Source organism: Panthera tigris, chromosome C2, assembly GCF_018350195.1.
Source record: "Panthera tigris isolate Pti1 chromosome C2, P.tigris_Pti1_mat1.1, whole genome shotgun sequence".
NCBI classification, from domain to species: domain Eukaryota; kingdom Metazoa; phylum Chordata; class Mammalia; order Carnivora; family Felidae; genus Panthera; species Panthera tigris.
In genome coordinates this window covers 86,978,243-87,050,331 of record NC_056668.1, presented here as the reverse complement: position 1 = coordinate 87,050,331, position 72,089 = coordinate 86,978,243, and the positions used below count along the sequence as shown (strand labels likewise).

The 72,089-nt window shown below is 38.6% G+C and overlaps 1 protein-coding gene across 1 annotated transcript; it reads right to left on the bottom strand.

The window, feature by feature from the left end:
• Positions 1-35,855: 35,855 nt before the first annotated feature.
• On the bottom strand, positions 35,856-63,069 carry ZMAT3 (zinc finger matrin-type 3). Its single transcript, XM_042956570.1, has 6 exons — positions 62,900-63,069; positions 59,076-59,402; positions 44,247-44,366; positions 41,741-41,907; positions 41,521-41,621; positions 35,856-37,929 (listed from the first exon to the last, which is right to left on the bottom strand). The coding sequence occupies exons 2-6, from the start codon at positions 59,343-59,345 to the stop codon at positions 37,718-37,720; spliced, it is 870 nt and encodes a 289-aa protein (XP_042812504.1). The 5' UTR covers positions 59,346-59,402; positions 62,900-63,069; the 3' UTR covers positions 35,856-37,717.
• Positions 63,070-72,089: the final 9,020 nt, after the last annotated feature.

Here is a 72,089-nt window from a genome sequence, read left to right as displayed (position 1 = left end):
ATATGACCTTAGATAAGTCACTTAATCTCCCAGCCTCTTTATGCTCATCTATAAAATATAAAAGCTGTACTAGATCATTTCCAGCTCTGAAATACTAAGAATATTCATGAACCTGCCACCTAAGTTTTGCATCACAGGAAGCAGGTGAGAGTACCCTTTCTCCAAACATCCATGAGACAGTGTCAAGTTCACTGCCTCTGCCTTACTGTAAATACACAGGTCAACTGTGTCCAATTTTAATCTTCTGAGTTTTACATGAGGTAAGATTTTGGGGGTTCTTGAGATGCCAGTGAGAAGGACATTCTTAACATACACAGTATTAACCACATTTAAGAACGTTTTTTTTATAAGTTGAGAAGCTACAGTACAGGAAACTAGTGACTTATTATTGTGAAAGACTAATTTGTGTCTTTAGCAATGAACAGGACAGGCAGTGCCTCTTGGTCCATATAAATTATTCCGTCTGGATATCTGCGCTGCTACTGATTCACCGAAAGATCAAACGAGTTCAAATTTTCAAAGGAAGGATGTAGATTTACTCCCTGTATACCCCCTTGATGTTTTAAGTGTTATTTATACTTATTTAGCATTGTGTAATTACTAGGATGGAGATTTAGAGTTAGGAGCTACGGTCTGAAGTCTAACATTTCTGGATCTCCTTAAAAGTCGCAGGATTCCAAATCTGAAGGGAATTCTGGTCTAGCTCCCTCCCTTTAGAGTTATTTACATACACATACACATATACATATATACCCAGAGAATTAACTAGTTTTTCTCAATATCCTGCAGCCAGCAGGTAACAGGCCTTCTAAGCTCTCTTTGCTACAGGCAACGATTGCCTTCAATATGTGCACATGACAAGATCATCTCCAAAATTCTTTCTAGTCCAAATTTCTAGGCTCCCTGAATATGGCTAAAATTTCAATGATTCTCTATCTTCCTAAACACAGGCCTTCCATTTTCGGGTGGAACTGAGAAGAGCATTCTATCAATCAAGTTCTTCATTGCAAGTAACAAAAGATTGGCTGGTTTAAGAAGGAAAGAACTTTTTTAAAGGATTTCTGGTAGTTTGTAGAATCACCAGATAAAACAGAGAAACAGGCTAGGAAAACAGATAGGAACAAGGTGGCAGCCAGGACTACCCACGATGAAAATGAGGTGATAGGCCAGGTCGGTTGTGTCACCACCACAGTAGCCACAGCACTCTGGAGCCTGTGCATTTCTGCCCAATCCCACCGCCCCGCCCTAGGCTGCCGTCAACTTAGACTGGATTCTCTACCAGCCTCAGGCATTGCTTCAGGATTCAAATGGTCCAAGTGAGGCCCGTACCTAAGCCCTAGCTGCAAGGTAGGTTGAGGGACGTGCACCTGGCATTTCAGCTTCTAGCTTAGTAGGCAAGCTCTGCCACAGGACTTCCCCAAGTGCAGGAAGGGGTCCAGATCCAGGAGAGCTAGCAAGCTTTCTAGGCAGACAGATCAATAAACCGTTGTCCACAGCAAGCATATATATTGAGCAACTTAAAGAAATACATTCATTTCTACATGAATTAAACCCCTCTAAACATGTCTGAGAACGATCGCAATATTCAAACTAATCTCAAGAACCTAATAGTAATGTGGAAGTCCATTTTAGCATGATACATATCATTATCTAGGAGGATCGGCATGAACACATTTATGCTACTACCTTTGACTGGTGGGAAATGAGTAATTTTGAAAATTTCATGCTTAGCTACAGCTTTAAATTCTTCTGCCACTTATAGGCACTTGTATGTATTATGTGTGTAATAATTTTTTACCAAAATAACAATGGAGTGCTTTCTAATTCTACAGATAATTTAAATGATTCCAGAAATTTTAACAACATATGATGCTTTCTAAAAAAAAAAAAGAAAATTAAAAGGCACATTAAGCTTGTTATGACATTGACACACACACACACATACCTTTTACATGCTAATTTTATTTTAGTAGTTGGTTTGTAAACTTGATTCACACATTTTTCCACAAATAATTTCCTTAAAAAGTGGAATCCTTTAAGCTATTTTAAAACAGTTCTGATTCAGAGGGGGGGTGTAGCCCGTCAAAACACCCTGTGTTTTCCTCTTTACATATTTGCTTTCAAGGCTTATTTTATTGCCATCAATTGCAGTTGCCTATGGTTTTCCACTGCTCTTGCTCCTGGAGAGTTAATTTGTAACATTTGGGTTTCTTGGCACTCTTTCCTTCTTTTCCCCAAATACCCAAGCCCTCTACCCCTTAATTTTGCTAGTTGGTTCTGTGCCCAGTCACTATTTATAACTGGAGATAATCCCGGATTCAGACAGCTGGTCTGGTTCTGAGATCTGTGATCCCATTTGGTTTTACCACATATGACCCTAGACCACAAACACATTAAGGGCAAATATATGAACTAAGAAGTTCAATAAGCATAAAGCATACATGCAGAAACATGGACCCTATACTATAAAGTCTGCACACTGCCCTTTAAGAAAGAAGGACTTTACAGTACAGCTAGGAGTACCTTGGGCATTTTTTTTAGGCAGGGTTGCAGCTTTCCCTCCAAGCAGGTAGGCTCCTAGCATCCTATGAGGAGACCATGATGTATCTTATTATTTCTTTCTCCTGGAGCATCTTCCCTGACCTTCGCCAGCCTAAGGCCTACACATTGCTCAAAGAACAGTTCAAATTCTGCCTTTTTTCCTGAGGGATGTACATGTGTGTAGCTAAAAATAAAAAGGGGGTATACAAACCTTAAATACATAAATAATAATCATAGGTAGCCTTGCTACCAAGTGCCAGACTTAATCCTCATATCAACCTTACAAGCATGGATTGATTATATCCACTATGTTATAGATACTGTGACCATCAGGTAAATATAAATATAGTCTCTGCCCTTACAGAATTTTCAGTCTGATAAAATCAAATACAGATATCCCCCACTATCTGAAAGTAGAACATTGCTATAAAACCTTTTATAAGCCAAAATGGTTGTAAAGGAAAGAAGCAATTACCATTAATTTATAAGGAAACGTTTTTTAGTATTTCCAGACCCAAAAAATAACCTCTTAGGCTCTTCTGATACCGTAGAGCACATCTTGCTAACAGATGCACACAATAAATCTAGATAAAGCACAGATGCTCACAGACACAGGTCAAAGCCATGGCAGCTTGATGCTGAGTGTAGCTCCTGGGGAAGGAGCTGCTTGGGGCTGGCGGCGGGGGACGGGGGAGCCCTCTCACTGCTAAGGGTGTGCTGCCTTTGTAAGGGCTCATTGCAAAGTAACGCTGAACATCCCATTTCACCTTTTGTCGTAAAATTGAAAATGCTCTGGGGATTTCTTTCAGTTAGCAAAACAGGCACGAATGTAGGTCTTTCGTAAAAGTGAAGTGGTGTCACCAGCACTTTCGAAAAGTGGGGGATACCGGTCTGTACAAAAATAGCTCAACATAGGGAGCTAAGTACAGAGATAAAGGGAGAGTTTGCCTGGAGAACAAGAGTTTATTACTGGCTGAATTTGGGAGAAGGATTCTGTAAGGAAGCCCACTTTACAAATAAGGACACTGAGGTTTACAGAGGGTCAATGTCCTGAGCATGAACTAGTAATTGGTGGAGCCAGCAATCAGACAAGGCAGGACTCTCTGAGCCCAGCTTTCTCACCCTTCCCATGGTGGGAAGTTAACATTTTCGTTTCTGCGTTTCCAACACCAAGCATGTTCATTTCAACTGTTACATTTCTGCTGTTACAAATTTCCACAAATTTGGTGGCCTATAACAATAGAAATGTATTCTTTCACAGTTCTAGACACCAGATGTCTGAAATTAAGATGTCGGCCGGGCTGGATCCTTCTGGAGGCTGAGGGTGGGATCTGTTCCGTGCCTCTCTCCTGGCATGTGGTAGGTTTGTGCTCCTTGGTTTGTAGATCCATCATTCCATTCTCTGCTTCTATCTTCTCATGGCCTTCTCCTCAGTGTTACTCCTTTGTGCCTGTGTGTCTTAAATTCCCCTCTCCTTTCCCTTAAAAAGACACCAGTCATTGATTTATGGGCCTACTCTAAATCCAGGATTATCTCAAGAACCTTAACATAAATACAACTGCAAAGACTCTATTTCCAAATAAGGTCATGTTTACAGGTGCCTGGGGTTAGGACTTGGACTTAACCTTTGGGGGTACACTATTCAACCCTGTACACAAGGCACTTTGTTTTCGAGCCTGTTCCAACTTTTACTTCTTGGCAAGGCCTCAGATTCACCCAGGGGTTTGTGGAGAATTACTGAGCATGTATACAGCCTTGGGCATGCAGGCCTTCTTCCAGACCACCAGGGATAAGTGGGAGCTTACCAAGACACCCTGTGACTGTCACATTTCCTTCGTCTCCCTGTTAAATTTCCACCAGACTGTTGGTTTCTTGCTTATCCCAACTAGCAGCACCACTCTAAGCTAGCTACATCATTAGCCTTCCTTGTTTGTTTGCTGACTATATCTGACAATAATTGAGAGCATGAGGTTTTCCACTCCCCTCTCCAAATCAAATCAGCCCCCTCCAGCAGCTAAGCTCTCCTTGTTCATGGCTTGCACACCCTGGCCAAACTATCACATGATAGCACTGCAGAAGGTAGAACAGGAGCAGCCCAGACTCTCATTGCTTATACTTGAAGTTCAGTAGTTCTTATTAAATAAACACTTATCAGTTTGTCGTGTGCCACTAGTCAATTTTCAGATTTCTAAAATCGTTGTTTTTGGTAGTCTTATCCAGTTTTATCACTGCATTTGGGGGAGAGGATTTGCTATGCCCATCACTCTATCATTGCAAAAGCCTCAGTCTCTAGATATTAACTTTAAAAAGAATCATTGCCATATTGCAACCGTACTCTCATTAGTGGACGGAAAGAGAAGTCTCCAGAAATGTGTGCTGTGCACAGGGGATGGGACTAAATGGAGCAGGAATTGACAACAATCTAATTTCTCTTTTCCTTCGAGCATAGTTATTGTCTATATTTTTCAGTATCTCAATAGTAAAAGAAAAGAGTAGAATTGCCTAAGCCTATATTTTACAGAATAAAAGGAGTTCAAAATCCACATAGAATAATCCATCCATCAACATGCAAATTGCTATAGCAATTGTAGATTACTCTGTACTCACAGAGAAAAATATTCACCTGTTATTATTGTCCATGCCATATTGATTCACTTTAAATATTTATGAAGGTTTTTTTTTTTTACTTTATAAATCTATAAGCCTGTTATTATGAAGTTTCCATAGCTCTTCTTTCTCTGACTAGGAAGCCAAATCGTTGAAAACCATCCCTATTTATAATACAGTCCAGCTAAAAGGTGATAAATGTGATTGGTTATTATTGACTTCAGAGCTATTAAGGGACAAAGTAACTCTGTTTTTTCATCTATTCTTCCACCTGCACGAACCCATAAACACAACTACAAGATTTTTCTTCCTTCAGATAGCTAGAAACTGGTAATCTCTGGATGAAGAGTAAGTTTTATTTAGCTCTTATTATAACTTTTAAACAATTAAAAATGCACAAACTTTATATAAAAATATGAGTACCTGCCTTTCCTTTTTTTTCTTTTTGAGAAAAGATCTGGTGATACAAACCTAAAAATGTTGCCTTTTTAAGCAAGGCAAGCAATCTCCAATATGCTGCAATCCCACCTGTCCCAGCAGTCTCCCTAACACTACCATTACCAGCTACTATTTATCATTTCATTTGCATTATTTTTCTTTTTGTGGTGGATAAATATTTTCTCTAAAAATAGTTAAAAATTGGAAGAAAAAATAGAAACTAAGAGGGCTATTTGATTATCCTTTGCCCAGTCCTCCTTATTAATGCTCCCTGTCTGACCCTATCTAGACATTTGAGTTTGTGATCAATGTTCCTAGGTTAGAACCAAATAATCTCTTGAAAGAAAAAAAATTCAAGATTGTGGGGTTCTTGCTAATCCGGATGGCTTATGCCAGAAGGAAATCAAGAAGCTGTCCAAAATTTGATTATATAGTCTAATAGCTACATGTCCAGATTCTAGAGCCAGATACTTGAGTTCAAATCCTGGCTTTGCCATTTTGGATTTTGTGATCTTGGGCAAATTATTTAAGAGATACAGCTGCCCTTTTGGCAAAATGGGGGTAATAATAGCATCTGCCTTGTAGGGTCATTTGAGGGTGAAATTAAGGGCTCATAATGATGCCTGGTAAGTGGTAAATGTTATATACATTGTAGAACCAAACTAAAATGGAATTACTATGTCAAGGATGAAAAGGAGATGATCAACACAGGTGCATGAAAGAAACCTATTCCTTACAGAAACTTACAGCTCTTCTCAGAAATCATCAGAGGATACCAGCCAATCTTCAAACACCAAATCTGTTCATGCCATCTCTGGACTTCCTATTCCCCTGACTGAGCTACCCTGATTCAAGTAAGCAAGAAGACCACTAGGCAACCAATCAGCTGAAAAATGCAAAAAACTTCCATATCTCTCCTATGAAAATCCCTTAGTCTGTGAGCAACTCAGAACCCATTGCTCCTGTAGCTTGCAGGTAGGAAAGCCTTACAATAAATTCATCATTCTGCTTTGTTTTATTCAGTATGCAGAGTTTTGGTTTTGACAAAATGTTTGCTAATATTATTATGGGAAAGCAACTGTCTCTATAAACAGTCCCACCTTAGAGGGGAAAGTGGGTGATGGGCATTGAGGAGGGCACTTGTTGGAATGAGCACTGGGTGTTGTATGTAAGCCAATTTGGCAGTAAATTATATAAAAAAAAAAAAAACAAAACAGTCCCACCTTGTCCAGTGTCAGTATAATTGACAATCACACTTTGTAAAATTATCTATCCCCAGAATACATATAAACAACACTTTGATGAAATTATGCCTACATAATTAAAATTAAATAGCAAATAAATTATCAAATAAGTTGAACTAAATGAAAATAGTTAATTTGCCTGGATAAAAAAGCCCTAATTTTTTTTAACCATATAAAGTAGGTAATAGAGCTTAGGTCCTGAAATGTTTAAATATCTACATCAACTCTCCAAATTATTCACTTTGCCTACGTATTCTTAATTTAAAAATAAATAACTTGTTTAAAAATAATAACAATAATGTCTTCAACACGAAGTTCCCCTCATGGCTCTACAAATATTGATGCCCCATCTAACCAGAAGTCCCTTGAGCTCACTTTTCTACCTCTGACTTTTCCTTTCCAAAAGGAGGTACTTACGATTAACTTCTTTCTCATTGTCCCCAAAACCTCTACTTGGATGGTTAGGGATTTAAGGAAGGGTGGGGGGTATGATATGGGGCAAGGAAAAGAAGGAAAATATTATATTATATATCACATATAATATTCCTGATATAAAGGAATGCACAAAGCACCGATTGTAATTTTACAAAGAGGAGAACATAGCTATTACATCGTCACATATGCCTTCCATAAATGCAGTAAGGGGAAATACACGGACATGAGTATCATTGAGTAAAGTACAGTGAGTCTTAATTATCTCTCCTGGAAGCAGCCTATATGCTGAAACATTGCCCAGCAGGACAGAGACATCTTTGCACTGCAGCCCTAACCTGCACATGAAATCTGTAGTCCCAGGAAGAATCCTTCCTAGGCCATTCTGGTCCCCAAAGGCTCTACTTTCAACTCCAGGGCAATCTTTGATATCTACTGGAGACTCCCAGGGCAAAGCAAGACATTATATTAGCTGACTTGATCCATCAAGTCAAAATAGTCACATCAAAATGTAAAAGTATTTTTTTAATTATCAAGTAATGTAACCTACAAATATTCCTCATCTTTCCCCTAATCCTGGGACTCAGGGATAAAGGGTAAGCTTCAGGAATGAGACATCTCATATAACAATGAATTTTTTTTTCCTGTAAGTTTAATGCTTCTTAGAAAATTATCAGCTTGGATGTTCTAGATGCTTCCATGGAAATAGAGAGGGTGCTACAAATGGTCAGTTCCAAGTTTCAAATGGGGCCACTGAAGAAGATATTAATAAAATGATGAACATCAGGTTCCTGATGTATTATAAAAAGTCCAGAGGTCAAATCAGGAGCCATTTTTCCTACCCTATCCTGTCCAACAAACTCTCCCTGCTTCCAAACTCACTTTGCCCTCATTACATTCACCTTTTCATAAAACTGAACTCAGCACTGCCAGGTTAGATAATTTAGGACAACTGGAAAAGACACAAAATCTCTTTTTCTGCTTTTAAAATGTTCACTTAGAAAGTAAAATATACCCAAAACTATAAAACACACAAAAAACAACACATACGCACTAGCAGAACAATGGAAAGATCCCATGTATTTTTGGACCACTGCAAGCTTTGGACCAAGCAGACTGAGGGAAATAAAAAGTAGACCGAGAGGTCACAGACTGGGATCTACTCCTGAGCACGGACACATGGCCTGTGTAATGCTGCACAGAACGCTGCTCCTCTCTTCGGCCAGGAAGTGAAGTGACTAGATTAGATTTTTTTAAAACTTTGTTTAAGCTCTGACAACTTAATACAAAGAATACCAAAGACTTTCAAAAGGCTTGCTGCTGTATTCTATAATGGTTGTTTAAATTGCTAGGCAAAACCTGAGATTTTTCAGTTCAGCAGCGTTTATTATAACAGGCTTCATCCAGAGTATCACCAACTGAGCCTCTAAATATATACAGTATATAAAGAATCAATTAGTAGAAGGTAGAATTAAGCATGGGAACTTCCTAGGAGTTTAACCTGAGAAAGAAGGAAGATGGTATATTTAAAACTACACACCTCCTCTAGAAAAATACACAAACACACATTTTGTGTAAGATTTTAAGAGATTCACAAACCCTTAGATGAAATTCTGAGAAAAAACAGAATCTGAATATGGGAAGTATGGGGGGGGGGGGGGGTACCTAACAAGGGCTTCCTAGCCAGTGGGGGAGAAGGGTATCTATGTGGTATTTTCCTTAAAATCTAAGTGTGTTGTATTCGACAGCCACTTTGTGATATAATAAAGCTTATTATATGGCTAGTCTCCAGCTAAAATTCCAATCTCTTGAAACTAGAAGGCAAATCCATCATTTTTAGTCAAAATTAAGCTTTTGAAAACTAACAGAATATTTGCATTCATTCATTCTGAAAAGGAAATGCTGTTCATTTTCATTCAAAGACCAGCTTCCTTTCCATTCTTAAAAAAAAAAAGAAAAGAAAAGAAAAGAAATAAATAAAAGAAACCTGAAATAAGGCATGATGAGATGCCCTCTTCTGTTTCTAAACAGTTAATGCAAGGGTTTTTTGAATCCTAGCTATTCGAAGGATTTCGTATTAAACTGTGAACACAGCAGGATTTTAAAATCCTAAAGCACCTCTATTGACCTCCAGCGACCGGAGTATCTCCTTATACAGCAGAAGTTCCTCTTTGCCAATTAAAAGTCCTCATTCCTCTCTCTGTGTAATAGCACACCCTGTTCCTGGCTGAGAAGAAAATAAAATTAACCTTGGGCAGGCGGCTGTGCGCCTGATTTCCCTAGGCGAGTGAATGAGCTCACCAGACATATAAATAATGTGCCCAAGTCCCCTTGTTGCTCAGGTTTTTTTTTTTTTTTTTCTTTTTTTCAATTCATTGCCCAGAAGCCTTGAGCGCAATTCCAAACTGCTAATGTGTTAATACTTTCACCAGGGCCCGATTCCAGTCACTGCAAAACCAAGAAGATAGCAGTAAACCCAGAAGGATGGCGCAAACTTCCTGTTCTTTGTTGGCAGAATTTTGGTGTGCGGCTTGCAAAGTTTGACAAATTATGTATGCAAAGAAACAAATGTAAAAGGACGGTTCCGAGATCGAAATTGAGGTGCTGGAGTTCAGTTGTTTTAGTGGAACTGCCACTGGGCTGCTGCCAGTTGCATCTGGGCAGGAAGGAAATGCAAATGAAAAGGAAAAATTAGGCCATTTTAGAGCAAAGCATTTTTCAGCAAAAGCTCAGTGCTAACGCTAATGAATAAAGAAGGTATTATTTCGTTTTAAATTGGATTGATTGATTCTTTTCCTCGGTTATTCTAAACTGCTTCTTTGCCTCTTCCCTGGAGTCACTGAGGTGTTTTGATAAGGGCTCATTATTTCTGCAGTCCCAGTTCTCATCCTTGTTACTTCTCACAACCTCTTTTCATCTTGTTTGACTACAGAAAAGGATTTGTCCTTCCATAAGACCTATACACTCTACTGAAATCAAAGCTAATTGCTTTTTTGTGTGTCTTTCATCATCTTCAAAACTAAACAAACAACTCTGATCTAGAAGGTTGAACTCTGGAACCAGAACTGAATTTTAGACACCTCTCTACTTCTTACCAGTCCCGAGAACTTAAGATCTGTCCACTGTGAGATTCAGAAATCCCTGTTTCAGTTCCATAATCAAGGAGCTGTCAGAATACAATGAGATACATATGGAAATGCACTTTGATACTATTCTTTGCACTTACTATTTATCAACTCATTTAATCCTTACAACTTTATGAAGTGAAGATTATTTTATCCCTATTTTACAGATAAGAAGAGTGAGGCGGAAAGATTAAGTCACTTATTTGCCCGAGGTCTCCCAGCTGCTAAGTGGAATCTCTGAGATTCAGACCCAGTTAGTCTGGGTCCAGAGCTGACACTGCCACCTTTATACACACTGCCTTCGAGTGTGAATGTCAGGTGTTGTTATGCATTCATTTATTCATCAGCTCTGTATGGACCATCTACCATATGCCTCACACTCGCTGATTACCACTAGAAAATGATCAAATCAGTGGGATTTTTACTGCTTCTCATTTTCACCCTCTTCATTCTTCACCCTCCAGGAAATAAAGACAACAGGGTATAGGGAAAAAAAAGAAGACTCAAAACCCATCATTGAGACCCTTTTGAAAATAATCACACAGAATCTTAAGATGCTGCTGTTCAATTGAGAAGCCCGGCTCTGTGACATAGACTCACCTACCACTGATAAGAAGTTGAGGGTGAGGAAGGCAGTGATGGACAGCACAAAGTGTCCCCTCCACAGGAGGGAGAAGGCTATGAAAGCACTAAGTCTGGACCAGGGTTTTCAGCTCACTGAACAGCAGCTCAGACTAGCAAACTTCAAAGCCCCAGCCACCTGAGCCTCAGCCTTTTCCACTGGGTCACCGTAAGGCCCAAGGAGACCCCCACGCTTACTAGACTGTGAAGGGCTCTATAACGATAGAGGTAAAGACAAGGTGACTTACAGCAAGTGATCCCTAGCCTCAACAAGGACTCCTTTTATGCAGGAGACATGATATTTAATTTTTTTAATAGGGGAATGGGGGATGAAAATCTCAGAATTTACTTATAATTATTTAGAAAAAAATAACCATCAGAAAAAGGGTAATTAACAGGGTAATTAACAGTTTTCACACTAATAAGGTTTTCTCATCCAAAGCAGTCTTCTCCAAGAGCTTCAAATAAGTTTAACCACATTAGTTAATCACCTTCTCCCATACTAAGTGGTCATTGTTATTAGTTGCCTACTTTTAAGAAAGGGAAAATTTAAACAAAACAAGAATAAATGGAACTGTAATATAATAACCAATATGAATTTTGTCTTTGTGCCCAGTCCTAGTAATTTTCTGAGTGATAGGGGGTGAGAGGACTGTGTTTTGTTATTCAAAATAAGCCCCTTCCAACCCTACCTGAGTTTGTGCTAAAGTGCTGAGTGGGTGTTGGATAACTTTGGATGGGAGCTGGTTGCCAGAGGAACCAATCATGTGACTAGAAGGTTGGCACTTTCAGCCCCACTCCTGACCTCCAAGGAGGGAGAAGGGCTGGAAATTGAGTTAATCATCAATGGCCAATGATTTGATCACTCGTGCCTATGTAATGAAACCTTCATAAAAAACCTAGATAGTAGGGTTCCAAGAGCTTCCAGGATGGCAAATGTATGTATTCATGTGCCAGGAAAGAAGCACACCCCAAACTCCACTGGGACAGAAGCTGCTGCACTAAGGACACTTCTGGATCTTGCCTTATGTACCTCTTCATCAGCCTGTACATTTGTATCCTTCATAATATCCTTTATAATAAACTGGTAATAGTAAGCAAAGTGTTTGTTTTCCTGAGTCCTATGAGCCATTATAACAAATTACCACACCAGGGGAGGGGGTCATAGGAACTCCTGATTTGTAGTCAAGTCAGATAAAAGCATGAGTTCCCTGGGAACCCACTACTTACAATTGGCATGTTAAGTTGGAGGCAGTCTTATGGGACTATGGGGTCTCTTAACTCTGGGTAGGTAGTATCAGAATTGAATTGAAGTGTAGGACATCCAGTTGGTGTTGACAGACAATAGGAGAATTGCTTGGCATGGAAAACCCACACATTTGGTGTCAGAATTGTTGATAGTAATAACAGATAAAAAGAAGAGACATTTAGGCATTTCTACACAAAGCCACAGCCATGTCACCTGCCAGGAAAAAGATTCCTCTATCAGGGAACGTGCACGATCTTTTTACTTGGAAGTATCAATTTATTTTTGAAAATGCTGACTAAATAATGGGCTCCGTCTTCTATAATTTGCCCTTCTGAGAAATATTAGTAGTACTAACTTGAGAAGTATAACATTTCTCTCCATCACACCCTTCTCCCCATCTTCTAGAGACACCTAGAAGGAGGTGACACCTCCTCACCTAGAAGGAGAGACACAAGAGGAGGATCACGGGGTCTATTGTTATCACTCAGATCTCATCACATAGCACATCACACATACACAGTGTATGAGAGCAGATACACCATCCTGACCCTGAACTTGCTGGTAAGCTTCATGCCATAGATGGAATGGATAAGAGATTCACTGAATTCACAGGAGCCACCCAAGTGGTCCAAGGTTAATCCCAGGCCCCTCAGTTCAGACATGTACTCAAAACAACAAATCCAAAATCACCTCAGAAAAGTGAAAGAGTAGACAGAAATAATTCCAGATATTTTTTCAAAAGTGAAGTAAAGGGGTGAAAGGTGTGTGATTACAAAATGGACAAGAAAGATGAGGCCTCATTGTCAGTGATACTTTCCAACCACACAGGGCTGCCATTTAAGAAACAGAAAGGCAATGGAGGGCATCAATAACAGTGGGGTGCCTAGAAACTTTTCTTCACATAGACCTATGGGGTCTAGAAGGAAGCACAACTTATCAAGGGATGTAAGTATCATACAAAAAAGTACCTCAAAACAGGGGAGCCTGGTTGGCGCAGCCAGTTAAGTGTCGGACTCTTGATTTCTGTCATCATCTCAATGTTCAGGAGATCAAGCCCCAAGTGGGCTCCATGCCAATAGCCTGGAGCCTACTTGGGATTCCTCTCTCTCTCTCTCTCTCTCTCCTTGCCTGTGCTCGCCCATGCTAGCACTTGCTCACTCACTCTCTCTCTCAAAATAAATAAACAAACATTTTTTAAAATGTTTAAAAAGTACCTCAAAACAGAAAGTAGTTAACACACTGGTTTTCCAAGGCTTAACAAAGGAAGATGTAAATTCTATAGATTTGGAGGGACATAAATGCTGAAGGCAGAAGAACCAACGAAGTGACATGGGATCATAGATTCTTGGAAAATGTTTTAGAGATGTAGACCCTGATTCTACTCAACATGGTTCTGTACCCTTTGACTGAAAATTTCCAGTGTTCAGAAGGTTAGTATCAAGGCAGCCTTACATTTTTAAATGCTAATTTAAAAGACAAAATTTTTTTTCTTTTTATATTGGGCTGCAATCTGCCACTATATAACTCGCATATGCTGATCCTAGGACTTCTGCAATAATGAGACTAAGTCTCCAAGACAGGCCTTGAAAACCAGATAGTCATCAGCCCCTCTCCAAGCCTGCTTTTCTCCAAACTAGTTATAGTTCCCTTTGAAACTCAGACAGCATGGTTTCTAGATTTCTCAAAAACCCTAGAGGCTGTGTTTTGGCATCAAATTTCAGTATGCCTATGAATACCTGGAATGCTTGTTAAAGACGAAGACTGCTAGTCTCCCAAGCCGCCACCATGTTCTGATGCAGCGGGGATATCTGGAATGGGCCCTGAATCAGAATGTTTAGGTCCCCCTTCCTGATGCAGGTAGCCGAAGACCACACTTGAGAAAGTGCACTGGTACATTCTTGCCATGTCAAAGTACGATACCACAAACTGGATGTGGTACTCCAAACCCCTTCCTACTAACTGAGGGCCTAATGAGAACTTCTCTGATCTCCTCTTGTGTGTCTACTTCCAAAGCTTCACTTCTTTTGAATAGAATATTTTGTCAATTCTGTCCTTTGGGAATATAACTGCAAGGCACATTAAGTTTGATATCTAAGTGAGTATGCTTTATGTATGGCCCAAATCAGAACAATAAAAGTTGTATTTGGATGTATATTGCTATGGGAGCAGACATAATTCAAAAGCAACATTACAAGCCCTGACCCTGGTCCTGCCTGACAGGGAAAACTCCTGATAGCCTAGGAATATTCTTACACACTAGTTGAAATTCTTTTTTACTATTATTATAGTCTTTAGAAAGTTATTTACTATTTTAAAAGCTAATCATTTTATATGCCCATTCTTACTTTTTATCAGAGACCACCCTGTCAATATTCTTCATAACCCTCCAAAGTCACAGGTTCTGTGGAAAATTACAAGATCCTCTTCTGGGAAAAACAAAGAACAGAACGGACTCTATTTCCAGCTGGGGTCAAATGGCAAGAGATTCAGTGTCCTCCTACCCAGCAGAATAGTAAGGTGGGAAGTAGAAACCCCAGGTTCAAGTATGAGTCAGGAACAAGGTATGAAGCTCTGTCCTGGCCAGATATCTGATATACCCAACAGGAGTGTGGCCTCCCCCATGAGAAAAGACAAATGTCCATATCAGATTCAGGCGTGTCTACTAGAATAGAGAGTTCTCTTGTCTCTGATCTAAACTGAGAAACTTTGGAAAAAACTAGTTCAAGAACCAGGCTGGTTCAGACACTCCAAAAGAATAACATTTATAGAAATAAAACAGAGGATACTGATTACCAACATTAATAAAATAGTTCAGAGAGGTACCATGTACCCATCAGGCAGTTTCCTCCAGTGGTAACAATTTATTCAACTATAGTATAATATCAAAATTAAGGAGTTAACATTGGTACAACCCACAGATCTTACTCAAATTTCACCTGTTTTTTTTTCTTTTAAAAATACCTTGATTTTTTTTAAAGTTTTTATTCAAATTCCAATTGATTAACATACAGTGTAATATTAGTTTCAGGTATACTGTATAATGATTCAACACTTCATACAATACCCAATACTCATTACAAGTGTCTGATTTAACCTGTTTTATATCCACTCATTTGTATGTGTTTCTGTGTGTGTGTGTGTGTGTAGTTCTACGTAATTTTATTATGTATATAGATTAATATTATATTATATCATGATACATTATCATGATATATTATAATACCATAAGATCAAATTATGATATCATCAAGCTTTAAATTTCCTGAATATGGTGATTTATTCTTACACTTTCATGTTTTTGGTAAAATTATTGAATTAGCATTATAGTGAAGTTCAACCTCACTATTAATCAAAGAAATCCTATTTACAATTTTAAAATTCTCTTTTTCCCCTTTAACATTTTTAACTAACAATGTTCAGCTTCAGAGTACGGTAAGTCAAGCACTCTGTCTTAGGAGAATGCTGCTCTAAGAAGCCAAAATCAGTACAACTGTCCTGGAAACAAAAGTGTATGAAGGATCTTTTAATATTTCATACCCTCTCTTCTAGAAACTCCCCTTCCAGAAATATATACTAAGAAAAATAATCAGAAAATCAGGCAATTATTATGAAAAACATATGTTTACTTAGTAGTATCTAAACTAGTGAAAAACTGAAAATAGCCTAAATATTTTTTAAAATAAGATTAGTTGAATAATTGAGACCTATCAAAGCAATGCTATATTATACAACAATTAAAAGTGGCATTTTTCAGGAACTTATATCCTAAGGAGAATCCCCATAATAAAATGTGAAAGTAAAATGATAGAAATAGCAGCTATGGTTCATAGCTCACTTTTTTGTGTGGAGATATGTATATAAGAAGTTCTGAACCTCTGCTTCTGGGAGGACAGAGTAGATGTACTTTTTTCATTCCTCTTGCTCAGTACAACTAAAAGCTCTGAATGTTTTATGTAAAACAAACATAAGAATAATCGGAAAGGTGGAAGAAAGACAACAGAATGTCTAGGGATCTCAAGACCCAAGGAGTCATATGGTCATTAGTACCCTGGATTTTTGGTTTGCCTCATATATCTCAGATTTGCAGCTAAGGAAGCCAGGTGCCCATTAAACACCAACAAGTGCAGATTTTTTGCTGTCTTGCCAAAAAGACTAGGAAAGGAAGAGCCAAGCAAGATAGAAAACTTTTAGACAGTAACTACTCTATTCCATCCAAACACCACAGAAAAACACTGTTGTCCCCACCCTACCCATTCCAACAAAGGCTAAGTAGGAAACCTAGACTTCCACCCTCACAAGACACCCCAATACCGCTGCCAGAGTTGTGTCCAAGAAGGTCAAGTAAAGAGCCTTGAATTTCATCCCTATAAGCCTGCCCTCCAGCAGTGTCAGGAGAGACTCCATGGACGCCCACTGGTGTGGTGTCAGAGGAGGCCTACAGATGAGGCAGGATCTTCACCACTGCCCTGAAGAATGAAAGTGACAGAGGAAAGAATCAATAAAATAGAAAATAGAACAATAGAAATGACCAAATCTGAACAACCATAAATAAATATATTTTTTAAGAAATGAACATAGACTCAAGGACATGTGGGACTATAAAAACAGCTCAAACATTTATATCATCAGAATTGTAAAAAGAAAGGAGAAAGAAGATGGGGCTGAAAAAGGACTTAAGGTGTTAATGGCTGAAAATTTCCCAAAGTTAGCAAAAGACATAAATCTAGTGATCCAAGAAGCTGATAAAATCCTAAAGAGGAAAATCCAAAGAAATCCACACCAGGACACATCATAGTCAAATTTCTGAAAAAAAAACAAACTTTTGAAAGAAGTAAGAGAGAAAATGCACATTATGTATAGAAGCTAACAATTTGAACGACAATGTATTTGTCATCAGAAACCTTGGAGACCAGAGGAAATGACATAACATTTTACAAATGCTGAAAGAAAGAACCGTCAACCCAAAATCCTATACCCAGCAAAAATAACCTGTAGGAAGGAAGAGAAAATCAGGTCATTCCCAGGTGAAAGAAAACTAAGAGAATGTGTCACCAATAGACCTACCCTAAATGAATAGGTAAGGGAAGTTCTTGAAACAAAGAAGAAATGATAAAATTCAGAATGTTGGAACATCAGTAGAAAAGAAAAACACAAGAACCAAAAATATGGATAAATACTATACACTCCTTCTGCTCTTCCATTTTCTAAATTAGGTTTGAGGGTTGAAGCAAAAATCCTAACAGTATATGATGTGGTTCTAAATGTATATGGAGGAAATCACTAAGATAATTATAAATGGTGGAGGGTAAAAGAACATAACAGTGGGTAGGGTTTCTATACTTCACTTGAGCTAGTAAAAAGACAACCCCAGTAAACTGTGGTAACTTAAGTGTGTATAATGTAATAACTAAAGCAACCACCAAAAAGGTTATATAAAAGAGATAAAACCAAAACACTATACATAAATCAAAATGAAATCTAAACAACGTTCAAAAACCCACAGGCAGATGGGAAAAGGAAAACAGAGGGGAAAAAGGAAGAAAAAATAAACAGAAAATAAAATAGAAGATTTAAGCCCTACCATATAAGTAATTACATTTAATGGGGCTGGTCTAAACACAACAATTAAAAGGCAAAGATTGACAAAGTGGATAAAAAAGTCATGACCTAACTCAATGTTGTCAACAAGAAACTCACTTTAAATATAGCAATATAAGCATGTTGAAAGTAAAAGAATGGAAGAAAGTATACCATGAAAACATTCATCAAAAAAAAAGCAGTAGTGGTTATATGCATATCAGATAAAGAAAACTTTGGAGCAAAGAAAATCAATAGAGACAAAGAGAGGCATTATATAAAGATAAAGAGAGGCATTATATATAAAAACAATCCATCAAGAAGATATAGCTGTCCTTAAATAGATATACCAAACAATAAAGCTGTAAAATGTGTGATTTTACACACGTTTTTACACACAAAAACTTATCGGACTGAAAGGAGAAATAGCCAAATCCGCAATTACAGATGGTGACCTCAACACTCTTCTCTCAACAAATTACTAGGACAAGAAGAGAGAAAATCAGCAAGGACTTGGAACTCAAAAACACATCAATCAACATGATCTAAATCAACATTTATAAAATATTCCACTCAACAACAGTATACACATTCTTTTCACATTACCACAGAACATATACCAAGATAGACCATATTCTAGGCCATAAAATAAAACTCAATAAATTTTTAAAAATTGAAGTCAGACAGAGTATGATCAAACTAGAAATCAACAACAGAAAAATAACAGGAAAATTTCCAAACCCTTGGGAAGTTTACACACTCTTCACTAGAATAATCCATGAGTCAAAGAGGAAGTTTCAAGTGAAATAAAAATATATATATTAAACTGAACAAAAGTGAAAATACAACATATCACAATGTGTGAGACACCAGTAAGTCTGTACTGAGAGTGAGGTTTATGGTACTAACTGCAGATATTGGAAATAAGGGAAAATTTCAGATTGATAATCTAAGCTCCCACGTTAACAATCTAGAAAAAGAAGAGCAAAATAAACCCAAAGAAAGGGATGCCTGGGTGGCTCAGTCAGTTAAGTGTCTGAGTCTCGGTTTTGGCTCAGGTCATGATCTCAGTTTGTGAGTTCAAGCCCCACATTGGGTTCTGTGCTGACAGTGCAGAGCTTGCTTGGGATTCTCTCTCTGCCTCCCTCTCTCTGTGCCCTTCCCCTGCTTGCTCTCTCTAAGTAAATAAACAAGAAAGAAAGAAAGAAAGAAAGAAAGAAAGAAAGCAAGCCTAAGGAAGGAAATAATCCTCTCATCTTCATGAGAGGAAATCAGTAAAACTGAAAACAGAAAAACAATAAAGAAAAATCAGTAAAAGACAGAACTAGTTCTCTGAAAAGATCAATAAAATTGACAAACCTCTGTTGGCAAGGATGTGGAGAAAAAGGAGTCCTCTTGCACTGTTGATGGGAACACAAACTGGTACAACCACTGTGGAAAACAGTACGCACGTTCTTCGGAAGGTTAAAAATAGAACTACCCTTCGACCCACAAATTGCACTACTTGGTATTTACCCAAAGAATACAAAAACACTAACTTGAAAAGATATATGCACCCCTATGTTTATAGCAGCATTATTTACAATAGCCAAATTATGGAAGCAGTACAAATGTCCATGGATAGATGAATGGATAAAGATGTGGTATATATTTACAATGGAATATTATTCAGCCATGAAATCTTGCTATTTGCAACAACATGGGTGGAACTAGAGAGTATACAGAGTATAATGCTAAGCAAAATAAGTCAGTCAGAGAAAGACAAATACCAGATGATTTCACTCCTATGTGGAATTAAGAAACAAAATAGATGAGCAAAAGGAAAGAGGGAGAGAGAAACCAAGAAACAGTCTCTTAACTATAGAGAACAAACTGATGGTTACCAAGGGGAGGGGAGAGAGGTTGGGTGAACTAGGTGAAGGAGATTAAGGAGGGCACCTTGATGAGCACCAGGTGATGTATGGAATTGCTACATCGTACACCTGAAACTAATATAACACTGTGTTAACTGTAGTGGAACTGAAATTAAAAACTTAATTTAAAAAAAGGCAACACAAGAGACTCTTTAATACAGAACACAAACTGAGGGTTGATGGGGGTGAGGAAAATGGGTGATGGGCGTGAAGGAGGGCATTTGTTGGGATGAGCACTGGGTATCATATGTAGGTGATGAATCATGGGTTCTACTCCTAAAGCCAAGACTACACTATGTGTTAACTAACTCGAGAATAAATGTTTTTAAAAAGAAAAAAAAGGAGGTTAAAAAAAAAAATTAGAAAGGCAACATTCTAAAAACAACCAGACAGCTCTTTGGCCTTAGAGGCTTCTTGGGATGGAGGCTGTAGTCATCAAACTTTGAGGCACAGTAGAACCCAGGGTGCTGGTTCTTTAGCCCCACCCTCAGTGATACGGATTAAGTAAACCAGGACTTGAGTCCAGGATTCTGATTTTGAACAACTTAAGATGAACCTGATGGAGGGAGGCCAGAGGGGGTTTAGAGGGAATGTTTACATTTTGTTTGAAAAGAAAATGAAAAGAAGGTATTGCATAGGGGCGCCTGGGTGGCTCAGTCGGTTGAGCGTCAGACTTCGGCTCAGGTCATGATTCTGCAGTCTGTGAGTTTGAGCCCCGCGGAGGCTCTGTGCTGACAACTCAGAGCCTGGAGCCTGCTTCAGATTCTGTGTCTCCCTCTCTCCCTGCCCCTCCCCCGCTCATGCTCTGTTTCTCTCTCTGTCAAAAATAAATGAACAGTAAAAAAAAAGTTTTTTTTAAAGAAAAGAAGGAATTGCACTAATGCTTCAATTAACCCATTACTGGGATTATTAAAATGAGTAGACTGACACTATATCCATACTTTGGGTGAGCTGTACAGGTTTGTGTTTTTTGAAGATACGGTTCTGTTTGTCTAAGTTGTCAATGTTTGTTATGTGTGTAGGGTCATGCATTGTATTCCCTTACTATCCTTTTGTTGGCTGTAGAGTCTGTTGTGATATACCCATCGTATTCTTGACATTGGTAATTTGTGTCTTCTCTTTTTTGTCAATTTTGCTAGAGGTTTGTCCATTTTTTTAAGTTTTTTTAATGTTTTTTAATGTTTATTTATTTTTGAGAGAGGGGGACACAAAGTGCGAGTGGGGGAGGGGCAGAGAGAGGGGAGACACAGAATTCCAAGCAGGCTCCAGGCTCTGAGCTGTCAGCACAGAGCCCGACATGGGGCTGAAAGTCCTGTGCCATGAGAACATGACCTGAGCCAAAATGGGATGCTTAACTGACTGAGCCACCCAGGTGCCCCGATTTTTTAAAGTTTTTATTTTAATTCCAGTTCATTAACATACAACGTAATATTAGTTTCAGGCATACAATATAGTGATTCAACAATTCCATACATCACCTGGTGCTCATCATGACAAGTACACTCCTTAACATAAAAACCATATGATCATTTCAATAGATGCAGGAAAAGCATTTGACACACTACCACATCCATTCATGATGCAAACTCTCAACAAAGTAGGTTTAGAGGGAACATGCCTCAACATAATAAACACCTTACATGAAAAAACCCACAGTGAACATCATACTCAATGGGGAAAAACTGAGAGCTTTTCCCCGAAGATCAGGAATAAGGGAAGGATGTCCACTCTCATAACTTTTATACAACATAGTACTCAAACTCCTAGCCATGGCAAAGAGACAACAAAAAGAAATCAAAGGCATCAAAATTGGTAATGAAGAAGTAAAACTTTCCCTATTTGCAGATGACATGATACTTTATACAGAAAACCTGAAAACTCCCCCAAAAAACTACTAGAACTGATAAACAAATTCATTAAGTTCACAGGATACAAAATCAACGCGCGGAAATTGGTTGCATTTCTACACACTAATGATGAAGCAGCAGAAAGAGAAATTAAGAAAACTATCCCATTTTATAATTGCACCAAAAATAATAAAATACCTAGGAATAAACTTAACCAAAGAGGTGGAACACTTATACTCTGAAAGCTATAGAACATTGATGAAAGAAATCGAAGATGACACAGAATGTTGCCTTTTATTCTTCACTTTTGTCCTATCTTTTGTTACCATCACATGAGTGAAAGGTAATTGCCGCAGCTGAAGGGCTTTTAGCTTTCTCAATAAGGCAAGGATAATAGAATACTATGACAGACAAGTTTTGTTACAAAACTAAATATGGAAAAGCTAGCCACAGTGGGGAAATGGGAAATGCAATTTCCCTTTCCCACATTTTCTTTTCCATTACTTTACCTACATATGCATCCACATATTAGTTTATTTACTTTGGCTTAGGCTCCAGATTATATTGATTAAATGTAGTAAGTTTAAGTATTACATCCCTGAATCAGGCACACTATTCTACCATGGCCGCACACAGCTATATTCCTGCCTGTGTTGTGGTAAATCAGTGTGTGTCCCCAAAGGGTGGTTATGAGATGATGGAAAGATTCCCACAGACACCAAGGATGTTAGGTTTCTTTAATGGCAGAGGACATGCAAACTTCGAAGATGGTCATATAAAGCAGGCAATAACACAAACAGAAGCAAAACTTCCCAGGCCTCCACCACATCTCACAGGGAGACGCCCTGCTGTGGACCAACCACCCTCTTGGGGATAAGAATTTGCTAAGGATGAGACTCCTTTTCCATTCTCATGGAGATCTGATGCCTATCTGTTCTGGAAACCACCCAGCCTATGCCTGCCTGCACAACACCCCAAATCCTTCCTAGGTATTTTACAGCAATGTTGGGAAAAGCAAAGGTCCTTTTTCCAGACATATGCTCCTCCCGGACTGAGGCTTCTGGACAGTCTGAGGTGCATTCCTATAACTATCATTTCCAAAACATACCAGAGCCTCGAGTACTGTGGTTTCCGGAAGTGTCACAGGGGAAACCAACAAAAGAGGAATGATGCCATTTGGGAAAACCAGTTTGGTTGCCAAATACTTGGCAATGTGCTAAGAGGCAAGAGGCAGGCACAGTATTACTGACAGTTCAGGAACTTTTGCAAAATACGACCAAGACCAATTTACTCTTCCTGCTTTTTTTTTTCTCCCTAGTGAAATTCAAATAGGATCCCTGCCTTCTACAGTCATATTAGCTGCCCTTGTCTCCTGTTTCACTGAGAAATTTTAGGCCAACAGACATAAACTGTCTCAGCTTTCTTTTCCCTATGTGTCTATTTTCTACATTAGCTTCCCTTAAGAAGTAATAAGATATAGTGGCCAAGCATGAATTCTGAAACCAAACTACCTGACTATCCACCAGTTGTGTGATTTGGGGCAGTTACTCCACTGTGCCTCCATTTTCTAATCTGAAAAAAGGGAGCAATAATAACTCATATCTCCGAAAGTTCTTGTGAGGAAGAAAGGCTACCATTTACCAAATATTTTGAAAGCATTCAGAACAGAGGCTGGCACAGAGTACGTATATATCAGTGTTTGCTATCATTATTCCAATCTCAGAGAATGAAGAATCCTTCTTCTTTGGAGGTAAGCCACTGCCCCTGTACCCCTGATGCCATTCTCCTCATCTCCAACAAGAGCTGTCCCCGTGTCTTCTTCCCCTGTGTGCAAATCTCTAGCTCCCTCTCCTTAGCCTTTAAAGCTGTTTGTGTGCAGAGGAGTTACGGAAGGGTCCACAGAGAAGCTAAACTGAAGCTGGCCTTGAAGACCAAGTAAGAATTTGCTTCATGAAAAGGAGGGTACCAAGAGATTAGTGGGGGGTGGGAGGGCAGCTAGGGTGGGGTCTCAAGCAAAGGAAACAGCTCTAGCTAAGAGCCTTGACATGCATGGGGTGCTTAAGGAGTTGTTCAGGGTGCTCTTGGTGTCGAACAAGTGGATGAGTTCCTCAAGGTGTCGCTAAGGCAGAGTCACAACCTCAAAAGCCTACAGAACCAGGAAGGGGAAATGAATGAGTCAAGTAAGCTGGTTAGGAAAATCAGGAATGGAGGAGGTCTTGGCCTCAGCTTTCACCTCAGCTCTCACTTGGTCTCACCTCTCACAGAGGCTGTGACAGGGGCCTAAGTACAAGGAGTATTTCAGGAGGCGTTCCCAAGGACTGAGTGTGAGGAATCACAAAGAGTGGAACAAGGCGAGAAAGCCAATATTGCTGAGGAAAACAGAGACTCTCGTCCACCGGGGACTCTGGAGGAACTATATAGAATTACTATGTAGAACACACTTCGGGATTACTCACCTGAGCCATAAAAGTGGGATGCACTTATCAACTGGCTCTTGATCCTTACTCAAAAGCTGCCCATAGGGCATTTCTTGATCCTTACTCAAAAGCTGCCCACAGGGCATTAACCCTTTCACACCTGTATCACAGAGATGAGTGACTTCTGCCTGGCTCTCAGCCCACAGAAGAGATGTTGTGTGTCTTATTTAACCCATGTGTTATACGAGCTGTGCATTTATTCCCCCAGGAAACAGCTTAAAATCATACTCTAGAGAATTAAAACAAATAACCAAAGTTGGAGTTCATTGCTGGGTCAGAATTATATTTTAAAGGATACATCCTGTTTTAGATGGACAAAACGGTAAAGCCAAAGTCTTTCCTGGGGGGGAGAGATGTGCCTCTACGCTTGCTTCCCAACTCCCTTTCCTCCGGTGCCAGAGGCTCACCCCATCAGCAGCCTGGGGGATTTTCATGGTGAGGCTGTTCTTCCTCTGTTCCCTTCTTCCCCCTCTGCAGGAGCATTGATGAATTTTGTTCCGAAGGAATTCTCTGATTGCTGACAGGATAACATCCCGCCAACGGGTCTGTGTTTCCAGCAGGGGCCTTAGAAACATTACATTCATCGTGTTCTGCAGATGAGTGCTGCCAGAATGGCTGTTGCCTAATGCCACTGTGCATTTCATCAACATACCCTCCTGCCAAGTCTCTCTTAGTGGACGGAAGAAAGGGAATGAGCAGCTTCATATTTCTTTGCATGTGATCACTTGGTAGCTGGCAAGCAAAACAGGATTTCATCTCTGGGCTCAAGGACTTTACAAAGTCACTACCAGTTAGGAAAACTATGGCCCGTGCTGGATTTCAGGAGAGACCTGTATTTTCCCTCCTAACTGCCCTATTGCAGGCGGTTGCTGCTTTGGAACTCATGGACTAATGGGCCAAAGAACAAAAGGCAAGCATGTGAGGAAGGGGCATATATCCAAATAAAATCTTGCCATCACACAATTTTGCCTAAAAACTTTCACTGGTTCCTCAGTGCCAAAAATTTCAATTCTATTATAGAATTAAATCAAAGCCTTCTTAAAGCAGAGGCCACAAACCAGCAGCCTAGCACTGAATTTGTATTGCAGATATGTTTTGTTTGGCCCCAACGTGTTTTAGAAAAATTAGAATTTCCAAGAGACCAAGGTCAAGGGACTTAACATAAAAATTTAGATTTCTGTCCATATTGGCTGGCATTTCTGTATGAGGTTAAATAAATATTCAAGTAGAGGGCATAGAAATTCTTCTCCATAAATTATAAGACAACATATTTAGAAATACATAGAAAAAGGTTTGGAAGGATAAGCATTGCGCTAATAATACCAGTTACCTCTAGGAAGGAAAAAGTAGGATTGGGGAAATGAGGAGTTGAAGGAGTATTTCCCCTTTTCAAAAGTACTGAATAGTAGATAGTGAAAATGTGTGTAGGTCTACTTATGTGATTGAACATGAATTTAAGTAATGGAAATAAAGAATTTCCTATCTCTGAGAAGGTTCTTTCAGGTCACGTAAATACACTTTGAAGTAGCCAATCCAGTTGCGATTAAAGTGCTCTGTCCTGCAACTTATTCACAAAAATGCAGAAGGACTGGATAGATGAATAATTAGCCCCAAGACTCCCCAGAAATTTTCCCAGTTTTGACCACAACGATGTACTGTTGGACAGAAAAGCTCGCATCACTCAATGGACAAAGTCCTGAGTTCTCTTCCTTGAGGAATCTGTTGCCGTGTGCACACCCTGACCACGGTCAGTGGAGGGCTGCTTCCTTCTGGAAGCACCCCAGGCTGGATATTGAGCAAGGAGTGCTGCAGGGTCTGTCTGGGCACAAAGCAGGGGGGTTCACCGCCCTGTGGTGCATTCTTCCTCCTTACTCACATGTTCTGGCTTTTTGATAAACTGCACTATCCCAGTCAAAATCTCAAGGTTTTCTTAAGTGGAAAGTAAATTTTCCAACAATATTAAGAGAAATAATATTAATGGAGTGCTTTTTAGGAGATTATCTGATATACAGTTAGTGCCTTACAAATATTTGTTAAGTAAATTAAACTCTGTGGACGAAAAGCTAATTGCACTTAAAATAGGACAAAGCATTTGCTCAAGTGTTTTGATATTTGCTGGATTAGAAATTCCATTATTAGGCACACCTGGGTGGCTCAGTGGCTTAATGGTCTGACTTCGGCTCAGGTCAGGATCTCCAGTTCGTGGGTTTGAGCCCCATGGTAGGCTCTGTGCTGACAGCTCAGAGCCTGGAACCTGCTACAGATTCTGTGTCTCCCTCTCTTTCTGCCCTCCCCTGCTTGCACCCTGTCTCTCTCTGTCGGCTGTTTCAAAAATAAATAAACATTAAGAAAATGCACAGTACGAGATCCTGACCTGAGCTAAAGTGAGACATTTAGCCCACTCAGCCACCCAGGTGCCCCTGGGATGGTGCATTTCTAATGAGCTCTTAGGCGATGTAGCAAGGATGTGGTTCCTGAGTCTTTCACACATAGGCCTGTAAAGATATGTAAAAAGCATTCACTGTAGGGGTGCCTGGGTGGCTCAGTCAGTTAAGCATCCTACTCTTGATTTCGGTTCAGGCAGGTCATGATCTTGCGGTTCATGGTTCGTGGGTTCGAGCCCTGCATTGGACTCCTTGCTGACAGCGCAGGGCCTGCTTGGGATTCTCTGTCTCCCTCACACTCTGCCCCTCCTCTGCTTGTGTTCTCTCTCTCTCTCTCAAAATAAATAAGCTTAGAAAAAAAAAAAAAGCATTCAATGCAGTATTGTTTGTAATAAAGTAATACTGAAAGCCACCTAAAGGTCCATCAACAGGATGAATTAATTACAGTATATATGGACAATGGAACACTATAGAGCACTTAAAATGGATAAACTATGGCTACATGTTATCATCATAGATAAATCTCAGAATGTTGAGAAAAAACGGAAAATACAAAGGTATTTGCACATTATGATGCCATTTACATTAATTTTGAAAGCATAAACAACAACACTGTATTCTTTATGGATAGAATATCCATAGATACGGTAGATACGGTATTAACATAATATACATGAAAATAATAAATACCAGATTCAAGATTGTGGTTTATCTGGGAGGGACAAAGATCAGAACTGGGGAGAGGTGCACAGTAGGCTTCAACTGAAGCTATGTTTTATTCTCCTAAAAATAACAGAATATAGCAAAATGTTAGGATTTGATGGTGCTGGGGAGCTTGATGATGAGTGCCTGTATGTCTATTTCATTGTCTTCTCTACTTTGCATCTGTGAAATAATTTCTAATTTTTAAAAGTTTTTAATTAATGTATACCTTGGTTCAGAGCAACATTATTCACCATAGCCTAAAGGTGAAGCAGCCCAAAAAGCCATTAACAGGTGAATAAACAAAATGTGGCAAGTACATATACTGGAATATCACTCAGCCTAAAAAGGAAGAAAATGTTAACAAACACCACCATATGAACCTTGAAAATATGCTAAATAAAATAAACCAGTCACAAAAGGACAAAGAGTGTATGATTCAACTTGTATGAGCTACCTAGAGTAGTCAAAGTCATAGAGAAAGAGAGTAAAATGGTGGTTGCCATGGGGCTGGAGAGAGGGAGAAATGGGTGTTATTGTTTAACGGGTTATGGAGCTTTGGTGTGAGAAGATGAAAAAAGTTCTGGAAACAGTTGGTGGTGACAATGTAAGACAGTGTGAATGTACTCAATGTCACTGAAAGGCAGACTTGAAAATGGTTAAAAATGATAAATTTTATATTATGTACATTTTACCACAACTTTTTTTAAAGTTTTTAATTTAAAAAATCGAGGGTCAAAGAAGAACCAGTAAAAGACATTTTGGAAATCATATGAGGGAATACCATGTAGTCAAAAAGAGTAAGATCCACATGTGCTGATAAAGAATGATTGCCAAGGCACACTGGTCACCAGAAAAATGAAAATGTGTATGGAAGGCCACCATTCATATTGCATAGGAGATCTCTGGAAAATACCTAAGAAACTGGTAACTGCCGTTGCCTCGTGAGAGGAAAACATGGCAGCATGAGTTCATGGGTGAATACTGGCCTTATCTATTCAAAAACCTCAACCGATTTTTAAAGAAGATCAATTCTCTAAGTTCTCCATGCTACTAAGAGGACTGAAAATAAATAACTGGAAATCACACTTAATACCCCAATTCTGAGTAACTGAAGAGTCAAGTGACATGCCCAGGGGGACACAGGTGACAGAATTGGCACCGATTATCCTAGAATGCACTTTTTCTAAATGTTTGAAGTATTTAACGAGACTTTAAAAATGTCTACTCCTGTACTGCCAGCTTATTGAAGCAGAAAACATCATATTTTCCCCAAAATAAATTATGCTTGGGAAAAGTTTTTGTATTTTGCATTTTGTAGTTTAGTTTTTATATTGTCAGCATAATTTCCACATATATTGTAACATTTGCCCCATATATAATTTTTTATAATTTTAACAATCTCCTTTGATAAGACATTTTTCTAGTCCTTTCCTTCCAATTTGAGGCTCTCATTGATCATTATTTCTATTTAGCTTCCGTATTTGTTGTTTACCTATCCAAATATGCATGGATAATGGATTCTTTTAAAGCAAAATAGACATTTTTTAAAATCACAAAAATCATACATACACACATATGTGCATTCTGATTCCCAATCCACCATTTTTCCCATTCTGCATACTTTAGCACCTAAAGTTATAAAAAGAATACAGCCCTTGTTATTTCCTAACATGATGTCTGCCCTTACATTATTTATGGATTGACAACTCTTCTCCTCCACTAGATGGTTTTTAGCCAAAGATCCTGCTCCCAAAGTAGTGTACCAACCACATTCAAACTGCTAAGATTTAGAGAGTCCACAGGGTGGCACTAGATACCTTTGGTCAAAGTCCATAACCCAGTAAGCTATTTCTAAAAAAACAGGGATAGAGAAGAGCCTCTGGCATTAGCAAAGATTAAAAATTAAAGCTACTATGAAAGACATCTTGTTCCTGTCTGGAGGGATGGCTGCCAGCCAAAGTATATTTGAAGCTCTAATTACATACTTAAAGACAACCAAAGTACCAAGCAGACGTTATAGACTCCTATGATGAAGCATATTTCTTCCAGTGGCAAATATCCATCTGTTCCTTTGAACGTACTTCATTATACATACATACAACATACTTCCGTACGCTTCCTCCTAATACGCTTTTCTCTCTCTATCCATGTATCTCCACATCTTTCTCTCTTACACACACATACCCACATGTATCTACACACCATGGTATGTACTTTTAAGTGATTTTTTTTGGCAAAGATTCATAGTCACATCCCTATTAAATATTTACAGTTCAAAATTGTTGCCTGTCTTCATCTTTTTGTAGGTTTCTACTTTTCAACAGTTTGTGAATATCCCACAAGTAGGAATAAAAGTTGGTGGATTAAGTTTCAACTCAGATGATAAAAATCTTAAAATTCATCACAAAAATACCTATTTCTGATCTCTTTACAATCTTATATTAATTTATAACAGACTGTGAAATTTCATTACTAGTCTTTTACATACAGGCAATTGTAAAGGATAACACCCAGCAATTGATCTTGAATAGATTTTCAGCAAATAAGCTTCAGAAATGCCTGAAGAAAGAAAAGCTGAAAAGCTCTAGTGGTTAAAGACTCTCTTTTTTGATGCCCATTATCATAGCCTTCTTTTAAGTTAAAAATCTCTTAGAAATGATTTAATAAAATGTGCTGCCTTGAGTATTTTTACAACACACAGACAGATTCAATGTGATCTATTCACTTCATTCAGAAACATTTTTTTGTGCAGACACAAGAATTTTTCCCACGACAGTAAGTGTATGTGTCTTGCATCCTGATTAAACAAACCATAACAGCACCTTCCAGCCCTATAATCTACTTTTTAAAATGAGTATTTAAATTCAAAAGCACATTGCATATAGTAACCCAGAGTACTTAAATGACCATAGCTCAATATTTGCATATATAAGCTAATTTATATAAGAGTATTTTATATGTGAAACACTCAAAAGATTAATGGGTAGATCCCTTTTTACATTGTTTATTTTCAGAAGCAGTGATTATGGTCCTGCTAAGCCCAAAGTTCCTTAGAATTTGAAGGAAAGATAAATTTTAAAATACATCAATAAAATTAAGAACTTGCTCCAGGCTCAGGCTAACTCCAGTGATGTACAGAAGAAGTTGTGTGAGCAGCTGGGTCAATTCTACCGCAAGCCCAAGAGCTGACATACTCTGTATCAGTTCAAGAAGTCTGGCAGATCATATGCAGACTGATGAATGGGAAACCTAGTCATTGACTATCAGCATTGAAAATAACGCCTCAGTGCTGACAATGTACCTTTTCCCTGTGATCTCCAACTCATAACCAAACAATTTGCAGACAAGACTCAGAAACTGTTTTATTAAATTGAACACAAAATGCCTGTTATAATAATGTCAAGCTTTTATCATAAATCAGTACAGAAGTGAGGATACACAGCCAAAATGAGCCATCAACATAAGCAGTGTAAATTTTAAATAACTTTTGGATTTCTATATTCGATATGCCAAAAAAAAAAAAAAAAAAAAACCAAAAGAGCAATTTCAATTTCACAATTCACAGTTGTGTAAAACCACAGTTGATTGGTTTTAATCCCATACTTTTGCCATTTTATGGCCCCAGAATGCAAAGATTTCCAAATCAGTGACTGGCACTTAGCCCCAACAGCATACACAGATGTTAAACCCCTGAATGACATTTAGAAAAAATTTTAGGAAACAACCCCAATTTCATACGGTTCTGGCTGGCGCTTTTTAGCCATATCCTTTACTAGATATTGTTCTAGTGAAACAGCAAAAGCCAATTTTAAAAGTTTGCCATGCCATTAAATGAAGTGTTCTAAAGTCTCCCTTGGTTTTTTATGATTTTATTCTCTAATTTAAAACAATAACTACACTAAAATGCAACCTTAACAGTGAAAGCAAAATCAGTTTTGCTTCTGGATCTAGAGCATACATCCAAGACAGGCAACGTATTGCCCTAGCAGATGCATGGAATGCTTGAGAGCAGAATCGGACATGCTCTAGTAAGGCATTTCAAAGCAGACACACCATACCCAAACTAAATTATTATGGTCAGCCGAGGATACCACAAGGTGAACGCCAATGTACACAGAATTAACAAGAAATTCTTACAAAATGACACACTGATTTACAAAACCACAGAAAGGTGCTCAAGTACCAAAAGAAGGCAAAACAACGACCAGCCGCTCTAAAAGAGTTTTGTTCCAGTAAATGCCAGATTTGCAGAGTAGAAATAAACTTCATGTGTGCTTTGCCCTAGGATATCACTCATCCTGACACATGGGGTTACTTTTCCTTAAAAAAATATATCATGTCGACAATATACATTGAATCAGTGATATAGAACATTTATTTTCACTAGTGAGGGGGTCACTTAAGCACTTACATAGAAAAAGGAGTGAGTCATGAAGGTTATTCAAATGCAAAAAGAAATCTCATAAAACCTGCATTATTAGTCAGTATTCAACAGTGAAGTGAGATTTTTAGTAATTACATTGGCTTAATGAGGAACATGACCATGAAAAAAATCTTTAAGTTCAAAGAACCGTAAAATGCCTAAAAACGAAAGTCTAACTACTAAAAGTACATACTTTCATTTTAAGGTCCCCAAAGGAATGTTCAGTTATTTTGGAAGTCATGATTTGTATCATACAAGCACAAGAATATGAATCAGGAATAGTCAAGTTTCAATTCTGACTTATTTGTTCAATCTTCATGACCTGGAGCAAGTCACTTAAATTCTTCAGATTTTATCCACAAAAAAATTTGGCATAAAAATAAAGGCATATGTCAAAAAACTTTTTTTCTGGACAGTACTAGAGTAAAGCTAAAGATGCTTACTAAGGCTTACAATTTCAACAACTCATTGTACAGTACAATCGTTTTTGATCCTGCTAATTATGGCTAGAGGAAGCATGGACAATTACAATTCTCAGGGAATTCAAAGTCCTTAAATAAGTTAATGGTTTCAACTTTCTAAACTACAAAATCTGTTCTTCTCAAGTTGTTTAAAACCACTAATCATGTATAGGTTTGACTTTCCTCCTCTCTACATTCTGGTGGAGCAGGTAAAAGTAATGACAGAGATGTAGTATCGTGGAGAAAAGCAGCAATAGATTAAAATGAGGTATACACTGATTTAATAAACCCCAATTGGTAATTTACAGTTTTTTTAAGAAGCTGCATAGTTCAGCAAAAATACATCATCGAAGAGGGGTAAAGAAAAAAGTTCTTATCATCGAATTTTAAAACGTGTGACAACTAAGCATTTAAAATGACCAACCCCCAAAAATGTCAGGTTGGAAAGGAACTGTCTTCCTTTATGCTACGCACATATAAAACAGAAACCTAGAAAGCTAAAGTTCACGAGAGAAAAAAAAAATGCATGTTATTTGGTTCAGGTTATCAACTTAATACACTGCTTTTTAAAAGATATTAATTTAAACAAATAATAAACTCTAGTTAATGACACCTATGCTGAAGTGTGTAAGGGAAATGTACTGTCTGAAATTTACACTGAAATATGGATTTTAAAAAACTCCATGGATGGATGGATACAGGGATGGATGGACATGTGGTAATACAAACCTAGTAAAATGATGATGGTAGAATTTACTGGTGCATATATGGTAAAATTTTTTCAACTGCAATGTACATTTAAAATTTTTCATAATAAAATGTTGAGGAAAATGTTAATATTTCTACAATAAAATTAATTTAGCAGTGTGTTTTAAAGACTCAAAGTACCCAGGCAATTTAGAATTTTAAATTAATTGAAGTAGGGAATTTTTGTTTTAAAAGTCCTCACCCCTGATTTGTGAAGATCCTTTCTTTAACATAGAGATGAATTAACATAAGTATTGTGGCAAGGGTAAGATAGTCTCTTCACACATCTCATTTGCAAGTAAATAATTCTCTCCTGGATAGACATGTTGGGAAAAGACCACTGGAAAAAAGTTCTTCCAAACATCAATGTCAAGCACTTTTCAACCCACCACACTACTATTCACTAAATATAAACGTAACACAGATTAAGGTGAAAAATAATCTGACTATTGCCAGCCTGGGATAACTGGATTTATTTTCAGGGGTATGGTTCCTGATCAATAATGTTAACAATTTTACTCAATATCAAATTGAAATTGCACTAAGCAAAAAAAAAAAAAAAAAAAAGACATAGAACACAATTCACACAGACCTTTGCTATTCTAAGCTTCTGTTTTATGAATTGTGATTAATGGCAATAATTCTATCATCTCTTCTCTCTGTAAAATGCTAAAACTTGCTAAAGGCACTCATATTCTGGGCTTAACGGAGACAGGGTCACATGGGACCACAAACCAGTATTGTTTTTTTGGTAGCTACCCAGAAAGGGAGTTTACAAATGATCTTCCCATTCATAATGGGAAGAAAAGGTCAAAGAGCTATCAGTAGGAACGTCATATGAGAAGCTATTTACACAGCTATTTGTCCATTCAGCTAGACCGAGAGTAATAACTTACGATGGTAGAGGTCCACAACCCCCCCCAAAAAAAAAAAAAAAAAAAAAAAAAAAAAACCAAAAAAACAAAAGCAACAACAAAACACTATTATGTATGAAACTCCTGAACAATGATTTGGCTGTTAAAAAAAAAAAGTTGGCAAAGTGGAATATTTTTCAAGCATTTCTTCAAAAGCCTGCATTAAACTTTTGCCTATATTGACAAAATATTTCTATTTCTAAGGAAGCTTTATTGTTCTTAGTATATGCCTCACCAAGTTCTTCAAAGAGCACTTCCAGCCTACATCCTGATATTAAGGAAACAAAACAGGTTCCAAATATACCATCCCTAGACCTCTCTGTAGAGGATACTCCACCTAACGGTTACATGTCTCCCCTGACACAAGTAAGGCTCTTTTTTACACAGGTCACTGGACAGTCCTCAAGCTGTCATTGCTCATGGTCCCAGCCAATTCAGGAGTGAAGAAATCCTAAATCCCACCACTAATCTTTAGAATCTATCTACAGAGAAAGATTTAACCAAATATATATACATATGTTTATATATAAACATGAAATATATATTTCTCCATTTATCTTCATTGAAAGTGTAGATAGGTAGCTATAAGCAAGCATTATCAGTTCTATAGAACAGCTTTATAAAACAAGGTGGAAGATTTCATGCTTCCCTTTAGCATGTTTAAGTCAGAGGAACATAAGGATGATCTCAGACAGCCATGATTCTTCATTCAATCTCAGGGTTTCAAAAATCCTAAATGGTTTTCTGAGTTTACCAACTAATTACAAGGGGAAATAATGAGGGAGTTGGAGAAGTTACTTTTTCTAAATGAATGGTATAAAATATTATTCATCTTGCAGAATCCAGTGCAATAAGAGACAAGCAGACAAATGTAATTAAAAAAACATGCACATATTTACAAGTTGCAGTACATAATATACAAAGACAAGACCAACAAAGTATTTTTCTGTTCAATGTGAGTCAAAAGGATTACATGGCACACTCAATTTTGTAGCTTAACTTTTTGAAAAAAACACTTCAAAGGCATATGCAATCCAACCTTTTAATTGGAACATGGAATTTTTCCTTTACAACTTCTTGCCCTCAATATCTTAAGAGTTTCTAATTGTTATCTTCTAACATTGACTTTGAATGACAACTTACACAAAGATATTCACAGAGAAAAGAGACTTTGATGCTATGAGTTCTTGCAGATGATTACTGAAATCTATTTGTTTGACTCAAGGTTTTCCACTGTTTAGGCCTCTGTCCATCGTTGTATACAGAATATAAAAAGATACTAACATGACTCCTGGGGAGCACAGGGTGCAAATTCTAAAGCACATTACAGAGCGGGAGTGGACTTCACAACATGAAACCAATGGAGATCACTTATCACTGCAGCAGGAACAACAGCTTTCTTCGACAGGGGAAAAAACACTGTCTACAGGGAATGTATGAATATGAGAAATTGTACCATGCAGAGATGTGTTTATTTAGGTATTTCCTTTCTGACAACCTCTGTCACCCTTTGTTTCACCTATAGAATATAGGAGAATATTGCAAGGTAACAAGCCCAAAACAACCCACTGTCCCAGAGATTTGTGGGTTTTTTTGTTTTTTGTTTTTTGGATGTGTATGTAACCTCCATAAATGATCATGGAAGTTATCAACTTCCTACAGTTTGGAAATTAAGGAGCAAACTGAGTTATTGTAGGCAATATGGTATCTAAAGTGTCATATAAAACAAACACATAGCTCTTTTTTAGTGCAAAGAAATAGAGCAAGTAAGAAATAACACTATAAATCTAACTTTTCTTTAAAGAAAATGCGTTTATGCATTCATAACATCCATTAAGGGCACTGGGAGACTGGAAACCTGAATGTGCAAGGCCAGGAAAAACATCAAGGCCTTTAAGTCCACTGCCTTTTGTACATATGTAATGAGATTGTTAAGTGGGGAGAGTGGGCGAAATCCTTCCTTTAATTTTATTTGTAAAGGAAAAATGGAAAATAGATAAATGCCACTTTTACAAACTGTAAATTCTTATTCACAATCCTTTACTGTTATCTGAAATAAGGATCCAATGAAATTTTCTCTATGGTATCACATAAACATATGTGTGTATATGTATATAAGTATATACACACATATATGTGTGTGTGTGTACATATACATACACACACACACACAGAGACATAAAGAGAAAGAGGGGAAAATGAGATTTTTAAATAATTATAGAACCAAGTGGCCAGCACTGTTATATTAAAATCTACCAAAAAATTATACTTAGCAGCAAAATGAGTAACCTACTGACCAACGAAATAAGCTCTAAATTGCCCTAAACAAATCAATTATATAAAAGGATTATACTATGAGTCACAAGTCTAGATAGAATCTCAATAACGTTATTTCATTCTTCTATTTTGGGGAGAAAAAAAATTACTAAACAATTCTACTATTTTTCAAAAAACCACTTCAACCAAAGGGCAACTTGATACTGAACTAGAGGTTAATCCCAAAACTGAATTTTAAATACATATCTAGATTGCTCAAAAACTGTTCATAAGTATTAAAGGAAAAGAATGACAATGATAATTTCCTTCTCCTCATCTCTTTGCTTATAGAATTCCCAAGGGAAAAAGGAGTTTCATTTTTAATTAGTAATGTAAGCAATCAAATGTGAATTGACCATAGTGCAAAGATACTACTCAATATAAACTTCCTGGTGAATGTGGCCTTTCAAAAGAACTGTGGATGAGCACCAGTCTTATCCATGTAACTATAGTAAGTAGATAAAATACAAGTAATGAAAGTTCATAGGGTACTCCATTAGTTAATCTAGCCATACACTAGAGCTTCTTATTTTGAAAACAAGAAAATAATAATACTGTTGTAATTAGCAGATACCAAAGTACTCCATAATGTATTTCTATTATCTTTTAGAAAGCTAAATTATAAAGAAACCAAAGTTCACGTATTTTACTATTGGAAATGATGCTACTAAAATTTGATTAACTTTTTTTAAAGTCCTCTCTATTTATGAAACAGTAAGGTAGTAGTATTTTCTCAGGACGGCCAACAAACTGGCAAGACAGGAAAGAATGTACAATGTAAGGATCAGTTTATCAAAAAAGTCTGCCAAAACAAATGTCAAGAGAACTGAATTTAGGATCAAGACCATCATACAAGTACATATTATCAGTGAATAACTCTAAAACCATCCGAAAAATATCTTTGTAAAAAATAGCATATCTATCTTACACTCACTGGATATTGGAATGGGGGGCTTGGAAAGCCCATAATATGGCTGGGGCATGAGAATGAGCTTATTTTACAAGCTAATTCAACCAGGACGGGGAGGGGCAGGGGAGGGGAAAGGAAGAAGGTGGCATTTAAATGAATGAAATCCATGACTGGAAATGAAATTTCACCATTTGGAAGTCTACAAGCACATTGGAAGTGTATGAATCCATGAAAATCTGCATTTCAATAATGGGAAGACATGATAATGGGAAAACATGTCCTGGGAAAGACCCTAATGCAGTTTACAATAATAGTATATCCTACTGACAAGGCATTGCGTTGAGGTGGTTCCAAAGAAGCCTTGGGAAACCAAAATCTCTGCTTACCTGTTGTCACCGTTATCTGAAGTAAGAACTCAAGAATATTCTTAACAGTACATAAAACTAAAATTGCAAAAGAAGGTGAAATTTTCAAATAGTTAAAGCTCTAAGTGATCAGGCTACTAGTTGACCAGAACTCGGTCAAGATAAAAAGTTATTTCTCATGGGGTAGGTAGGTCACATGCTCTAAGTAGCTCAACACAACTGACCTGAAAACGCATCGTGACCTAAGAAGCACATTCTTTACCTTCCCCAGTTTTGACATCTCACGGTACCACTGCAGGCTACATATATTAACATTAAGCAGAGGAATGTACTTATATCAAAAGGACCACAAAAGCAGGGCATGTCGACAGAAGGCAAAACACCAGGCAGGCAAAGCTGCTCTCTCTGAATGTAACAAGCACTATACATATCCCAGGTTCTCCATCTCGTTCCTGTACCGCTGCTCAGACACCTTGCTTTTATGTTGCTTGCTCTCTAAATGCTGCCGGAACTCCATCTCTTCGCCGGCCCCGACATTACACATGGAGCAGTAAAACCGGCCACTTGGAGTCACACACATGGCCAGATCACGGGGGATTCTCTGCCGAGAGCGGGGATTGAAGTAAGGACCTGCTAAAGCAAGAGATGAAAGTAGTGTAGTCACTTCAAAATATTTACTCAATAAACGATGGCAGTCTGGCTGATTATCACTGTAATTTGTCACTCTAAGTTCAAATTATAAAATTCACTGAACTCCCAGCTTTAAAAGAATGCAAAATTCCCAGATTTTCTTAAATTACATTTTTATACAGGTGCAATCTAAAAAGCTAAAATGATTCCTCCGACTATCATCAGAAAGGTTACCATAGGGCCAAACCCAAGCTCAAAATGGCAATGTCTCTAAAAAGTAAATAAAATTTTAAAAACTGTTTAACTTCCAAACATTGCATGGAAACTTTTGTGATTATGCTAACTCTTTAATCCAAAACTTCGACTTCTAAGAATTATCCCAAGAAAATACTGAGAATTTTTGCACGGAGATTTGTCAACAAGGACATTATTTATGACCAGTGTTCATATAAGTTTTTATCAGAGGATGTGGGGAAAGGAGAGATCAAACACATGATTTGAACAATTACGGTAATGGATGCAATGGAAATCCATGCAGTCACCATAAGTAACAAAAACTCTTTTGATTACATGCAAACGTAATTATAATATGCTACTAAGTGAAACAAGAATATCACAAAATATAATCGCATTTCTATTTTAAAGAAGTATACAGAGAGATGGGAATGACATATACAAAAACGTTGGTGGGATTACTAATAATTTTATTTTCTTCTTTTTACATAACTGACTTCTTTTTTTTTTTTTAACTATGTTAAATTGAATTTACTAGCCTGTGCATTCAAAAAAAGGTTATCTAGGGGCTCCTGGATGGCTCAGTCAGCTGAGCATCTGACTCTTGGTATCAACTCAGGTCATGACCCCAGGGTCGTGGGATTGAGCCCTGCATCAGGCTCTCCACTGAGCATGAAGCCTGTTTGGGATTCTCTCTCTCTGCCCCTCAACTCAGCTTACACCCATACTCTCTCCCTCTCTCTCTCAAAAAGAAAAAAGTTAATCTATAATTATGTAAATAAATTCTTTACAATTTAAAATATGCAATGTGACGTATTTATAGGTAAACCGAATTATAACTAATGTATTTTAAGTTGGGGAGGTTGTTTTTTTGTTTGTTTTTTGTTTGTTTGTTTTTTGAGAGAGAGAGACAGAGTGCAAATGGGGGGAGGGGCAGAGAGAGAGGGAGACACAGAATCTGAAGCAGGCTCCAGGCTTCGGAGCTGTCAGCACAGAGCCCACGGTGGGGCTCAAACTCACAAACCGTGAGATCATGACCTGAGCCAAAGTTGGATGCTTAACCAACTGTGCCACCCACGCGCTCCTTGGGAGGGTTGTTTGTTTTTATTGAAGTATACCTGACACATCATGTTACCTTAGTTTCAAGTGTACAACATAGTGATTCGACGATTCTATACATTATGCGATGCTCACCACCAGTGTAGCTGCCATCTGTTACCATACAACACTATTATAATACCATTGACTATATTTCCTATGCTATACCTATTATCCTCTGACTTATTCATTCCATAACTGGAAGGCTGTGTCTCCCACTCCCCTTCACCATTTTGCCCAAGCCGCCCTCCCCTCCCCTACTAATTATTTGTTCTCTATATTTACTTAGCATAATACCCTCTAGGTCCATCCATGTTTTTTCAAAGAGCAAGATCTCATCCTTTTTTATGATTAATATTCCATAGTGTGTGTGTGTGTGTGTGTGTGTGTGCGCACATGCATGTACACACCACATCTTTATCCATTCATATACTAATGGATACTTGGGTTGCCTCCATATTTTGGCTATTGCAAATAATGCTGCAATAAACAGGGGTACATATATCTTTTCAAAATAGTGTTTTTGGGGGTGCCTGGGTGGCTCAGTTGGTTAAGTATCCAACTTCAGCTCAGGTGATGATCTCGCAGCTGGTGAGTTCAAGCCCCACATCATGCTCTGTGCTAACAGCTCAGAGCCAGGAGCCTGCCTGCAATTCTGTCTCCCTCTCTCTCTGCCCTTCCCCATTCGCGCTCTGTCTCTCTCTCTCCCTCTCTCTCTCAAAAATAAATAAACATTTTTAAAAAATAGTGTTTTTGTTTTCTTTGGGTCAATACTCAGTTATGTAACTGACTTAAGTTGGACAACTGCTTATTAATTTTCTGCTTTTCTTTTCTACTGTAAGAAATACTTGACTTTCCTCAAGATATTATTTTCACTGAATCCTACAGTTTAATCTATTTTTATTACTGTTTGGTTTTAAGAATTTTTAATTTCCAGTACGATTACTTCTTTGATCCATGAGTCATTTAGAAGTATTTTAAAATTTCCAAATGGAAATTTCATAACATTTTTTTAAATGTATTTTTTGATATTGACTTCTCATTTAATTGTATTCTGGCCAGAGAATGTAGTCTAAACTGCCATCTGTCCTAAAGTTTATTTTATCTAATTTTTAATTTTTTAAATGTTTACTTATGAGAGAGAGAGAGAGAGAAAAACACAGAGTGCAAGCAAGCAGGGGCAGAGACAGAAGAAGATACAAAATCCGAAGCAGGCTCCAGGCTCCGAGCTGTCAGCATAGAGCCTGACGCAGGGCTGAAACTCACGAGCTGTGAGATCATGACCTGAGCTGAAGTCGGATGCTTAACTGATGGAGCCACCCAGGCACCCTACTTTATCTAAAATCAATACAGCTATCTCAGCTTCCTTTCAGCTGAATTTTTTATCTAATCTTATAACACTTGTCTTTAAACTGGGACTTCAGTAAATTTACACTTACTATAATTACTGACATATATCTGAACTTCTATTAATCCTATTACATTGTGCTTTCTATATGTCCCTTTTTTCTATGCTTCTCTTGCCTTTCCAACTAACTTTTTTTTGTTTTTTTGTTTGATTTACTGTTCACGTGAATTACCTCTGCTGATACGTGTGTGCACTGGAGGCTGTGATGGGGAGAGAATGAAGGACTATTCAGTTCAACTCTCCCCTACTGGAGATAATCAGAAAATGCAGACAACATTCCTCTAAAGTGGCAGTTCTAACCTGAAGGTGTATATGAGAATCACTGAAGAAGCATTTTCATACCACACATATGTCTGGGTCCCACTCCCAATTTACTGACTGAAAATCTCTAAGTCATGGTTCAGGCATGTGTATTTTGTAAAAATTCCCCCAATAAATCTGATTCACCACCCTACTTAAAAGCCACTGCTATAATCTTTTTTTATTTTCCCCCCAAAATGAAGATTTAACATTGTACAACTTTAAACCAAACAGCCCATTTTTATAATGCATTTTACATTTCTCAGCAGGCAAACACCAGGAGCAGTATAAAGGACTATGATCAGAGACCTTAAAATAAAAATAAATAATATACCTCAGCATAAATAAATGAATGAATGAATGAATGAATGAATAAATAAATAAATAAATAAATGCTTGGAAATAAATGCCAACTTGAAAAGCCACTAGACAAATTGAACAAAACAATTAGCTAGCCCCAAATTCCCAGGACTACTTATTCCCATTAAAGGAAATAAAAATAAAGAAGACCATCTGTAGAATGTAGCCAAGGTATGTGGAAATCCACAGGATACCTGAATTATTCTGTACCGTATACATATTCCTCCTATTAGGCATCATCTTATACTCATTCCCTTCTTTCCGGGTCCGCCGCTGACCCGCCTCTGAGGATTCCCTGGAGAAAAGAAATTTTAAAAGAGTGAGACTTCTAAACAAGGATCCCTTTCAACTCTTTTTCTCTAGACAGTCAGTCTTACACAACACTTTGGCCTCAGAGAAAGTGGCAATACCTACGAGAATGAGTTACTCTGAGCTTCCGCCAGCCGCAGCCTCTTGGCATGATTCTTCCCTTGATAGTGAGCCTGAGCCACAGCCGGAGAACTAAAGGAGGCATCACAGAGCTTACAGTAATCGTTCTCTGTGGCCAGGATCACTCTGCCTCCTGGCTTAAAGGAGCCCATCTGACATCAAAGACACAAGAGACAAAGTTAAAAAAAAAAAAAATGTGAAGTTTATTCCCTTCTTTCCTTCAAAGTTCCCTCTAAGTGTTGAAAGATAACCAAAGGTTACGGTATGACCACAGCATTCGGCTTTATAAGGAAAGGACATAATTCATTCCAGAAAAAAAAGCAACAACAACAGAGAGAAAAAAAAATGTTGAGAGACAATGTGGTTTTGTATTACAATCACCTATGTACCGAACTGGTTAATGGCTTGTTGCTGTCTCCATGGAGAAATTTTTTAAAAGAAGCATAAAAGATTCAGGGCAGTACAGGTAAGGCCTAATATCACATTATCAGAAAGGTAAAGTCCATCCAGAATCCATCAGCAAGCCTTTAATGAATGCCTACTGCTTTTAGGGCTTGCTACCTAATGCAGAAGGGATATACAGACATATATTTACAAATGAGCCCCTCTCCCAAAGAGTCTAAAAATTAGCTACAGATGTAGCTGGGGAAAAATAACCAACAGATTCAGACAACTGTATTCAGCTGAGAAACGAGTTATGAGAAACCTAACACAGTGCCTGGAAGATAGTATCTACTCAATAAATACTGTTAACAAAAAAAGACAAACTAGATTTTGGCTAGAGGAGAATAAAATACATAATAAGGAGCCTGGAAAGCATATCGTATTAGGACCAACTGAGGGAAACAGTATTGTTTCATCCGGTCAGAAAGATTTTCTGGGGACAGGATAGCTGTCTCCAAAAATCACAAAGGGCTAGGCTGTGAAAGAAGGTGATGGCTATTTGCTCAGGAGGCAGACACCAGCTGAAAACAGTCCCCAGCCAGGAGTGACCATCTCGTTCCACAGCAGCCTTGAGGAATAAGGGCCCTGTAAACTGCTCAGCCTGAAAATCTGTCTGGGTATTTTCCTGTCCTTTGACTCTGTTTTTACCTTCTCCCATTTACCCCACAAACTCGTGAGGATGGAAAGATACCTGGAATGGCTGTCCACACTTTAAATACTGGAAAACTGATGTTCAGACAAGTAAAATTATGCTGTCATGGTTAGTAGAGGTCCAAGGTCAAAAGAAATTCTTGTTCCGCCAATTCACAAAACATGTAATGCCATGGACAAGTTACTTAGCTTACCTGAGCTTCTAATAAATGTCCAGCTGAGACAAATGTTGCTGGCCCACGGATTACACGCCCACTAATAAGGCCAATACCTCTACGTTCTTGGAAGCACTAAATGCAATCAGGGTCCAGGACTAGAATGAGGCAAGACAAGCATTTGCCATGGGCATGAAATTTAAGGGTGTATCAAAAAACTCAGCCATCAAGATAAATAATATTTTAACGGAACATTCTTACAAATCAAACCTGATGCCAAAAGAAATCAATGTAAACAAAGTATCAAAATTTTAAATACAGACAGGATCAGGAATAGCGCCATGCCAAGCCATATGGCAGCCAAGGCAGAAGGAAAATCAGTAATACCTACCCCGTCTTTAAGTTGTTGACATTTTGTTTACTACTGATTTTTTCAAATTAATTTTGGATTTTTACAATACGACATTAAAATATTTATCTTGATAACTTAATGTTTTGGCTCCCTCTTAATTTTTGTGCCTAAGTCAAGTACATCCCTGACATCATCTTAGTCCCAGCGCTGAATGAAGTGACGCATGGAAAGTGCTTAGCAGAGTGCCTGGCATAGTAAGAGCTCAATTAGAGTTATTATTATCTATGACCATGTATTGTTCTACAGACAAAGACAGATGAAGGAATACAATCCATATTTCAGAGACTGTTACCGAGTACAGGATTTCTTGCCTCAAACACCTGCTTTACCTACCAAAGAGTGAAAGAACTTGGCTCACCAGTATGTGTCATTACACCAAAGTCCAGATAAAGTTTATACAGGCTCTTGCCATAGAGGTAAGAAAGCGGTAATCTGAGAAAACTGACCTTGCTGGAAGGCAAATAGGAAGTCAGGGGGATTAACTGTAATAAAGATGTAAGTGTTTAAGAACCTCTCTTTTCATTCAGAGCTTAGCCTAGACATTCAGAGTTACTTAACCCAGAATTTTGAGAAATGCTTAGAGAAAAGTACATGTACCAATATTTGTTTCATCATTTCATGCATCGCAACCAAAGCCAACGAGAAATCTCGAGGGTCATGGATGTTGGCAAGCTTTACATCCAGCACTACAGTTCAAGGAGTTAAAAGTACCAAGGAGAACCTTTTGGGAGTATTTGCCCAACTGTACCTTGATGGGCTCATGGATGACAAATTTCATCCACGACCACTTGTGCACAGGACAGCTTCCACCCTGACACACGCATCTCACCTGTGGAGGGACTGGAACCGCTGGGGTGGCCACAGGTTCCACCACGCTGCTCATTCTGGCAGCAGGAGGACAACTGTTTGCTGCATAGTAATTTCGGAGTTTCTTACCGTGATTTTTACCCTAGAAGTAAAATGAAATGAGTAATCACCATGAAGAAAATCTGTCAAATTGAGTTAATGTACTCACTAAAAACATAGAAATAAGCGGAGAAAAACCCAAGCGATGTTACCTACATTTTATTTTTTCAGATATATGCAACAGTGGGGTAAAGAGACTACTAGATCTTAAAGTAAAAGAGTCTACTCTTTGGTTCCAATAGAATGATTTATCTGGGAAAGATGAGGGAACAAAGCCAAAAAAAAATATGAATTTCCTATTATTTCTGGAAAAGTATCGCATTTCCCAGTGATCTATGTCCTCCCCCAACTTGTTGCCATTCATATGCCACTGCCTAAATATGAGTTTTATTACACTCTGATCTAATCTACTTTATAAGTCAGTAATGAAATGGATAATCCAGTTATTTTTACAAAAATAGCACTTGCAGAGTATCTTTTTACTTGCAAAGGGCTCTCCTGTGCATCAGCTCATTTGCTGCTCACAAAATTTCCTGTAAGAGGAATTTGTTAGTATTTCCCACACATGATAGCTGAGGAACTCAATCTGGAGACGGTGGAGGACTTGTCCCTGGCACCTTCAGCTGGGGTGAGAAGTGGAGCCAGAGCTTGGGACAGGCCCTCTGAATTGAGAGCAAGGCCCTTTTGACTATATCAGGATGGCTTCAGGAGGCACTGTGTACCTCTACTAAAATGCATTTGCCTCTCTCGGTGTGTTTTAAGTTGTTATTCACACGATTATATTCCCTGAACTGATAGAAACTTCAAGCCTGTAGGCAAACATTCATTCACCATCTACTACAGGCTAAGCCCTAGAAATGAAAAGACCTAGCACACACTCAAGAGGAGGAGACAGATATATAAGCAGGTAATTAAAGTAAGGCGATAAATTCTACCTTCTGACCACTGGAATGCCCTAAAGGTGCTTTTGCCAAAGTCACGTGACCTCGTAGTCAAACTCACATCTGTGGCTTCACCACATTCTAACTCTAAGCAGCATGACACCATTGCTACTCCCTTCGATTGTCTTCTGTGACTCCCACTTACCTCCTGACTTCTCATACTCTAAACTCTGCAACATCCAAAGCTCCACCGTTGGCCCTCTTCTCCATCTACATTATTTTACCCTCATAGCTTTAAAATAATCAACAAGTTAGTAGCTCCCAAATTATCTATCTCCATCCTTATTTTGGACTGAAGGATTGTGTCCCACCAAAATTTGTATGTGGACATCTAATCTGGAGGTGGAGCCTTTGGGAGGTGATTAATCACTGTCCTTATAAAAAGAAGGCCAAGGGCTCCCTCACCCTCCTCATTCTGCCATGTGAGAATCCAGGGAGACGTTGGCTGTCTGTAACGTGGAAGAGGACCTTGCCAGAATCCAACCATGCTAATACCCTGATCTCAGACTTTCGGCCTCCAGAACTATGAGAAATGAAACTCATTCTAGCTCCAGGGCTTTTGTACTTGCTGTTCCTTTTGCCTGGAATGTTCTTCTTTCAGTTCTCTGCATGGCTAGCTCCTTCTTATCTTTCAGGTCTTAACTCAAATGGCATCTCACTGAATGCCATCCTCCCCTACTCTGCACACACATACTCTCTAACACGTTACCACACTGTCTGGTCTATCCTAGTTCCACTTAGCATGATCTGAAATGACATTGTTTGGTTTGTTTTTTATCTCTTTTGTACTTTCTGGAATGTAGACTCCTTAAAAATAAGGACTTGTCTTGTTTACTCTTCTATCTCCAATGTCTAGAACAGCTTCTAGGCACCTGTCTGGTTCAGCCAGTAGAGTGTGCAGCTCGGGTTCGTGAGTTTGAGCCTCACGTCAGATGTAGAGATTACTTGAAAATAAAATAGTAAGTAAATAAATAGATCTAGAACAGTTTGTAGCATATAGCAGGCAATCAGTAAAGATTTGTTGGCTAAATGAACCAAGTATTATAATGGAGATAACAAATATACTGCCAAGAGAATGCAGAAAAGGAATTTGTTAACTCTGGCTGAATGTGTCAGAGAAGGCTTCCCTGAAAAGGGGACAATCAAGTCATCTTTTAAAATGAGCAAAAGTTTACCAGGCAGGTAAGGAGTGAGGGGAAAGAAAATCGTGAACAGAAGAAATACTGTAAGCAAATACTGTAAGCAAAAGCCCAGCCTGCCCTATTGAGGAATCACAAGAGAGACAGTCTTCTGGAGAAGAGAAGGACTTGAGATACATAGTGGGCTTAATGGCGAAACAGATCTTGGACTTCAGAGGCAGCAGGGAGCCCCTGAAGGACTCTAAGCAAAGTAGTTACATGACTGGATTGAATTTGATAAAAATCAACCTGGAATTAGCACAGGGGATAAGTCAGAGTAGATCAAAGCTGCAGCTGGATAGATGAAACAGAGCTAAGGACAAAGCCCTGGGACAATATAATGTAACAGTGTAGTAAGAATGAGGATCAAGAAAATGAGATTGAAAATGTCTGGTCCATCAAATAAAATGAAAACCAGACAAGTATGGTATTATGGAAGCTAGAATAAAGTGTTTCAAAAGAAGAGTCTAATTAGATACATTATGACCAAACAGAAACATACATATAAGGAGATATCTATAAGTGTTCCTAGGGGGCGCCTGGGTGGCTCAGTCAGTTGGGCGTCCAACTTCAGCTCAGGTCATGATCTCACCATTTGTGAGTTTGAGCCCCACTTCAGGCTCTGTGCTGACAGCTCAGAGCCTGGAGCCTGCTTCAGATTCTGCGTCTCCCTCTCTCTCTGCACCTCCCCTGCTCACACTCTGTCTCTCTCTCTCAAAAATAAACATTAAAAAAATTTTTCTTAAAGCGTGTTCCTAGAAGGACTGTTAGTAACACTGAAAAGTAAAAATAACTGAAGTGTCCATCTACAGGATAATGCATAAATCATAGTCTGTTCCTACAATGAAACACTATACAGTAGTGAAAAATAAACATTCCAGGGCCATGCATGGCAACGTGAATGATTCTAACAAAACGCTGAATGAAAAGATCAAGTTGCAAAAGGAGATATATAACAATAATTTTTTAATATGGGAGTTAAAAATATGAAGAGCCACTACAGTTTACATAAGGAAACAGTATGTAGCAAAAGTACAAAAAAGCAATGGAACAATAAATATCAATTCAGTACCGTAGCTACACTTAGGAGCACAGGAGAGGATACAGTTTGGGAAGGGATGCATGGAGGCTTCAACTGAATGGATAATTTTCACTCAGCTTGATGGCAAATATGCAGGTTCATTATGTTATTTTTGTGCTTTTTTATGTCTGAAGTATCTCATAAAAATTTAAAACAATACTAACAACGACAAGAAAAAAAAGAGTTGTTCACCAGGTCAAATGCTATTGTGGGGTTGAGCAACGTCAGGACAGAGAAGTAATGCTTGGATTTAAAATCAGAGGTTGAGTAACTTTGCTAGAACCATTTCAATAGAGGGGTTAAGAGGTGACATGGAGGGGCTTGGCGAGACAACGGGAGATGTGAAAACAGAAATAACTAGTATAGGCAAATGTTTAGAAGGGTTCTATGACAGGGCAGGGAGCAGACATATAGGGTGGAGAGTGAGAAAGGGAAGTGGGTCAAGGGAAGGCTGGTTTTAAATTTGGGTTTTACTTAGGCTCATTTGCATGACAACAGAAGGAAGTCAGTAAAACCTGAAGAACAGATGGTACAGGAGCCAAAGCATGTCCGTGAAAAGGCAGAAGAAGATGAGACACATGGTACTACAGGAAGAGCCAACATTAGACACTATTCACAAGTTTCAAGCTGACGTTACGTCCATCACAAAATGACAATCATGGCAACTAATGTTTTTTAGCATTAATGTGATAAGCGGTGCTCTAAATACTTCATATATATTATCTCGTGTAATCTTCATGAAATCTCCATCAAGTAGGTATATTACCATCCCCATTCTACACATGAGGAAACGGAACTCAGGAGAGTTAAAAACTTGCCCAAGAGTTTCCAGATAGCTAGGCAGCAGGTACCTGGGCTTGTGTGTCCCCATCTACCCTCTACAAACAATACAGAACAGTAAGGAAAACAAATAAAACTACACAAAAGCCATGCCCTCCACATAACGAGAAGGCACAGAATGCCCAGACTTCAACATAACTATAAGTAAAAATGGAGAAAACATCAAATCCCAGGGAGCACTCACTCACACTTCTGCCACATGCATTCACAGTAAGCAAGAGAGTCTTTCTGCAGGAAAGATAGAAGAGGAAGCTAGCAGCAGACCTAAAATTGCTTTCAAACCACCACCAGGAAAAATAAACCCACCCTAAGTTTGTAAACACTAAAACATGATCTGGTGGAGCAGAGCACTCACTACTGAACGGGGCTTAAACGTACACATGATCTGAGGCAGCAAAGTGGCTTCTGGAGGAGAAAAAGACAAAAAGGAAGGGAGAGGCACCTTTTGGCACATGGGAGGCAAAGGGCGGGAAACAACAAAACAGGAAAAGTTAGCATCCTACAAAACAACAACAACAAAAATTACAGGACATACAAATCACCAAAAAAAAAAAAAAAAAAAAAAAACCAACAACAACAAAACCTGAAGAACTGAACTTTGCTACGGTCACAGAAGAGACAGTCACTGAATTAAGACTCTCATAAAGCACCCCAAATCCTCATAATGAACAGATGAAAACACTAGTCAGTTCTTTATTTTATTTTATTTTTGAAAACTAATCAATTCTATACAAAGTTATTACCAAAAAAATTAACACATCTCAGCCAATGAACTCCACCCCCCAAAAAAACATATGAAACAGAAGAAAACCATTAAGACAATACTCCAATTTGAACTAATATAGTCATTTATTTGGAAATCTGAAACATCACGTTATCACCTTCAATCAGAATCCAAGAGGTACAAGGAAAAATGGACAAAAGAGTAAGAAATGAAAAGAAGGGTAATTAAACTTAGGAAAGAAAAAAGAGAATTTTATCAAAAATGAGAAGTAAATGCGTGCCAAAGGAAAACAGACACAAATGAAAATGTACTAAGAGACACTGAAGAAAGACAGAAAAGCAGTCAAGAAAATAAAACAATATAAAGACAAAAATCTTAAAGGCTCAGAGAGGAAGCAATGGAAATGGAGGACAAGAAGGAATACTTTATGCAAAACTGGAGCCCCTGAAAGACAAAAAAAACTAAACAGCCAAATAGAATATTTGAAACCATATTCAAATAGAACTAATATTTGAAATTACAACCCAAGAAAATTGTCCAAAAGTAAATCAAGACCTGAATCTACATATTGAAAAGGCACGCCAGGTTTCTGGGAAAATCAACCTAGAACAATCAGATCTGAAGTATATTTTTCAAAAGGTATGAGATTTCAAAGAAAAAGAAAAGAAAAAGCCTCAAGCTTTCCAGGCAAAAAGAGCAAATAACTTACAAATGCATAAGAATTAGAATGGCATCCACAATATGTAAAACAAGGCAGTAGCTGAGAAGCATTTTTTTTTAATGACACTTAATGAAAGTGTCAACCAAGGATTTTATGTATAGCCCACTGTCCCTGTGTCAAGGGTCAGGACTACAGAAAAACATTTTCAACATACACAACCTTAGGAACTCAGTACGTGTTAAGTCCTGCTTGAGGAATCTTTTGGACCTTCGTCCAACCAAAAAATGACTGGGAAAACTTCAGCAAAAGGGCTGATGGTAAGTATTTTCATAGATATAATTCTAGATCAAAAACTAAATAAAAGGTGGAGATCAGGATGAAAGATTGATGTTCAAATATTACACGACACAATGGAAATCATGCAACAAAAAACAGAAAAAGGAAGAGGAAAAGTAGAACAAGCCCATTGATTCTGCAATAGGTAATTTAGCTGGAATACCACTGAAAACTGACAAACCAGAGGGGGGCCTGTGTGGCTCAGTTGGTTAAGTGTCTGACTTTGGCTCAGGTCATGATCTCGCGGTTTGTGGGTTTGAGCCCCGTGTCGGGCTCTGTGCTGCCAGCTCAGAGCCTGGAGCCTGCTTCAGGTTCTGTATCTCCCTCTCTCTCTCTCTGCCCCTCTCCCTGTCTCTCTCTCAAAAATAAATAAACGTTAAAATAAAAACCCTTAACTGACAAACCAGACAATACATTAAATAACTGAACGGGATAGTATGATCACTTAAAGTGTATAAATAATAGGGATATGAGAATGGACTACAAGGTATAGTAGGATGTGATATACATTCCTAAGTATACGTTTTTGTATAGTTCTTACTTTTAGAACTGTATTAACATTTCATAAACTTAGAAAAAGAATCAAAGTCAACAAGAATTGGGGAGGACTCAAAATACAAACAGAAACAAACAAACCTTTTGTATAAAAAAATGAATAACACAACAATACTGAATCGGGGGGGGGGGGAACTATTCACATGGTCTTAAAGTATCACCCCCACGATATTTATTAAACACAAAAAGAAAAATAGTAACTTTACAAAACAAGAACCTTATACCAGGCAGCATCTCTGTAACCTAAGTAACTTTTTAAAGCAACATTTTTACTATATATCATGCTAAAGACAAAAAGAACAATACACAAATATTATCCTCTGGTTAGTAGGTTTTTCATGGGGATGTAGCTTATCAATCTGCAAACTATGTATACTGAGAGAGAGAGAGAGAGAGAGAGAGAGAGAGAGAGAGAGAGTTGTGGTTAATGAGTGCCTAAGTTTTTCACTATCCTAGAAAGAAATTAAACATTAAGAAAAGATGAAAGGCTGGAATGAACACTGTCCTATTGTACTGAAATTGGAAGTTTCAATCTGAACTCAGTTTTCAACATACATGCACATAAGTATATATAAATGTGTGTACACATAAATATATATAACTAGCTCTGCCACTGAGATGATCTAGAAACACTAACATCCCAGTAGCAAAGAGTATGCCTTGCACTCAGATTTTGGTTTCTAAACACCATTTTCCAATAAAAGTATACCTGGCTCCTTGAAGAAGTGGCTAACATAGGGAAAATACAAGAAAATCCTAGAATCTTTTGTATTCAGGAATTAAGGAAGCATGACAAAAATTACAGGGATGTGTTAAAAGGACACAGGCACCAGCTTGAAGATTCTCACACTTTTCAAATCTGGGACAACATAAACATCGGAATAAATACTGATAGTAATACATTATATCCGTAGAATAAAATAAGAATCCATAATCTATGGTGATTGAATGAAAGCAGAAAGTTCTTCCTTAAGGTAAAATTCCAACTAATAAAGGTAGAAAGAATCATTAAAACAGAAAAATCACCATTTGGCAAACACCACAGTAATAATCACTGCAGGGAAGAATCATCAATGGAAGTTAAAATTACTCAGTGAAAATACCATAAGAAATAAAATACAGAGTCTCAAAGTACCTCCCCACATGATACTTATTAAACACAAGAAGAAAAATAGTAACTTTATAAAGAAGAACCCTGGCAGGCACCACCTTAACCAGTGACTGAAGTCAACAGCACCAATGATGCAAAATTTTCATGTCATCTCCTTCCCAGTATGATGCACGGGGAATGATGCAACATCACTTCTGTGGTATTTGTGTCAAACACACACACACACACACACACACACACACACACACACACACACACACAGAATCTGAGCTTAATAATGAGAAAACATCAATCAAACCCAAATTGGGATATTCTACAAAACTACTCTTCAAAAATTGCAAGATTGTAAAAAACAAAGAAAAAACTCAACCTGTCTAGATTAAAGGAGACATAACAACCCCATGCAAAATTTCATCCTGGATTGGATCCTGGAACCAGGAAAAGGACCCCATTAGACAACTGGTGAAATGTAGTCTGTAGATTAGATAATATTATTGTTATCAGTGTTAATTTTCTGATTTTGATCATTGTACTATAATTATAAAAACATTCACATTTGGGGAATCCGGATGAGGTACATGCAGAAATTTTTGGTAGTGTTTCTGGAACCAGCTTGTAAGTTAAAGGTTATTCAAACTGAAAAGTTAATAAAATAGGATAAAACTTGCCCAAAGCCACAAGTAAGTGGCAGAGCTGGGATCAATCCTGAGCCACCACGCCTCACTGCACCCTAGGAAAAGTCAACAGTATTAAGGACCATCTCAGGTACCAGAAACTGTTCTAAATGTCTTACACATACTATTACTAGTGACATCATCATCTTCTTCATCATGAGGCAGAGAGGAGTTAGGATATATTTCCAATGTCATACATCTAGTAACTAGTGAGACTACAATTTGAAGACTAGTTTGACCCCAAAGTCCATGATTTCATGTTCTTAACTAATAGCCTACAGAACAGATACTAGCAAAGGAAACAGTAAGAAAACAAGAGACCCTTAAAAATTAAAGACATAAATGCCAAAGTAAAAAAATTCAATATAGAGTTAGAATTCAATACCTCTTAGAAATAAAGGAATGATGAAAGAGAGAAGAGATAAGCAATATAAAGAATTGATCCAGCTAGTCTAGGCAAGGGTTACCAGAATTACCAGGAAAAGAGAGAAAGTATAGAGAAGAATTTTATCAAGGAAACAGCATCAAAGAAAATCCCCCAGAGCTCAAGAGAAACAGGAATATGCAAATTGAAAGGAACTACTAGCACTGACCAAGGCCAATGGGAAAAGAGGCACAACTAAACACATCCATCACTGTGAAATTTCAGATATTGGGGATCAAAAGGAGAGCCTAAAAGCTTCCAAGGAGAAAAGTTCCAAAATTAAAGTAGGTCACCCACAAAAGAGTAAGAATCAGAGTAAGATTTCTCTTCAGCGATTCTAGATTACAAAACACACACACACACACACACACACACACACACACACACACGCAGACACAATGAGGTATATAGCCTTTAACATTCTTAGGAAAAAAAATTTCAACATGAAAATAAACTGTCACATAAGAAAACATAATACACACATTTTTAGACATACAAGGGCTCAGAAAAATTTATTACTCCCTCACTTTATTTTAAAGAGAGAGATGTATTGTAACGTACATTTATATTTATTCTTTCTTCCTTCAAGTAATGTGAAGAGGTACTTCAATAAAACAAGATTGGAAAATAGAAAGAAAGGAAGAAAACATGTATATTTAGAAAAGCGTTGTCCAAGCCAGAGAGCGAAGAAGAGAAATCCAAAATTGACATCGATGCAGCAAACCCAGAGGGCATGGGAGGATGGAGGGATCTGGGATAAAGGGGGGATTCCACACAGTGGAAAGTACGACGCACTGGAGGGGAAAATGGGGATATGATAAAGATATATTATGTAAGGAAAAGAAGGCACAAGAAGAAAAGCAATGAAAAACTCTAGGATATACAATAAGCTGCACAATGAAGTCAGGATCCAAATGTGAAACAACTAGTCCAAACTAGAACAGGAAATCAGTGGGTCTAATAAGGATAAATAAAACGGATTGTAAGCAATAAAAACAAAGATTAAGAAGCTAGCAATTGTTATAAATTCATAAGATTCTTCTCCCTATGTTTTTAAAGTATCAGAAACTCGAGGAAAAACAAAAGGTTATTTCGCAGTTAAAATCCACATATGAAACGAACTAAAAAGGGCATGATTTTGAGCAACTGGTGGCATTCAAGAAAGGGTCATCCATTTGAACTTCGCTTTTGAGTAGCATGGGATCGTGACATTGGAAACAGAGAAGAAAACAGTTCTACTGTGGACAATAGTTCCCTACTCATAGTAATGCAAAAGCTGAATGTCAACTTTCAACAATTGGAATCAACCTTATAAATAGAGCAACAGAAATTTTAATTTGATTATCAAATAAACAAAAATGTGATCAACCTTAACAGTGTCAAAGTAAAACTATTGCCAACACAAGATGAGAGTTGGAAGGCAGAATGGACAAGGAAGGGATAGAAGAGGAAGAGAGAACAGGTGATTACCACTTTTCATTATATGCCCTTTGTTCTATATGCATTATTTTGAGTTAAAATTTCTTTAAATGTTTTGAGGAAGCTGTTCCTAGTGGCAAATGCTACAAAAGGTCGAGAAAGAACTAGATTTGACCTGTAAGACCACAGGTGACCTTGGAAAGGACCATTTCAGTAGAATTTTGGAACGGAAATCAGAATGCAGTGAATGAATAGAAAATTAAGACCAGGAGAGGACAATTATACCTGTCAGAACTCTTAGGAGAGAAGAGAAAAGTTGCCAAAGAAAGGGATTAAAAGCACAGGAAAGGTTGCTGTTGCTATTTTTATTTATATAGAAAAACCTGAGCAGGTTTTTAATTTGATCGAAGTAAAGAAGTGATGACAGGTGATGAAATCCACAGTTAGGGCAAGGAATCAGCCTCGTACAGAAGAAGGGATATGTACTCTTCTGAAATAAGAAGGAATGAGGTCAAGGGGACTAGGATGGAGAGGCAGAAAGCTGGTGAGACACAGCCACCGGCAGGATCATGGAGACCTCCTGTCTTCTAGTAAGTGCATTTTGACTAAACTCAGTCCACTGCAAGTTCGTTTGGAAAACAACCAGATGGGAGAATTTTGAAAAACATAAAAATTAGCTGCGATTAGAGTTGCTGATCATGAAACCGGGTAGCCAATGTTAAAATATAAATACCAAAATCAGTACTCCAAACTTTGGGATAACATCAATTGCATTCTCTGCATTATCAATTAACATCACTACAATCAGCATCACAACTGTAGAACTACTTTTTTTAACCTGCATTCTGTCTCCCTTTCAAATTAATCTAATTAATACAGTACATTGTTATTTGGCTGCTAAATATTACAAATAGAAATAGATCTATGTTTATGACAAACTTTGGAAATGCACCTTGAGTGAGCAGTTATTTTTCAAATCGACACGCAAATTAGCAAATAAATTGGTTGACTTTATTTTCAATCGTGGATGCCCTGGCAAAATTTATCCATTTTTGGTTGCTTGTTTTATTTCTGCTAACAACCTTCTATCCAAAGTAGTTCTTCCTCTGGGCATGTCTGCTGCTAAAACAGTGTTGTGTTACTCCATGCCAGGCTTGCCCTAAGTGACCTGAAGCCTGCAGACAGATTTTAATAAAATGAAGATATGTTTTTCCTCCAAAGGTTTTATTTTAAATTAAGATATAACTGAAGCCATAATTGTGAGACTGTAAAAATAGGTAATCTCATTAAAAGTAAAACAACTCAAGGTATTTTGAAGCAGATGGACTGGGTTAAAAAGACCTGGGAATAAAACTAAATCTGTGGTGACCACAGATACCCAGGGGTCATTGAGAAGGCAGCCCCAACACAGGAACATCAGGATGTCAGGGAAAGAAGGTGGTGAGTTTAAAGGGAAATAATGAGCAGCTTCCATTGTGTGTCCTGGATTTCTGGAACATGATACAGTTAGACTCTAGCATAACACTGCCCACACCACACTGAAGGTTGTTTATAATACCCTGGGCAATTTGAAACTTTGCGATTTCAACAATGGCACCAACTGACTAAAACGTTTTGAGTAATGTAATCACCGTGATTTATCATTTCACACAAACCTGTTTCTAGCTTATAAACAGGCTACCACTGACCCCTTTTATCTCACGCATAAGAGAAATAGTGAATTTGTGGTCTTGGTATCACTCGGTATTAAAAATTATAAAGCAGGTTTTCAGAAGTAAAACTTTCCATCACCTCATCAACCACTTCGTTTTATTAGCCTACTTACAATCATTACTGTTCTGCCTATTCCTGGTTCTTGGTAAGCCTTACTCACTGGTCTTACCCTGGTCTTCAGTAGCCCTTTTCTTTTTAATTTTTTTTAATGTTTATGTTTGAGAGAGAGAGAGAGAGAGAGAGAGAGAGAGCAGGGGAGGGGCAGAGGGAGAAGGGGTCAGAGGATCTGAAGCAGACTCTGTGCTGACAGCCGAGATGGCGATGCAGGGCTCAAACTCAGCAACTGAACTGAACCGTGAGATCATGACCTGAACCGAAGTCGGAAGTTCAACCGACTGAGCCACTCAGGTGCCCCTTCAGTAGCCGTTTTTAATCATTGTCTATTGGTGTACTGTCTATTAGCCTTTGATGCATCTTACAGGCTGACATTTCTGTTTCCCTTCTGTAGTGGTTTCACCCACCTCTAAGTTATGTCCATGCTCTGACTGTTTATTATTCTGACCTACTCTTTGATCCACACTCGCTCATCTCAACCACATCTATCTTGTTGACATTCAGATTTTACTTCTAAAATTAACTTTCTTCCAGGTGCCTGGGTGGCTCAGTCCATTCAGCATCTGGCTCTTGATTTCAGCTCAGGTCACACTCTCACAGTTCATGAGATTGAGCCCTGCATCAGGCTCTACGCTGACAGCACAGAGCCTGTTTGGGATTCTCTCTCTCTCCCTCTCTCTCTCTCAAAATAAATAAATAAACTTTAAATAAATAAATAAATAAAATTAACTTTCCTTCTATACTATGCTAATAAAATTGTTCCATACTTTCACACGCTCATACATTAACTGCTTTCCCTTGTTTCTCTGTAAAGGGAAAACAAAAACAAAAAACCTCCCTCTTTAACAATAACACTGACTTCTTTCAAATCTTTGCTTCTAAGCTCTTAGAAACAAACTTAGAAAAAACCCAAACTTTTAATTTTCCATTAGGTTCTACTTTCTTTATACCCACTTGCTTCTCTTTACTCTATTTTTACCCTAGTTCTTGGCTGCTTAAATTATCCACTATGACAGGCTATCCTTCTCCAACTTTTCCCCTTAAAAATTCTGATTATAGAGACATTTATCTAAATTTCACTTCCCTGTTCTCATGTTTTCTAATTTACATATTTACCATATCATGAACAGAGCTGAAATTAAGTACAATTACTAATCTTATCAACTAAAAAGTTCAGAGCACACACGTGCACGTGCACACACACACACACACACACACACACACACACAAATGTAGAATCAAAGAAAAAACAACAACAAATAAATGCAGATTGTTTCTTATCTAGGTTAAGCCTTATAATCCAATGACCCTCTTCAAATTGAATTCTCTCTATTCATAACCAGAAGCATCCATTACTGTCTATAGAGCCATAAAGTGATATTAGGAGGGGAAAAAAGGCAGGAGATACAGATATAATCCATACACACAGATTAAAATTACACATTGCCCAAGAGTTTTACCTCATAAAAGTAAACAACTCTTCTTTAAAGGGCACACACAGGTAGGTTTTCTCTCAAGTTAATGACTTAAAAATCAAACCTTGAGAACTTAAGCTTGATTTTTCAAAGTGAGTCTTAGCCTATAAAACTGGCCATTCTGCAGGAATAAATGAAGAGGAAAACTAGCACTGAGTCTTGGGTTTGACAAGCATTATCCTGACTCCCCTCAAACAGTAAAAGAGGCAAAGGAAGACCCTGTATCAAACACTGTGGTGGAGAGTGGTACACAGAGAGAATGAGAGTGGGGCTGGGGAAGGGGAGAAAATGTAAAAATAAAACCAGAAGATGCCTTCATGCACCAATGAGGACATGTGCCAAGATCTGAGATATAATTAACTCAATCCTCTGCACCTGAGGGCCAAACAAACCAAAACAAAGGGAACTCCGGGGAAGCCACACATTGTCTCTTCCCCCAAATCCCCAGGAAAACAATATACCATCACAATATTTCTGATGTACAATCACAAAGTGACACAGTCATCAGTCTTTAGGATCAAAACAAAACAAAAAAGATTTACACTTACAGTGAATAAAACCCGTAAGTTAAAGATGGTTATAGTGGCACGATGGAAGAAATACTTGTATAAGTCATCTTTCTACCTTACGTCTTATTATCGCAGCTACTCGTGCAAAGAATAAACAGCCAAATCAATGCTGACCCAGAAGACATCCTTTCATTCAGTGGTGTTTGGCCCCAGTTGCTTCTCAGGTCGCCTTTTTCCAAAAAAGGAAATTACATAATTGTATACGGATAGCAATCTACAATAAAAAGAAATACCGTACCCTCTCTTTCGAGCCAAAAGTTAGCTTTCTATTTGTTCTTAGGTAATAACACCCTTTAAAATTTTCCTTTCTGCTAGCCATTCTACATGGAGGTGAAAGCTTTAAACCTTAGAAATGATTATCAGTTCACACTAACGGGCTAAAAGAAACCACAGTATGCTTCCTATGAAGGGTAAGGCTCAATATTCCAACGTCATTTTATTCTAACGACAGAAAAATACATGTTTTCCTTAGGAGTGACAGGTTATATAAGAAGAGTCAGAGGTCAAAGAGACAAAGTGTAAGATTCATAGAGATTACCTTGCACTGAGATAAACTGTATTAGCTACAAGATAATATTTATAAGGCTAATTCTTATAAACCATTTGAACTGAGTTTGGTACATTATGTTTCAAATACCTATTCACCTGAGGATTGCACCCTGGTCCACGAGCACAGATGATGCACATTTGCCTACAACAAGTAGTAAGCTATCAAATGCCACACAGTTACGTTGAGAGTCCATTCTGTGAAACGTGATGCTCTCTTTTAATGTAGGAACCTTATGCTTTTTAATCAGACAAACTAATATCTAGTTCTTCACTAAGCCATCTTGATTATTCCAGGCACAATTGGTCATATCTGGAGACATGACTCTGAAATGAGCAAAGCCCTAAAACATTCTCTCACTAAATTCCTGGTTTTCTTTTCTTTCCTTACCTGATAATGAGCCTGGGCTTGCTGCGCTGAGTTCAAGGTGACATTGCAGAGTTTGCAGTACAGGGGCTTACATAGCTCCTCCAGGGCAGAGTCTTGCTCTCCTCCCTTAGGTAACTCCTCTTCCCCTGCCAGAGGCAAGGAAGCCTCCTGCCCAAAAGGCTTCTGTGGCGGAAGCTGCAAGGTTCCTGTAGACCTGGCGGCCACTGACATAGGAGGAGAGGATGAGGGCCGCTTAGGCAGAGGAAGCCCGGCGTGTTGCAAGAGGATCATTGGGTAGGAAAGCCTTGGGCATAATCCAATGGGCGATGAGAAGTCAGGTCTTCAAATCTGAATCAAGAGGGGAAAAAAAAATGCTCACTTAAAAATGTGACCTCAGCAATATGACATGTAAATGACCACACCACCTGACCCCTTCCTCTACTTCTCCAAGCCACCTTTGGGATTTCTTTTTGCCTCCTCTAGCAGACCTCCCCTGTCTGTTAATCCACACTGACACTATGCTCTTCCACTGAGAACAGCTTTATAGATTTCGCTTTATTTTGCTTGGCACAGCTCCAACTGCAGTCCCTCTGGCCCATGAACATTAATAGCATTGCATCCATGGCTAATTAAATCTAAAAGTCACATGGCTGAAATGGACATCAAAGGTCACCTAGTCCAGACCCCTTCCCTCAGGCACACTTACACTTAAATACTCTTGATGATAATTATGCATAGACAAAAACACTACAGGCTAAGAACCTTAGCAAATGTCTCCTTTCCATCCAAACTAGTCTTTCCATCCAGATGATGTCAAAAAGAGCAAAATAAAGACTGTCATGTCTTGGAACCCTGAAAACACTCTGAGAGCTAGCTAAAATATCAAGGAAGTTTAGGAATAACTCAGTTACAGTGTAACAAAAATAAATAAAAGAGTTCCTTCCCATCAACCAGTAATAGTTAAATAGGTAAGCCAATGATTCCTCCCAGCAGAGGCTGTAGACAGCGTGTGGGCCACATGCAACTTCAGATGTCCTCTGTTTGGAATATACAGTGTTTTGTTTTGCTTTCACTTTTTAAATTGAATTAGTCATCAACATTTAAAAATCAAGAAATTCCTGGCTTCTCCTGACAAAAGGATGATCTGGCAACACTTGGCACCTGGTCCTATATGGACAATTAGCTAGTCAGTGCTGAGAGGCTGAGAGGCCAGTAGCCAGGCTTGCCTTCTTGGGGCCACCTTCTTCCCCACTTGGCCTGCTGTCTGTATCTGTGCTACTTGCCTGCTCCCTGTAGGCCCTTAAGCATAGGACCCCACTTTGTATGGCCTTACATTCATGAGTTGCCTAAAAAATCAGAATATTTTCTCTTCTTCTAGCCATAAATTACCTGCATAAAATAATGTATCAACTAAATGTCCTATGAGGTAATGGATCACACTACCATTAGCCCAATTTAATTCTAGTTCCTCATCGGTCTTTCAGCAATTTCCTTTCTCCTTTTTATTAAGTAACTGATAATCTCAATTCTGGAAAAGATCCAATACGTTCCAGTACCTCTTCAATTTTATACATGGTTTCTCCAGCCTCCCACCCAGCTGGCATCTTCTAACCCTGAGTATCTCAAAATGAACCACAGTACACGCTCTGAGTTCCCATGATTCTAATTAACCCAAATTAAAATCCTTACTCCAAAACACACAATTCCTTCCACTCTCTCAACACTACTAAAACCTCTTTTCTTGGTCAATAAAATATGGCTATTTTAAACTGCTGAAATTTTCCAGCTGCAATAGAAATGTGTACATTTTCTGACGATAATAGATTTACTAAAATTAACCAAAATTTTAAAAAGTTAAACATCTCTTTTAGCACAATTATAAGTATACCTGTGGAAACTGCAATCAAGTAGTAACTTTTATACTAAATTCAGGGTCTGGGGGCAGCAGAGGATATCAGGGCAATGGCAAAATAACGGAGTTAAGAGCAAAATACAAAAATTATTAGTCATGATATTCAACAATACTTCTCATTCATCATAATATTTAAAAGAACAATATTATTTTATTCTTAAGCAGAAGTATACTGTCCATATCTCTAAGAACATAAAGAAAAGCAATACAGATTTAGAACCTTTAAAAAGTCAGATTCTCTATAATCATATTATTCTTCTCGATTAAATGAAACAAGACAGGCATGGATATTTGAAAAAGGGAAACTAAGGAGACAAAGCCACTTTTTCAAAAAGTTAGCTATCTAATTATAATAATTCGTAATATTAAAAGACTACACATGCCACCCGTACAGAGACATACTGCTACCAAACTGCCACAAACAAGCTGCCAGTTCAGAAAATGGAGGAGAGTGTTGAAACATCTGGATAAAGGAAATCGACAATACAAACAAAATCAAACACTACTGATTGCCTAGACATGTCTGGACTTGTTTTATGAAAGCTCACTCCCACTTGAGGAAATTCCAGCACGCATCCCCCCAGTGTTGCCTACAGGTTTCCATCAAAATAAAGTCCAGTCTCAAAGCACAAAGGTCCAAGAGGGCCCTTCCAGAGGTGATAAAATCCTGTGCATTACGGAAAAAATTCTTGCCAAGTACGAACTACCCATTATCACATTTTATCTTTATAATTTTTAAAGAATGGCCAGATATTCCAAAGTTATTTCTTGTGATATTTAACAAGCAAAATGATAATGTCAACTCCCAAAAAGGATATGTGCATGACAACTACATCAAGTATTACCATGCTGGGGGGGGGGGGGGAGGGGGAACCTAACATAAAAATTAAATCTGAAAGAAATAAAACCTAGTCTTCAGTGAAAGTCTTTAGTGATAGAATATAGAGAAACCCAAAGCGTATGCGACTCGGATCCGTTCAACTACTGCATTAGAGTAAAAGAAACTAACTTGATGGCTAATGTAAATAATATATTCCTCAGACCTTAAAAACCATTCAATCTGATGCTTTAAGTGGCATAAACGAAGGACTTATGGTGGTTAACGTCCTGGTTTGGAAGGGGTTGAGGGAACAATAAAGAAAGTCAAGCTTTCATGGTGTACCCTGTTTGAAGAAAAGGAATGATCATGGCATAGTTTTCATGATCAGACTGGGGCCTACTTTTCACATACTGTATTAAAGACAATCACTTTCTCAGTTGGAGAAACCTACAGAGGAAAGAATACAGTGTAAAGGAACAGGTTATTGGTACCACAGCAAACTAGGGAAGTCTACAGTAATTGGGAATTCAGGAAATGAGGGGGAAATGGTGAGCATTACTCAGAGGTCATCAGAACGCAGCGAGAAGTAATGAAAGAGAGAAAAATAGAAAAATAATCAGCTGAGGCAAGGTCTATCATATAAGGAAGATTCAGAAGAATGCAGGGATCTGGGGGAGAAGAGGCCTTGGTGAATTGGCGAATGTTTTCCAGTCTCAGCTAAGACGGTTCCGAACCCAAGGGAACCATTTACACGTTTGAATCTAAGCTACATACACTTCAGTATCGCCCACGTATACCTTACATTCCTAATATGTGCCTGCATAAACACGAGCGCGCACACACTCACGCACCTCGATCCCATAAGGATGCCATCACGAAAGATGGAATCCCCGGTCTCCCACCGGGCGGGGGCAAGCGTGAGGGCCAAGGCAGCAGCACGCCTAGACCATCCAAAAGGTGCACGTGAAATGCTCAAAAACAAACACAAATATCAGCAGCGCAAGCCTGTCACGTGGAGGGCAGGTGGAAAGCCCGCACCCGAAAGAACCGCTAGCCGCCGTCGCTCCGGGGCTCGTCCTAAATGCCCCGCGGCTCGCGATCGCCGGCACTTACCGGAACCCTCGGGACGCGCGGGGAGTCTGGGCGCCGCGTCCACGCCGGGCGCCCGCCACCGTCTGCCCCGCGCACCCGGCTCGGCCCGGCTCAACTCCGCCTCTCTCGACGCAACTTTCCCGGCTGGCCCCCGCCAAGCCCCCTCCGCAGCTGAAGGCTGACTGTCAAAAGTCAGTCCAGCCGTACCCACTGGGAAACAGCTGCAGGAAGTGACTGCGGAACCGGGAGGCGGCGGAGGAGGAGACTGAAGGCGCCGGCCCGGCGTCTCCACTGCGCATGTGCCAGGCGGGGCAGCCCGGCCGCGGCGGCGGCCGCGGCGGCTGCACGCGTGTCTCCAGCATCCCTGACAGGCCGGGTGCGCGCGGGACAATTGCGGGCACTGCGATAGCAGGGCCCCTGGGGCGGGAATGGGAAACAAGCACAGGGCGGAAGGAGGGTGCACCACCCAGCGGACAGGTCCTAAGTGCTGTTCATCACAAACACGCCGGAAAGTTGATCCAGAGCAAAAGCTTGGGCAGAGCTTTTGCCAACTTTCATCTCCTGTCGTTGAGATCCAAACCTTTTCACTCCAGCCGCGCCTTCAGTCCGATGGTTGCCTCCTAAGCTCCTGCCAAATTGTCCAGGATCCTTTAAAGTGCTGTGACAGAACCTTTAAACTACACCTCTCCCCAGGATGGAAGAAGAGCGTGGCTGACGGTTCAGAGGTCTCCAGTCAGACAAGAGCGCCTGTGCGCGCCAGGGCACACAGACACACACACACACCCTCTCTCCTATGCTACAGTGGGCAAGAGAAAGAGAAGGCTTTCTCCTGACCCCTGGATCCCTATCTGCAGAGTAGGAAAGACCAGGAAGAGGTTATCTAATGCTAGAATGTCACATCATCACGTGGGCAACTTCAACACCTGTAGAGTTGACTTAGATGAGCTGAGGAATTTCCAGCTCCAAACTTCTATTAATTTGTAAACTATTCCATAAGAAGATGGGGGGGGGGGGGCGAGGGTGGCAAAATATACATAAATTTATTATTTTCACCATTTAAGTGTACACTTCAGTGCCATTAGGTATATTCACACATTCATGTGCTTATTTTTTAATCATTAATTAAAATGTCAAGGAGATCTAAGTATAGCAAGATGTGCCCTCATAGCAAGCAACTACTGCAGGCAATTAAGGCTGCTTCTTTGACTGAAACATACCATCCAGTACCACTAACAACAAACCAGATTGACTGTTTTCCAGAAATGACTTCATAAATACAGTGACTGTTTAGCAATCATACACACACAGCTAGTATACCCAAGCCATTTGGGGAGAGTAATCTATCAGGGTTAAATAGATAACAGAATTTTTCTGAATTGATTCTCCAACTGTTTATGTATACATACTTTATGTGTCAAAATTTTACATGGACACATTGTTTTTAAAATAATAAATGCTGCTGAAATCCACTTTCCAGTCCTTTTTCTGCATGCTCTTTAGCCATGTCACAGTCTACACTCTTTAGCTAGGACTGCAACTGGACCTCTGCTAACCTTTCTGACCTGACCCTCGCACCAGTCTCCTAAATAATGAACAAAATAAAGTCACTCACATTTACTTGTTTACTCATGGATGGGCCCCATCCATGGCACTCACCCTCCTCTGTAATTTAGCTCTATCTGCATCTTGAGTGCAAAGTGCTTTTTCTCGCCTATCCCTGCATTTCTAAATCCCACCTATCCTTAAAGGCCTCTTCTTCAATGAGCTCCATAGCACTTTCTCTGCACACCTCGCTGACACGCTTAATATTTATTGCCTCGTGTTACAGTTGCTTAAAGAAATGACTAATCTGCCCTATAAATCCCTTAAGCATAGAAAGGATAGCTATCTTGGAGTTTTCAAGTGGTATATTTCATTCTTTTGTGCAGTTTTGTATGTCAGGACAAAAATATGAAATATTAACTGAGGCGTGTCATCCCCCAGCTCTGTACACATACACCTACATTTCCATGTCCTCTACCTCTGGTCTCAGACTCTTCCCAAACAGCCAGAGCACTTCCTTCCCTGCCTCAGGAAGAAAGAAGAAGCAACTCTCAGATGTTTGTTTAATAGATTTCAAGCTCATGGTGTGACAATAGTCTCATAAGTCAAAGGTTTGGTTTTGCAGTAGCTGTACTTCATGAGTTTCAGCTTCTAAAGAGCTGAAAGAAAGACAGACATTAGACCATAATGTATTAGTTTTGCTGTAAAAGCAAATAACGCCCAAATCCCGATGGCGAATTGCCACAAGGTTTCTTGTTTGTATTAATAACATGCTGTGGATCAGCTCCCTGGGTCTTCTTGTTCCAGGTCCCAGGCTGAAGAAGCAGCCCCTATTTGGGACTTGGCAATTCTCACAGCATATGGGAAGAGCCAGAGGGCTGGTGGAAACACATGAGACCTCTTAAAGCTGCTTCTCCAATGTATCATGACATGTCCACTCAAATCCTATTGGCCAAAACCTTTCATAGATCCAAACCCCAAGTCACTGGAGAAGTTGACAGCTTCCAGAGACAAATCACATGTCAATAGGCATGGAATACAATCTTACAGGGCAGTGATGGGTGGTGGTTTAATTATAAACAGTAATGCAGTCTGCCGCAAAGAGGAACCAATTTTCTCATCCTAGAGGTATTAGTGTGTATCTCCCAAGAAGGGACTTGTGCCTCGTCTTCACAGTCAAGATTAGCCTAAAAGAAACTATGGAGTTAAAAATAACAGAACCCCGAGATATGTTCCTAAGATCTGAAGACAGAAAATATCTGAGTTCTATTACTAGCACAGCGATCAGGAAAACAACCAAGGTCCTGGGGGTTTTCTTTAATAAGCCAACAGACAGCAGCATGTTGGCATGAAGCATTTGTGTATGAAGAGCCAGAGGAAAGCCCTCAAACCTGTTCTTTAGTATCTATGGCAATAAAGACCCTTCAAAGAGGCTGGGAGGACTACAAAGGGTTGAACGGCCTAGAGGTCAAAATTAAGGACACAGCTGAGTGCATAGATCAGTGATCCAAAAGCAATGGAAACGTGGACATCAGCTTCTGAGGTCAAAGGCAAGGATGTTCACATCTGAAATCAGATATCTCTTCTTACCCCCTCCCTATGCACTCCATCCCAAAGAGTTTAGTTGCTACCCTGAGAAGAACAAGGGGAATCAGATCATTCTAAAGTGATTACATTTTAGCCAGAAATTATGTGGGGACAGAAGAGATTTGTGAGTAACAGAAGTGCAGGTGGAATTGACCAAGTGAAGTTTTCTGGCCTTAGGAAGAGCGAGATCTCAACGTTGAGACAATTTTCTTTTAAACTTTTTGCACTCTTGAGTTTTATTACTTGATTTAACATAACTAGTATGTTTGTATCACCATGCTCAATTGGATAAATGGATGAATGAATAAACTAATGAATGAGGTATTTCTGTTTCCTTCCTCTGTAATGGGGATTATAGTGCTTGACAATTAACTTCATAGGAATGTTGTCTCTTTGGTATAACTATTATGTGGGAAACTCTCAATTTATCAAGAGGAAACTTCCATATTAAAATAAGGATAATGATTTTTCATTCTGTTAGATCCCATATGATAAAATCTACACTTTTCATTAGTTTATTTACCAAGAAGACGGCTCTAACACACTTTTGGTGTCATGGTGTGAGCCTATGGGGAATCTAAGCCAGAAGTCTTCATGTTATACTCAAAATCAAAAAAAGGAGAAACACTCATTCCTCTCCATGGACTGATGCAATTTGTCAGTTCAGACCCCCTTTGGAATATAAATTTCCGTCATCTTTTGAGACCACATCCTTTACTCTCATGCCCAGGCCATAACACATTATGTCTTCCAGACCTACTTCCTTCTTTAAATTATCAGAGAAAGCCTCCAAAATTATTTGTCTCTGACACTAACCTCTGCTTTTCAACACAATCCATCCTTTATAATCAAAGCAGTACAACAAAACTCAAATCAAGCAACATAATCTCTCAGGAATTTTAGTAACATTTTAACATTTTTTACTTAAAAATAAAGTGTGAAGAAATAGTGGGAAAATGGCAACATCACTGGCATGAGTTTTTAACCTCCCTAAATTCCCCCGATTAAAAAAGTAGACAAAGTAAGTAGCAAGCCCAAAAGTCTTTGGACAACTACTACCACAAAGTATCCCCACCACCTCAAAATATAAGTAACAACAGAGACAAACCACCAATAGCTACAGAGCTGTGTGGTATTAGCAAGAGAAAGCAGAGAAAAACAGCAGGGACATGAGACAGACTGAGAATACCAATCAAGCTGACAGGGATGCACCGGAAAGCTCAGTGGGCCAATTTGAGGACAGCAGCTGAAATGGAGAAGAGCCATGCATAGTCCAGAAGCAGGTGCATGCAATGGGTACGTGATGAGTTCAGAAGGGACTGGAGCACATCAGGGCCCATAAACTCTCAGAGCTAACTAACCCTAACTCCATTTCCCCAACTGAGGAGAAAGTGCTGGGAATAGAATCCAAACGCTGCAGGTGACAGAAATAGGAGAGAGGAGATCCAGACTTGAAGAGGGAAAAGAGCCAGGAGATCTCAGAAAGTAAGCCAGCAGCCTGGTGATACTACATGAGGAGAAGGGAAGAGTGAGCTCTGAAGTCGGACACTGAAAAGGTATCTTAAATCACCATCCTCCAGCTCCTGATCGAACCTGTAGATTCAACTGCCAGCTAGCAAGACATAACAGGGCAGAGAAACATGTTAAACTGCACTATGGGGATGCATTCAATAAAATCTAGACATAGAACAAATTACCTGATTTCTTCAAGCTTAAATTACGCAGCAAAACAGGGACAGGGAAAGAGACTTGGGGGGGTGTGGGGAGGGGGGTCAGTTAAAAGTCTTTAACCTGCAGATTAACATCTCCCTCTGGGAGGAAGACATCTCTATAGAACTAGGAGTATCAAAGGTCAAGAGAAGACTGATACTCCAGCTCAAGCGGTCAGGAAGAGAGAGAGTAAATTCTTCTTCCTCCATCTTTCTCTTCTATTCAGTCCTGAATACAGTGCGTAATGCCCACCCACATTGGGGAAGGCAATTCACTTTACTCAGTCTACTGATTCCAATGCTAATCTCTTCCAGAAACACCCTCAGAAACACCCTGAAATAATGTCTACCAGATACGTAGAGATCTCATGATCCAGTCAAGTTGACACATAAAATAAACAATCACGGGGGCGCCTGGGTGGCTCAATCATTTGAGCGTCTGACTTCGGCTCAGGTCATGATCTTGTGGTTTGTGGGCCTGAGCTCCCGTGTCGGCTCTGTGCTGACAGCTCAGAGCCTGGAGCCTGCTTCAGATTCTGTGTCTCCCTCTCTCTCTGTCCCTCCCCGGCTCATATCTGTGTCTGTCTCCATCTCTCAAAAAATGAATAAGTGTTAAAAAAAATTATTTCAAATAAATAAATAATCACATTATGTAAGATAATGAATGCTATTTTAAGCTGCTAAAATTGGTTAATGTGTTAAGCAAAGATAACTAATATAAGCATCCCCATTAAAAAAAATTTAAACTGTATATATATATTACTTCAATAAAAATAAAAATATATATCTCACTACTCTTTTTTGTTCTTGTTTTCTTGCCTATTCTTTGCTGTTTGTACTTCCTGGTTAATGTTATAATCACATTGTCAAATTGCCCAAGAAAAACCTCATTGGGATTTTAATCCAAATTGCATTAATTAATTAATTAATTAATTATTAATTTGGGGAGAAGTTAAAATTTTATAGCATTATCTTCCTAACCATTCTGTAATGATTCAAGACTTGTATGTCCTTCACTAAGATTTTGTGATTTTTTTCATCATAGGTATAATATTCGGCATATTATTATAATTATTCAAATAAGTAAAATATACATTTTGTTTTACTGAATGAAATCTACTTTCTTTTAAGTAATTATTGCTGACATATAGAAAAATTACCAAAGCCTTGTATTATGCTCAAGGATTTAAGTAACTTTATTATCTTCTTATATTATCACTGGAATCATATACTCTGCCTTGTGAGCAAATCTATCAACATACAAGAGACAAAAATGAGTACTTTTAATATAATGGCAATCATATTTCTTTTCTCTATCCTGTGAGATTTCAGATTATCCAGTTTTGGTCTTAAGATCTACAGGCAGCAGAAATAATTGGCTATTTTCCTAAAAACTCCATATTTCTTCCCTGGCCGTATACCTTGCTCCCTTCACAATCATAACTTCTCTGCCAATTCTAAAAAATACTAGAGTTAATTCTTATTCAAAAAATATGTTTCTTATTCAGACCAGTTAGTTTCCCTCTGTTTCTCTGTCATTGATACTACTAATGTGAACTCAATTTTGTGTATCCATTATGAAAAAGAAAGCCAAACCATACTTTTTCTTGACCCTTCACCCTTGCAGTCACTACTCTGTTTGGGAGAAACCATTATGCATCCACATATTCTTTTCTGTACCATTTTGTGTATGTGCTTATCAGTGACATCCAATAATGGCAAGAATCATACAATTATTTAATGTTGGAAAGGAAGGACACTAATGTGAAATAAGATTCTACCATATCAGACACTGTACTGGTGGCTTTATGATCCTTACAATAACTCCATTGAGGTAGGTATTAATTTATCCATTTTGTAGATGAGAGAAATGATTCTGAAATTTTGGATTATAGTTTAAAGTTGTTTCGCTTAGGTCTCTTGGCCCCCAAAGTCTTGGTTTCCATTCAGAGCTTCTCAAACTCATATGTACATAAGTCACCTGAAGATCTTGCTAAAATGCAGATAATGTCTCAGTATGTCTGAGGTAAGGACTGAGATTCGGCATTTCTAACAAGCTCACTGGTGATGCCAACACAGTCTCTCACTGTAGTCTAGTAGTCTCAATACTAGTAGTCTCAATACCACACTTTGATTAGCAAAACTGAAAGCACAGAATTTAAGATGATCTGACTCATTGGAAGGAGCACAGGCTTTGGAATTTGATCATCTGAATTCAAATTCTAATGCAGTTACTCACTAGCCTTCTAACCTAACATAGATTCTTTCTGAACCTCAGTTCCCTCATATGAAATGTGGAGAAAATCAGACCAGCTTCACAGGATTGTTAGGATAAAAAAATAATAATAACGTATGTCTAATATCTGACACATAGCAGAGGCCTCTCCTTAATTTGCCTCTTCTTGGGAACTTAGAATATTGCTATAAAAATTATAGCTGTTTAATACATGTACTTCTTGGTGGCAATGACAGAAAACAACTAAAACTGAGAAGGAATGGAAGGATCTCAGATTTCGTAGTAGTACAACTATGGGAAAGGCAGCTGGGCTCCTAGAAACAAGGACTCAGATGCTGCCAGGAATCTCTCTCTAGGATCTGTTTCTCCCCTAAGGCTAATGGGATTCAGGCTGTTTCACTGCAGTTTTGTTTCTCACAGGTAGAAGGCCTGGATGCTAATAGCTCCAAAACATTACAGCTTAAGACTTCCACCATGAGAGAAGACTGAATCTCAGGCCTTTTTGTTTTTGTTCCAAATTTTAAAACCCTTGAAAACAGCCTTAAGGAGGGCACTAGTTGGGATGACTAAATTCTACTCCTGAATCCTTATTACGCTATATGTTAACGAGCTTGGATTTAAATAAAACTTTTAAATAAATAAACAAACAAACAAACTCTTGAAACAGAGTTTACTTGGACTGGAGTGGGTCAAATGTCCACCCTGAATCCAACATCTCTGGCCAGAAAGAGGGGATATTGCTGGAAGTACTAGCTACTTCAACTGTCAATTGGTGATGACTACAGTGAAAGACATTAGCGCCAAAGGAAAGAACTGGAAGAAACCTAGGTAATTGTCTCAGTTGTGACACCCTTTTTCTAAGTGACTGTGGGTAAATCACTTAATAGCTTTGAGTATCATCTTCCTTATATGCGTAATAAATGCTTTGGATTAGATGTCTGAACGCATATCCAAATATAAAATTTTATAAGCCTATACATATATGTGATAAAAATGTAGAATTCCTTTCAGTTTAACTGTTACCTTTTTTTTTTTTAAGAGAAAGAGCAAGAGCAGAGGAGAGGGGCAGGAAGACAGAGGGAGGGAGGGAGGGAGGGAGAGAGAGAGAGAGAGAGAGAGAGAGAGAGAGAGAGAGAGAATGAATCCTAAGCAGGCTCCACACTCAGAGTGGAGCTCAAAGCGGAGCTAAATCCCATGACCCCAGGATCATGACCTTGAAGCCAAAATCAAGAGTCAGAGGTTCAACCAACTGAGCCACCCAGGTGCCCCTAACCGTTAGTTTTTTTTTTTTTAATCTATCAAATAGCACCATCTTCCATTAGTATGTTTCAAGCTATTAAAGAATGGTAGGCACACCTGACGAGGTCCCAATGAACCGTTCCAGTGCTAGTGTTCTTTAACATCAGTCAGTGTGCCTCACAAGTTGCATTTGAAAGGAAAGGGCACTCAAAGTTGATGGAACTATTTATGGTTTGCTATAACCTGTCCCTGGTCTTCACTATCAAATTAGTTCTTATTTTCAAGGAGGACATCACCCTCCCTTTGCTTAACAAGCAGGGGTCTGGAAAACAATCACCACAGGTAATGAAAACATATCCATAGTATGAATAGAAAAGACCCTGCTATAGATGAACATGGAAGGGAAGGAAAAATAAGATAAAAAGAGAGAGGGAGGCAAACCCATAAGAGACTCTTAAATACAGAGAACAAACTTGGGTTGCTGGAGGAGTGTTGGATGGGGGGCTGGGCTAAAAGGGTGATGGGCAAGAAGGAGGGCACTTGTTGTGATGGGCACTGGGTGCTATATGCAAGTGATGAATCACTAAATTCTACTTCTGAAATCATTACTCCCCTAAATGTTAACTGACTTGGATTTAAATAAAATTTAAAAATAAAAAAAAAAAGACCCTGTTGACTAGCTTCCAAGAAGGTTGCTATTACTTTAGAGGATTATATCACCTCATTCATGTATTTATTTAGCAAATATCAATCAAAGTCAGCTATGTTTCAGACACTGTTCTAGGTGTCGGGGACACAGCAGAGAAGAAGGCAAACAAGATCACTCAGTTCTTGGTGTTTATATGCTAATTAAGAAGATAAATAATAAATGCCTAGTAAACTCATGGATAAAATAAAA

What these genes read in the sequence shown, in the direction of transcription:
- ZMAT3 (XM_042956570.1), bottom strand. Translation starts at nt 59,345, where the DNA reads ATGATCCTCTTGCAACACGCCGGGCTTCCTCTGCCTAAGCGGCCCTCA. An exon ending in CGGTTCCAGTCCCTCCACAG is followed by an intron (nt 41,908 to 44,246) that starts GTGAGATGCGTG and finishes CTTTGATGTCAG; the next exon opens with ATGGGCTCCTTTAAGCCAGG. An exon ending in GCTCAGAGTAACTCATTCTC is followed by an intron (nt 41,622 to 41,740) that starts GTAGGTATTGCC and finishes TCTTTTCTCCAG; the next exon opens with GGAATCCTCAGAGGCGGGTC.